Source organism: Trichosurus vulpecula, chromosome 3 (assembly GCF_011100635.1).
Source record: "Trichosurus vulpecula isolate mTriVul1 chromosome 3, mTriVul1.pri, whole genome shotgun sequence".
Taxonomy (NCBI): Eukaryota; Metazoa; Chordata; class Mammalia; order Diprotodontia; family Phalangeridae; genus Trichosurus; species Trichosurus vulpecula.
Window position 1 is genome coordinate 327,686,694 of NC_050575.1, and position 72,089 is coordinate 327,758,782.

The 72,089-nt window shown below is 37.2% G+C and overlaps 1 protein-coding gene across 2 annotated transcripts; it reads right to left on the minus strand.

Annotated features, from left to right (window-relative positions):
• Positions 1 to 2,375: 2,375 nt before the first annotated feature.
• On the minus strand, positions 2,376 to 48,075 carry PAPOLG (poly(A) polymerase gamma). Of its 2 annotated transcripts, XM_036751532.1 has the most exons (23): positions 47,829 to 48,075; positions 44,503 to 44,661; positions 43,122 to 43,188; positions 32,838 to 32,919; positions 32,637 to 32,746; positions 29,922 to 29,975; positions 29,499 to 29,610; positions 28,646 to 28,735; positions 22,323 to 22,461; positions 18,047 to 18,119; positions 17,529 to 17,649; positions 17,095 to 17,179; positions 16,571 to 16,624; positions 13,281 to 13,400; positions 12,947 to 13,056; positions 10,216 to 10,337; positions 9,690 to 9,865; positions 9,055 to 9,161; positions 8,757 to 8,980; positions 6,228 to 6,293; positions 5,939 to 5,995; positions 3,724 to 3,818; positions 2,376 to 3,637 (listed from the first exon to the last, which is right to left on the minus strand). In XM_036751532.1, the coding sequence occupies exons 1-23, from the start codon at positions 47,843 to 47,845 to the stop codon at positions 3,622 to 3,624; spliced, it is 2,256 nt and encodes a 751-aa protein (XP_036607427.1). In that variant the 5' UTR covers positions 47,846 to 48,075; the 3' UTR covers positions 2,376 to 3,621. The 2 variants fall into 2 exon arrangements, with proteins under 2 accessions (XP_036607427.1, XP_036607428.1); XM_036751533.1 differs by having other exon boundaries at positions 2,376 to 3,818.
• Between the last annotated feature and the right edge of the window lie 24,014 nt (positions 48,076 to 72,089).

Here is a 72,089-nt window from a genome sequence, read left to right on the forward strand (position 1 = left end):
CAAATATAGGTTGAATTTTCATTTTTCCATCAGACTATCCCTTAACTACCACCACCATCAGAGCTTAAGCTAATAGTGTTTAGAAAGGTCCAGTAAGTACTTCTCTATCATAGGTATCATTCTGAATTTAATGTTCTTTATATAAGGGTTTATCATTCAATTAGATGACTTGGCCCTGGATCAATGCTGCTTACACAAGGCAAGCTAATAAATGAATATAAACATTTGGCTTCTCTGCTTCTCGCCAAAGCACTAAAATTTATTTCTAACCTCTTCAATGTCCTGTTTCAATTGGGCTGAAATTTCAAGCCTCAGTCCAAGAACTTGGTTCTCACGTTATATATTTGTAATGAGATAGTCCTTGCTTAAAATATACTTTGCTAAAAGCACTCAAAGTTTGGCTCAAGAGTGTTTAAAAATTCTATTTCTTTTTCAGAATATGAAAAATGAATAAAGTTTATTAGCCCATCCATTTCTCACCTCTCCCTTTTGTTAAGACTCATACTGCATAGCGTTACTACTAATCCCAGGCATACTCCTTTCAAAAGATAGGGAATAAAATATTTATAGGTCATGTATTAATCAAACGTAAAATACTCCATGTTTTATGACTATCTTGAAAAAACATGATCCTTTAAAGCTTTAGCACATGGTGGAAAACAAATTAAGCTTATATTGTTAATTTATGTGTCAGTTTGGCAAGAAATGCATTTCAATGCCATTGCCAAGTTAGGTTCTTATGATTTAAAATACAGTTAATCTCTTTACGGGCAGCAAACACTAACATTTTTTAATTCCCTTACTCAATCCCTCTCTCTCGATCGGTCCCACTGCAAAGAGAATTGTTAACTGGTGAATTCTTGTACTTTTTTAAACCTTTAGTTGACAGTGTGTTCAGCACTATTCTCCAGTAGCTAGTCACTGGTAACCAAGGAGAATTTAATGCCTTTGTGACAATAAGCATCTCAATTCAAGAAGAGTCAACTTTCTCTGGTGTAATGACAGTATATATCTCTGTGCTTAGTTAGTGTCTCTGCACAGATATGCAATTCCTACATCCTTCCCTTTCTTCTACATAAGCACAAGCAACAGTAAAATACAATGAATCTGAAAAGTTCCACCTAGTGTTTAGGGCAGAAAACATTTAGATTCTGCCTAAGCTCACTTCTGGAGTGTACCTGACCTGGCTTACCCTTTAATCATACGCAACAAACTGATGTAAACCTACTGCCAAACTACCATAGGAGTTTAAAAATGCTGTATTTTTAAAGCTGAAATCTGAAATGCACCCTAAAAGCTATATGAATCCAGTATTGCTTATATAACACTTCATTTTCTCTTCGATAAATGCTGACTGGGCACCCACACAAAAAGAAAGTAGCAGAGACTGACTTCAAGCTTAGTGGAAATGAAGTATGAGGAAAACATTTTTTAGTAAGTAAAGGAAGATTCCATACTTTAATACCTATTCTGCTCATATAAAAAACAAAGAGAAGGATATTCTTCTTAAAAGGTGAAAGGAAAAGAAAAATCCTGGATGGGATAGAGATGACTCGGTGTTAACATGAGAATTCAAATACAGGACCCTACATCAACAATGATTCATCAAATCTATTAATTGTCTTTAAAAGTTAAGGAGTTAGACAACTCTACTAAATAATAAAACAGAAAGGAATCATTCCATCTTGTTCAAATAAGCTATTTTGGTAATAAACACCAGCAAAGGATGCAGTGTCTATTAAGTATTACAAGACAAAAGGCAAAGATGTAAGCTTATTGGCTAAGTTTACTAAGGAAAATACTGTGTTATTCCTATTTAAAATAATTAAGGATAATAATCAATTTTCTTCCTCCTTTTGTCTTTCCTCTTAGAAATTTTCATTTCCCAGACCATGAATATGAGGGGAAAAAATCCATTAAAAAACAACAAAAAAAAAGTAATATGTCTGGAATATAGCCAAGTACTGAACTGAAGTCTTTCAATTTAATGGCCAAGGTTTGCAAAAAAGATATTAGTTACTAATCTACTACACATATACCCACGCTTTTTGTTCAATAAAATACACATGCCAACCAAAGAAATTTTTTCCCGTGTGTGAATTGAAATTTGGAAAGGTGAACATGCCAGTTTACTTTTTGTCTAGTAGACTAGAATACTTAGTAAGGAGATAGCTGATGATGCTAATATATATGCATATAAATATATGGATATACATATCTAAATATCTATATGTGTATATAGATATATATGTAACTATAGATATTACCAGTGTAGGTGATATAATGTGCATTACTTTTAAATGTGTTTCTTCAAATCCTAAAGGTAAGATTTTTTTTAGCATAATTCATGTAAAAAATTAAAGCGAGACAGTGAAGGTTTTAAAGTTTTCTCTTTGAAAAGATGGTATCTTACAGTACATACAAAAATACTCTGAAAATACATACGACTTCATTTACAAAACATTGAATCAAACATATTACAAGAGGAATTACATGGTTATGGTTTTTTTTAATAAACTGCATGCTTTCATGAAACTTAAAAAAATTACTAAGAAATGCACTGGAAAAAGCAGTGTTAAAAAAAAAGACAACATATGTAGTTTGTTAAATGAAGATTACAAAGGCCCTGAGCCAATTAATGGTCAGTTGTAATGGTCATTCAAAAATGCCTTTTAGATTTCAATAAAACCTACCTCTTGTTTCTGCATGCCTGTCAGTGGAAAAACTTTTTAAGGTTGTGGTGCAAAACGATGGTGTAGAATTGTCATGCCCAGTTAATTCCACACCACAAAGATGGACACTTCTCTTATATTATGGTATTTTCATTGGTACTGGAATGAGTTCTGTTGCTCTATAAAAGCTTTGCAAAAACATGAGTTAACTAACAAGGATGACATGAGATACGGTATATAATACAATTCTACCATTCATACACTGACTTTCAGTATCCTGGTTACGTTTTGATTTTTAATAAAGATGCATTTCACAGACCTCCATGGGAGGCAAGTTAGAAAGGATACATGGTGCTTGTATTTAATCACCAGACTAATACTCTCTAGTACCCAAGCACCATTTTGACAGAAATGCACACAAAAATTAGTTTAAATATTCTATGTGCCAACCTGTGGGAAAAATAATTTAAATCAATAACAGACAGAACAGACAAGTATTTATCTACACAAATTGGAAAAGCAGAAATGATACCTCACATTCATGTATCTGATGCTTCACAACAGGGCTTCACTGACTAAAGTAAATATGTTGACATTTAGTAGATTACAATTATAGGACAATTTTTTTTTGTTGTTTTTAACTTTTCAGTTCCAGACAATGATTATAACACAAGACTTGAGGAGGGGGAAAAAATCAGGACTATTCTATGGTAGTCCACAAGGGCAAGGATGGGTCCCCATAACAGAGGAAGCAAGCATCTAAAGTTAAGGCAATAAAACCCCTAAACTTAAAGCCATAATATAGTAGACAGTCTGACAGCAGGTGATTTGGAAAAGTTACACGCAATAACAGGAATATCCTACACCATCTGCAGGTCAAAGTGAAGACATAAAAATTCAAAACCAGATCAGGGTTTCCAGGCTGATGACTGTTAACTCTCACCGTATTTTACGTAGGACAGCAACTGCAATAAAAAAAAAGAGTAGCTGCTTGTGAGCCACTAAACCATTGCATATTTTCCTTTTATGTGATGAGGCACATTGCCTTTACCGGTTAAGGGTCAGTCGGATGGAATTTTTAATGACACGGATGTTGTTTGTTGGAACAGGAGATGATGGATCTGGTAGTTCTTTACTAGGTAGTCTCTATAAGAAAAAAAAAAAGAATCAGGAAAAGTGAACACAGACTTTAAAGACCTCAGTACTAATTTAGACACCAAGTAAAAACGACAATTTTAGTAACCACCTTGACACAAATCTTTTAGTTTCTAATTTAATACAGCTAAATGCCCTAAGTGTATTAAGTACCTTCCAGTATTCATAAGTACCTTCTTCCAGCTTTTTAGTTCAAGTATTTAAGTAAGGAGTTCTACATTTCTAGGGGGTGGGGGAGGGGAGAGGGAAGTAGGTAGAGAAGCAGGGAAAGAGTGCATCAAAGAGGGAAGTTCTAATTAATTAACCTTAATTCTTTCCTTTACCCTCTTTCCTTAAAGAGGGTAAAGTAGTTCTCCTAATGAAGGCAGGGAGATTGTAGTTCTTCCTTAAGTCCAACAATGCTGTTACATATATCATGCAGGAAAGTTGGGAGTGATATAGGTCACCCAAGAACAAATTGGTTACTGCCTTGGAAAAGGCAAAAACTCTAACAACTGAAATTTGGTACCTGATATTAATACCTTTTCATATCACTTCCACAGAAAAGTAATTTATTTTAAATTCAGATTGTTGGAAAGTCATTTGTAAAAAGCTAGAACCCTAAGGAAACTTGTACTGTATGGTCATACTTTGTAAAATTACAAACAGTGACCCCGCTGCATGGGATATGGGGAACACCGTAGAATGAAACACAACTTTGTGACAGACACAGCTCTAGTGTCTTACCAAGGTATCTACTTTAATTCTTCTAAGTGCTGTGGAACACACGTTCATGAAACTCAGCCTTTTCCACCTCTATCATTTTCTTTCATTTACTCAAACTTAATTAAGGGCCTACTAGCTGCAATGTGTTGTTGTTCAGTTGCCATTTGGGGTTTTCTTGGCAGAGATAATAGAGTGGTTTGCCATTTCCTTCTCTGGCTCTTTTTACAGATGAGGAACCAAAGCAAACAGGATTAAGTGACTTGCCCAGGGTCTCACAGCTAACAAGTGTCTGAGGCTAGATTTGATCTCAGAAGATGAGTCTTCCTGACTTCAGGCTGGCACTCCATTCACTGAGCCATTTGCAACGTAGTGAGACATAAAAATGAGTTCTTGCCCTCAGGGAGTTTACAATGTAGATTAACTGCCCTTGTCCTCTGGCTACCATACTGAAGTAATTTTCCAAACATCTCCTTAGGCTTAGAGGAAGAAAATCACTTTTTCTACAAGTAATTATCCAGGAGGCTGTTAGATTGCAGGGTGGCATAGCCTGACAGAACACCTAAGAGCGACCTTAGCTGGGCCTGCCCTTGATTGCACAGCCTTCAGAAGATTTAGAAAATGTTTCACTTAGAAAGTGCAACAATTCTTATGCCAGCAGGTGTTGGGCATTCTGCTCACTATAAACTCCCACAGACGATCTCTCCATAATTTAAATAAACCTGCTTTCTGATTCATCTGCTAAGAAATTTTGGTTTATTATTGGGGGAAATTCCATATAATCTTGAAATATTATTCATTACCTTTGATTTTTATATTTTATGATCTCCGTGATGAAGCTACTATTTAAATACTGAATTTTCCTAGAATGTAATTATTTGCTCAATATTGGAGATTTAAGGTTTATATTGAAAAGATACTTTGAATACCATTTGTTCTCCCAATAACAGTACACAGTAAATAACGTACTGCAAAATTACCAAATATTATATTCTGATAGTAAGGATTGCAACAAAGGACAATGATGTTGTACTGCCATGGCATCAGATTTCTGTGCTTAATCCCCATTTGTTTCTTAAAAACTAAGACAGAAAAGGAAAAAAAAATGACTATACATGTCCTCCATGAAGCCCAATTTTCCTAGCCCATAATGGTTTCTTCTCTGAACAACTAGAGTATTTATAGTTAATAACAACATGTAGTTTAAGATTTAACTGTTTAGTTTCATACATTTATTTTGTCTTCCCAGTTAAGTGATGGCCCTTGCTTTCAAGGAACTTACAAAAAACATATTACACTATATCTGTATTTCCCCATAGCATTTAGCAGAAATAACAGGCATTCGAATACTTGTTATTTAAATAATTGAGAGTGTAGTGACAGAATTTTACCTGTAAACTATTCATTACCTGTAGTCTAGCTGTGTCAATAGTTGGAATAGGCATAGACTCTCCTCCAAGACTATTCTGAAAGGTCAAAAGCAGTCAAGTGAGGCCTTTTCCTTCACTAGGAAACAATCTGTGATCATAAAAGACTCAGCTCTTAAAAGAAAAATAATTGTATTTAGCACACACACACACAGCCACACAGGATAGACGTTATTTGCCTTGCTTCTCATATTTTCTCCCACATATTATTATGTACATTATGATGTGGCTCTTTAAAACAAAGTACTTAAGATGAACATTACATACTTACCATTGGTTTTCTCTTCCCATCTTTAGGGGCACAAGATTCTCTGAAAGCTGAATCAAGTCCAATAAACTATAAGAATAAGGATTGAATAAGTATTAAAATCATTTGGTTTTAATTTATATTTATTTATATAGTCATATAAACATTTAATCTTTATAATTTGGAGAATAACAAATAAATGAATATAGATATAACACAACATCAACAAACTAAAAGTGAAGTCAGTGGTGGATGGGTAGAAGTCAACATGAGGGATCATTCTGATTTAGTCAGAAGTCAGCTACTAAATCCTTCCAAAAAGTAACTCATGAAATTTACCCCCACCTACTGGACATAGAGGAGATCAACACCATTATTAAGCAGGTAATGATGAGTATTTTCATCCAAAGTTCACAATCACAGCTTCTACATAAGTAAACTTGCCCTTGTCATTTACTGTCTAAGACCTATCACTGATATGGGTACTCAGGACATAAGCTATTGACATGAATCTTCCATAGTTTCAAACATGTCCAGGTTTTCTGGCCTCTTCCATTATTCATCTAGATCAGGGGATGAAAGATTATAGTCTGCGCAGTCCAAATACAGCCTGCTGCCTGTTTGTGTACAGCCCATGAGCTAAGAATCATTTTTACATTTTAAAAAGTCGATTGTAGTTTGTTGACCCCTGATTTATTCCCCCTAATAATAAGGCTGAAATTTCTCTACTGACATCCTATTCTGGAATATTTAATTGTGTATGCAATAGGGTGGGGTGGGGTGAGGGAGGCAGAAGAGGAGGAGACTCACAAAAGAGCTCAAGATGTCTCAGGTCTGCCCAGCAATGGGCTAATCCAAGAACTAGAAGAGCTAAATTGAAAAGGCATCTTAAGCAAAATGCTGGCAAAGCGGTGATGACTGTTTTGGCAGCAGCAATTATCAAAACAATCACATAAAGGGGTTGTGATCTGTGGCAGGGGAAGAAATATTTGTACTGAGAATATAAATTCTACAAGGGTAGGAATTGTGCTTCTTCTAAACTTTTTATCTTCCCAGTGCCTAACAGGGTGCTTTACCCACAGTAGGCACTAAAATGTTTAATTCTGAAGTGCTGAAATATGGCTAAAAGTATTCAATTTGCTTTTAAGAAATCAGGTGAATGAAACTTGAATGAATTTTAACAACGTAATAAAAGTATTTTCTGTTAAAAAATTAAGGTCATGTATGATATGGCCAATAGAATAAAATGACATTATACCTAAAAAATACCATGCCTAAATTAATATACTTATTCAGTGTCAAACTACTAAAGTATTACTTCACGGGGCTAGAATAATTAAATTAACCTTTTGGATCTATGGACACAGAATTCATGACTAAACAAGGGATACAGAGGATCACAGAAAATAAAATGGCCAACTTAATTACACAAAACTTTAAAGGTTTTGCACAAACAAACCTAATGCAGACCACATTAGAATGGAGCTAGGCAAATGAGGAAAGAAAATCTTTGCAGCAAGTTTCTCTGTCAAAGGTTGTATATCCAGGATATATAAGGAAATTGATTCATTTATATGACTCTAAGAGTCACTGCACAATACACAAATGGTCAAAGACTTTGCAGAGGTAGTTTTCAAAGATGAAATCTAAGCTATCAACAGCCATAGGAAAAAATGCTCTGGATTACTAATAACTATACAAATTAAAGCAAGTCTAAGCAGATTGCCAAAGATGACAAAAGAGGAACATAACCACTGTTGGAGGGGCTGCGGGAATACAGGCACATTAAATGCTCTTCTTGTAGAGCTCTAAATTGGTCCTACCACTGTGGAAGGCAATTTGGAAGTATACCCCCATAATAGTTTTCATCCAACTATATTACAATTAGACCTATACTCTGGAGATCAAAGAGGAAAAGGAATGATATATACAAAAATATTCATAGTAGTTCTTTTCATAGTAGCCTCAAACTGGAAACTAAGGGGATGCCCATCTATTGGGGAATGGCTAAACAAATTATAGTATATGAGTGCAATGGATTATTGTGCCATAAGAAAACTATGAAATGGACAATTCCATAGAAAACTAGGAGGGCCTATATGAAATGATGCTGAGTGAAGTGAATAGAATTAGAACAATTTACACATTATAAAGAAAAATAACTTGGAAAGACTTCAAAAACTGATCAGGGCAATGATAAACCATGATGTTGCCCACTTCCTGCCAGAGAGATGACAGACTTAAAATGCAGAACGAAACATACATTTTTGGACATGGCCAATGTGGGAATTTGTTTTGCTTGACTGTGCATATTTATCATAAAGATTTTCTTTTCTTCTTTCTTATATGTCTAATGTGGGTAAGGAACACAGTGGGAAAGAGTGTTAATAAATGCTTATAAAAATAAACTAAACATACAGAAGAGAAAAAGTAAAATAAAACAACACTTAGGTACTTAGATTACTCAAGAGAACTGAGAATGTCTATGAGAAATGTCTGAAGTAATTTCTAGTAGCATTAATTGAACCAAAAAGCTATAGAGAATGCCCATACCTTTTCTATATCTTTTAACCTCTTAGGAGACCCATCTAAAGAAGGTGAATGAGATCTCTTGGATATAGCACTCTTAGATGTTACATTTAACATTCCATTTTGGTGTTGCGGCCCTTGGACTAGATTATGAGATGTTATTATACGAGGAATGACATTTCTTCCTACTACAGTAGGAATGGTGCAGATAGCTGGAGGTGATATGGCTTTTATTGTTGAATCGATTTCTGCAAAAGAGGAATTCTTTTAGACTAGAACAAACACAGTGGAATCAGTAGTAGCAAGAAGTCTTGATACATACTTGAACCAATAACTGGGATAGATAATCCTTGAATTGGAGGTGAAGGAACAACATCCAAAGGCTTTTCTGCAATGGTGGCAGGTGCTGTTTCATCAGGTTCAGTACAGCTGTTGTTAAAAAGAAAAAGCAATCTAAATTTTCTAATGATTTAAAATAAGCTAACATTTACTACAAAAAAAGTTCCATGTTAAACTTAGGGGCTTACGGAAGATGGAGAGTCAATGAGATTTTTAACACCTCAAATGCAAAAAGGAAATTTATTCCTATTTGTTGACTTCTCACAATTCATCATTAATATGCCTTCATTCTTGTTCATTACACAGAAATATCAAATGAGTAATTAAAAACTTTCACTAAAAGACTATATCCAAGAGTCCTTTATAATTGTTTTCTGGTTGAGCATTTCTCACTTGTCATTCCAAAAATCTGAAGAATGAAGTGTAGTCTATGTTTGGAAAATACCATATGCTAATGACACTGCCTACCAAACTAAGAAGGTTAAACATTTATGCTAACATTTTTTTTTAAATGGCACTTAGGTACAAAAGAAAAAAGTGTTAAAAAAGGTTCATATTTTAGGTCAAAATATATCCTACAAAAGCTATTTAATGAAAGATTAAATTAACAACACAGACCTTTCCATTTCTACCACATGAGGACTCTCAGGCTTAGAATGCTTGTTTAATAACACAGGGGAATTAAAAGGTGTTCCATTATCAGTGTCTCTGGAACTATCCAAGCAATTTCCATCCAGCGATGATCTCTTTGACTGAAGTCCACTAGCACTTCGATTGATATCTTGGAGGCTTTGCTGAGAAAAAGTTCATAGGATTAAAAATTGAAACACAAACAAAAGCCAACAAGTGGAGATATAAAGAACATGGTCAACTCAATTATCTGCAAGCAGATCATCCTTTTGTGGACGAATAAAGGCAAAATTTAAATCTGTGGATGGCTATGTTCACATAAATGCCTACGCTGTGAATACTCAAGGAATGCATACTTAATATCAACCCAACTAGGAAGGTAAATCTACACCGGTCTATTCCAAAATGTAAACACAGATAATTTGCAATTATCTTGTCTTGTATTTTGCTCTATTTGAAGTCTTATCTTTTCTTATTACGGTAAAAAATTATAAGAACCAAGTTACACACTTACCTTCTTTTTTTTTTGTAAAATTTCTGCAGGAAGATAATGATGAAGCTGCTTTTTCTTTACGTGAGTGGCTTCAATCTTCATTCCTTCTTTTAGCATGTTTATGTTGTTTGCTTGCCTATATACTGTAAAACAGCATCTCGTTATGTGGGAACTTAATTTTTAAGCACAACAGCTCTTGGCTTTTCTTAATAAAACAAACTACAGTTATGAACAGACACACATATGAGACTAACATCCTAAAACATTTTCATTATATCACCAGTGAGAGAACAACATATGGCTGATTCGAAGATGACCAGACTAGAAATATCTTTGGAAACATCTGATTATATGTTTGTTCAATCTAACACCCATATAGAATTGACAAAAATAGGACTAGTCTACTCTCCGATATCTAGTCAGATGGAATAAAAGGCAAATTAAAACAAATGAAGTTTAGTTTCACGCATATCAAATTGGCAGAGAAGATAAAAGATGAAAATAAAAAATGTTGCAGGGGCTGTGAGAAGTTAGGCACAATACTATACTGTTGGCAAAACTGTGAATTGGTCCAATTCTAGTGGAAATCAATTTGTAATTATAATCAAAAAAAGTACTGAACTGTTCATAACTCATCCCACTACTGAGTAGGATGTGTCCCCACAAGGTCGATGACAGAAAGTCCCATAAATTCTCAAAACATCCACATCACTTCTCTTTAGATGAGGCACTGATTACATGGGAGTGTCTGAAAGAGGGGTGATGTGGTGAAATGTGACTGTGCCATAAGAAATGATGAATGAGACAATCAAAAGAATGTGGAAGATTTGTATTAACTGACACAGAGAGAAAGCAGAGAAAGAACATACATGACTAAGATAATGTAAAAGAAAATGTTAAAAGACCATGGAATACAAATTATATGCAACAATCTAGTATTAGTTCCAGAGGACTTCTCTATAGACAGTGAACTACTGACGCAAACTGTCACTAATGATACCATTTGGAACTGATGGGCAAGTTTGTTTCATTTTTATTATTTTTCTTTCTCTTTGTTGTAAAAGAGTTCAAGGTGAGATTTTTGGGAAATGATACACAAAATAAAAAATATTAATAAAACATTTAAAAGAAGAACCAGACCAGTCAAGATTAAATTCAACAAAGCTTTTATTAATCAATATGAAATGTAGTTATAGGCAGAGCATTTACTAAATACAAAACACTCTGCTGCACAAGCCTCTCATCTGGGTTCCCAATAATCCTCTGCCCTGTATTCCCCCCTTTACGTGCCCTGACCTGTGGAAGGGCTCATTAGGATAGCCTACTCTCAATTCTGCCTGAATCTGCCCTTTGTGGCCTATTTGTTGGGTCTGGGTACAATTTAGTTCACAAGTGGCATTGGTCCCTCTCCTCATTTCTTACTGGATAAGTGTCCTAAGGATTAAGAGAAAGCAAGGCAAAAAATATAATTTTCTTTAGCCAATTTTTTGGGGAACTAGAAATTATGTCTATGGCTTGTAAGTCAGATATGCCATATCTGATTTGGCTCCCCGCTAATATTTTAGACAAAAAAATGTTCTAAATTTAATAGCAAAAGAAAAAAAAAGCTTAATCACCTGAAATTTATAGCTATGTGGTTAGATTCTGGGCAACACTTGAGACTACTTGGCTCTTTCATGAGAATGATGAAATGACATCACGTTAACCTTGGAGCTGAAACTGAGATAAGCCTCTGACTTAATATGCCTCACAATTCTCATGAATAGTACAGTTTGTTAAATACCAGTATTCTCACTGTTTCTGTTGAAAAAACTTGGACCTTTGTGCTTTGCAATAGCAGTGCACATTTACATAACACTGACACATTGCTTTACCTATCTCCTTTGATTCTTGTAATAACCCTGTAAAGAAAGGGCTATTATGATTTTCATTCTACAGATGAGAAAACTGAGGCTTAGAGAGGTTAGGCAACTTGCCTGTGGACACAGCGCTATTACCTGTCAGAGGTAGGATTAGAACCTCAAGCTTCCCAAGTCCAGCACTTCAGACCTTCTTGCCATACTACAGAGGTCATCTGGCAGCAAGTGCAGGTTCTTCAAGGATGTATTTTGGACTTTTCTGCTCTTGCCTATCTACTCCATATTACTCTTCCCCATTTACTTTAACCTCTATGATTCCAGAACATTCAAGATTCTATAAAAGTTTATTACTTATTGCAACAAGTATAAAACATTTCTCCCTGGCTTTCAAGACTCTCCTATAATAGGTTCCCATCTTGCCTATAACACATAGAAATTAAAATTCTATCCTTCAATCTTCTTGACATTTCAGAAATCACTAAAAAATTTCATAGTATTTACGTTACTAAGAACAACTTCTATACCGTTGTGGCACCAAGAACAATTGTTTTTCTAGTATGCATTATTGATGATATACCACCTTAATTTTCATGCGGCGATTATAGATAGCTACATAACTACAGAATGGGTTCAAAACAAATAGCTGTGGCAAGAGTTCAAAAAATGGAAGTGTCATTATAGAAAAAATGAAACATTTAGGAATCACTTTACAAAATGCTATTAGAGTAACAATTTAAAGAATCGTTTCGTTGATGCTAGTTAGTTTTTCTCACAGCTGATAAATAACTGAGCCGGCAGCCAGAAAGGTCACACTGAGTCTACAGCACACACCAAATAAGCCTTTTATCCATGAAATTGGGTCTAAATTAAAAAAAAAAATCCATTAGTCTTACCTGTATCAGTAAAAGACTGAATATCGTATGTTAAATCTATGTTAACACTTTCTGCATTTTCAACTCGCCGGAAGATTATCCCAAGGAACCACATTGATACATAGTCACTCCTTTTAAAAGTAGAAATAAAAACAAATAAATTTTAGGATGTTCCCCTAAATTTAACAATGAAAACTAGATACTTAAAAAAAAATTTCCAAACTTTTAGTCTGAAAGTCCCTCTGCCAGCCTAAGCATAAAACTTTTATAAAGTCCATCACTATTAATGATGATGAACATTCCTAAACACTAAAATGGCAAGTAGTACTGGTTCAAGTAAAGATTTTAAACTTACTCTTTATAATGTTCCTTGTTCCCTGGGAATGACTGAGGATTGACATGGGCGAGAGTAATAAATTCATTCCGCTCCAAATTTCCGACAAGTACACGGATTTTAGATTCAACTAAGCCAACCCTAAAAGGAAAAACGGAAGTTTTTGTGGTTTTATGCCAGTGTTAAATTTGGTAGCTTGCAGATTAGCTACAGCAACAACACCCCCAAGTGTTCAAAGATGCACATTAGCTGTGGGCAACTGGCCTTGAAATGTGGTCACCTTTAAAACTCCTTACCTCTAGCCCTAACTCCAAACTGAGCCATGTATGTACTAGGCATAGGTAAAGCAACTTGTTTGCAAGGAAAAAGTATTTTAAATTTCTTGTCCATTTTTAATTACAGAAGTGTATATCATTAATAATTTAAAATCCCCATACTTTGGTTATGTTCATGTTATACCATTATAATTCACCAAAATTTATTATGTCTACTAAATACAAGCCACTGTGTGCTAGCCATTGGGAATGTGAAGGAAGAAAGAGTTTTTATGGGACATGGGAAATGACATGTATGAACGTAAACGTGATAGGGGCAATAAAGACAGCTAAAGTGCCAGAAAAGGTGGTGTCTGAACTAAGCCTTGAATGGAGATGGGATTCTGCACGGTGAAGAGGGATAGTATGTTCTAGGCATGAGGGATGGCTTCTGTGATATATTAAGTGGGAGGAGACTGGCAACGTTAACTCTGGAAAATAATCCAATCTGTATGGGACATAGAGCATATGAAAAGGAGCCAGAGCGTAGACAGTACTGAACAGTGAGCTTTACATTTTATCCTAGTGGCAAGAGAAAGCCACTGAAGCTGGCTAAGCAGGGCAGTGGCCTGATAAGATCAGTGATTTAGGAAGATAACTTTAGCTTTTGTATGAAGAATAGACTGGATGGGGGAAAGTAGAGGCAGGAAGATCAATTAGGAGGCTATCATAATAGTAGTTCGAAGAGAGGGTCTTGAACTTGGGTGGTGGCAATATTTACTGAATAAAGGGGACTGATGGGATGAATCTTATGTATGTAGAATAAAAAAGGACTTAGCACCTGACAGAATATAAGGAGTAAAGGTAAAAGAAGAATAAGTGTATCTCTGAAGTTTCAAACTAGTAAATTAATTTATTTTTCATTCTGCCTAAACCTTCATGACTCCTTTCAATACTAAGTCCTCATTTACAAAGTTCAGTTTAATTTCCATAGGATCACAGATTTAGAGACCATCTTGTCCAACTCTCTCATTTAACAGATGAGAAAGCTGAGGGGTTTGCCCACTCCCAGAAGCAGGAAGCATCAGAAGTGGGCTCTGAACCTAGGTTCTGACTCCACAGTCCTTCTTTCGACTGAGCTAAGTTGTCTTCCAAATGCACCAGTAAGGCAAAGAGTGAGGCTTACTCAATTTAAAACATATTTGTTTACGGACCATTTACAATAGGTGTGACATTACTAGTCATAGGTAATATAAAATTAATATGCCAGTTCTTCCTAAGAGCCTATAACCTGGTTGGAAAGACAAGATTTTTATAAAATCATATTTCTTTTGAGCCACGTCCCCTTTACCCTTTTTTATCCAGATATTTTACTCAAGATTTCAACCATGTGGAACTTTACCATGAATTTTAAAAGGTCTAAGAACTTCAAAGAGTGGTATATATACAGTAAAGTAGTTGATTCAGATTATAAGAAGCAACAGTGGCACATTGACGAGTATCAAGAAATGACAACAGAGGGTAGGGGCCAAAAGAACTAAAGATATTTAAAACATTAGTTCTATTATTTTCAGGAAAAATAATCCTCAATACACCACCTGGGGACATTGCTGGATTACAAAACAACAGAATAACTATATTTGTAATAAACTTGAGTCATCTTAAAAGGTTAAACTTACTTAGAGAAACTCAACATATTTTAGAAAGACTTCAATTAAAAAAAGTAGTTAGTAATTAAAACAAAGGGGTAAACACTTATGTTGACTATCTTATTCCCTGATAATGAAGCATTACTGTATATACTTCGCTGGTTCAATGACCCATGATTGTGTTGATAGGGGCAAACCAATATAGATCACAACCCCTTTACACCTTAGCAGATGGTCTTTGTGAGCTGCTATGGCCAAAAAAATAATCACCTGGTGGCCAAGCCTTTGATGATGAGCCTCTCCCTCGGAAGGCAGACATCCACTCCATTGCCGGGCCTGTACTCGAAGCCAGCTGGGTAGGACCTGCTAGAACTTGTGCTCCACTGGCATAGCCTTCGAGAACCCAGGGTCCCCTCCATGCCATGATGAGTAGGAAGGACTTTAGTGGAGGTACTATATATAACTAAGTGCTAAATTGGATATAATCAAGTGACAAAATGCATGGTACAGACAATAAATGGTATGGGCAAATAGGAAGGGGAGACAGCAATACTGACCAGAATTATTAGAAAAGGCTTCATGGAAGAGGTAAAATTTAAGATAGGTATGCACTGGGTTTACTCTTCTAAGTCCCAAATTGAAATGTTATCATAAGCAACAAAAAGATACTCTAGCGGCCTGGTTGTGTACATGACACCTCAGACTGCCACTTGAAAGGGTTTGATAACCTTAATTCTACATATTAGAAGGTAGCATGAGGACTATGGACTATATTCTTTGACTCACTTGGTGACCTAACTTGATTCAGATGACAGATGGGGATAAGACAGGCCACAGAAGCAAGGGGTAAGGGTATGGTTTCAGGGGATCCAGGAAAGACCTACCTCAAAATAACTGTACCTAGTTATAGATATTTGAATTTCATTTTAAAAAGTATAAGCCTTTCATACCACAATCAGAAATAAGGCTTAGATGAAAATCTGGGAAATAATATATCAATCTAAAGTTACACTAAGGGCAAAAGATTAATATGTAAAGAGATAGCACTAGAAGGATGACACTGCCTAGGAAAGGAGGCTGGGGAGAGAAGACAACCTTTGTTTACTTATAATTCTGACTAGGGCTAGCCTTGACATGTACACAGTGGCCCGTGTGGTCAAGGATCTTAGAACAGAGAACAGGGATAAGAGAAGGGAAACTGCCTTGTACATGCACCATTAACTCCCAGCTACCCCCAAATTTGAAAAATTTGCTCAACACCAGATATTAAATTGAGTGCCACTAAAATGGCCATTCAATCTCAAAGCAGAAAAGTTAAGGATGCTGTTAAGGCAAGAGAACTTCTTTTATCTATATGGTTGAATTATACATTTGAGGTTAAAAAAAAAAAGGAAAAAAGTGGTCTTACCATTCTAAATGGTTCTCTTCTGTGGAGGCACTGGCAGTCAACACTATATAATGTCTGTGAAGAATTTTCAGTATTAAATGGCCATTGGGGATTCAAGAAAGAAGTGAGAAAAAAAAAAAGAATAGTCAATCAGGATGTATACATTATTTCCATTCCACCACTACCACCACCACTCTTCGTGTCTCTTTTTTAGTTATAGCAACATAATTAAGGCATAGTCTTAGATGGAATTATGTCCTCATTGAAGTGGGGTACTATTGGCACCAATACAGATTAAAATCCCTAATGAACATATTTTATGAAAGAAATCATGGTCTAACTTCCAAAAACCAAATTTTAGAACCCCATTAAAAAAAGTTATTGTAAAAGCCCATTAGATGTGAAAATAAACACTATATTTTATATAACTTATATGTATCTGCCATTGTGTTCCATAACTTACCAAAAACATTAAACTATAAAATATATACAATACAGACAATATTTTTATCAAACATCTAATCCATTTAGACAATCCCAAATACCTGTATTTCTGAAAAAAATTTGGTGGTTCAAGAAGTTTGGACCAGTCTGATTTTCCCTGAAGTATTTCACCCGTTACTGCAAGACCTGTTTTAAAACAGACACAAAAATCTGCTGTTATAGTTTACTCTTAGAAACCCTAAACCTTTTTGTAAAAATTTCAACTTAGCTGACTCCTTTTCAACATACAAAAACAAAGTTTCAATCATATTAGACTGTCTTTGTTGTTATTCCAACATAAAAGAATGCTTTGGAAAATGAATAGAATTAACATTATCAATTTCAATAGAATACTAAGAATAAAGGTATCAAAACACCTTTTAAGTATTTTCCCTTACCAATAATTACAATGCTTTTTTGCTCTGAGAATCAGGTTGCCAAACCTAAACTTGTTAGCAGACCACAGATGAAAGGACATAGATGGTAGAGTGCTTACCTTGTTTGAATTCTTCTACCATTACTGTCCGAGTTGAAGTAGATACATTATACGTAGAATTTTGTTGTGGATAGGCAGGGGTGATTATGGGCATTAGATGATACCTATCAGATGGATTTACCTATGAAGTTGGATAATGAACGAATTAAGTCTTATTTTTATTCCTTTAACAACCATTTACTGAGTACCTACTATGTGGAAGCAAGCTATTTCAGTGGTCCCCATTTCATTTTTCCCCAACCTAAAATACATAAAATAGGAACACAGGTAAAGTAATAATAAAGTTAATAAATGGCTATGAAGAGAATGATGCAGCAAGCCTGACCTTGGACAACTTTTAAATATAGCAGTGGCAATAACAAAAATGGTTTTTTGTGTATTTCTTCTTATCTAATAGAGCAAAAGGGAAGGAACAGACAGGAGAGGCAGGCAAAAAGGCAAACAGGGCCAGAATCATCACAAATAGATTTCAGCTTGGAGAGTAATTAAAGAAATAATGTAACGAATTATTCACATACCCTAGGATCCCAAACAGGTAAATTCAGATTGCTGTCTTCAGGTTGTTTCAAAAGCACTGGATTTGGCCATTCCCTATATAATTGCAGATAAAATCTTTTTTTTTTTAAGGAACTTGAGAAAATATCAGAACTGCCATTTTTGATCCAAATCTCCTAAGAATGGAAATCTAATTCTATAGCAGAGTCAACTTTTGTTTATATAACATAAATGGCCTGTGTATATAATATTTGTTAAAAAAAAAAGGGGGAAGGATTCTTGTTTCAAAAGTATCTTCTTCAATGGATATATACTGTCTTGCATTAAGTATCTAAATAATAGACTTGGAGAACTATTGGCTGCACTGGAGTTTCCATTCCCATCTCTATTCTCCATATCCTAATACTGGGGAAAGACACAAGAGTTAATCTCGTTTTAATAATATATAACAATAAATACGTAATAGATGCCATTTTGACAGTAAATTATCAGGTTTGGGGAGAGTCTTATTAGTGTTAGGAGGAAAGGGTAGCTATAAGGGTCTGTGACAGACTAGCTTAACTCATCCTGAATAAGCTGTCCACTGTCAGCATCAATTGAAACTATGGTCAACAAGCTCCTTGTACTAAGAAAGTGGGTTAGGTTCCTAATACAATAAATGCTTAAGCATATAAGCACTATGATTTACAATACAGATAGTAACTTAAATAAGTATACAGTATTTTGCCAAGCTGAACATCATGTACATTTTTCCCCCTACCAAGCTTAATCATACTTGTTATTGATGTAGACATCATCCCTGAATCAGCAGTGTAGTCAGACCAGATTTTGTTAAAGCAAAGTTCAGAATCAGGGAAAGATTTACGGTATACAACAGAAACCCAATTCTGACCCACTTAAACAAGTTACTGACAATAAAAAATGGGTAATGGATAGTAGAAATGACATCAACATTGATTATAATAATTTTATAAAGAAATTTAACTGATACAAACCAACTATCAAAACCAGATCAAAGGAGCATAAAAAAAAATACCTCAGTTAACAAACACTTGGCTTACTTGCCAGAGAGTGGCCAAAGGTGACACTAGTTTAGAAGTCATTGCTAAAAGCTTACAAAGGATGATAGGGGAGTACAAATAGCATCAGCTCGTAAACAGCAGCAGGAGCCGTGGAAGATAAAAACAATTGACCAAAAGCATGATGACTTGACCAAAGTCATCATGAGGGCACTTAAAGATAAAAATGGAAAAACAAATTGTAGAAAGGTGGAAAAGATTTGCAAACATTTAAAAAATAAATTTTTATTAGTATCTTTTCACATCACTTACATTTCCCATTGTAGCTCTTCTCTTTATCCCTCCCTTATAATAAAGTATAGAAAAAAATGCCAAATTTAACTGTAGTGGATCAACTAAGATTTTTGTAGCAAACTTTTCACCATTAAGAACCACAGAGATACCACTTGGTTTCTATTATCAATTCTAGATGTGTATATAGAAGTAAATATGATACTAAAGAATTAGGATAAGACCAAGTACACACAGAGGTGACACAACTTTGAAGGCACTGAGGGGATTTATTCACAAGGTATCTAAAGGAGAGGAAGACACCAAAAGAATCTTACTGACACTGGGAAAAAAAAAAGGTCTGCCTCTATATGCCTACTTTCCCGTCTATACAAAATGTTTATGAGACTCATCTACATAAGTATTTTAAGACTTTTTAGTACACACCAGCTTTTTCCAAGCAAAATTCCATAGTGGACCATCTCTTAACTATCACACATCTGACTCAAAGATGCAATGAGTACAAGAACCCACTCACTCTTGATTAGGAAAAAGCATTTGTTTCCATATAGCAAAATGCTGACTTCAAGGCTGTCTTCCTATAAGCTGTCTGTCTGTATGTCAAAATCATTTTAAAATTCCTTGAAAAATGTGTTTAACTACAAAGATAACCTTGTTCAGTAACCCACTGATCATTAACATCAGGCGAGACATAAAACAGAAATATGGACACTGATCTTAACTTCAGGCAAGACATAAAACACAAAGATGGACGCTTCCTACTATGATGGAGGTGTAAAGTCCAAGTTAATAAAGAAATTCACTGTGGATGGGAGGGGAATAGGGGAGAGAAGGAAGAATTCCTCCAAGAAGCTCCTGTTTGGAGAAGACATTGTATTCCCCTGCAGATCCTTCGATGAGAAATCTACAATCACTCAAAAAACTTTGGCTTGATAACTTTACACTTCCTCCAGCAACTAATACTGTGTGTTGAATACAGTGGATGCGATATAATTGTTGAGGGGATAAACCAATGAACGAGCTATACAAAACCACCTCTGGAACCTGGGAAGCAGGTAGACTCAACTTTAACTTTGGCTACAGGTAGATAGTGCACAGTCTAGATGAAGGTCAAAGGTTTCAAGTTTGTAGACCAAATAGCAAGCTTGGGATTCTGCATTGTATTCAATAATTTTCCAGAGTCTACGTGTAGAGAAAGGCGCTAAGGACTGAAAACCTAGCACTATGGGGGCTATTTTTCTCTGTATTTCTCTAGAGTATTGAATAAATTCAATATATTCATTCAATCTGATTCAATAAATAATGAGTACCTACCATGAAGCAGGCACTGCACTATCTTCTGGTAACCAACTAAGGATTGATGCTCAGCACAGTACCTGGCACATAGTAGTAGGTGGTTAATAGATGTTTATTGACTGATGTACACCAGTGTTAATCAGTGCATATGCATATGATTATGCATATGGCTTGTTCTCTGCCTAGCTAATAAAACTATAAAAACTGGGGGAAAAAAAAAGACTTTTGGCTTGACCATTCACACAATTTTTTGTGTACCAGATAATGAAGAAATGTTTATTGCCTAGATTTTAATATACACATTAGCTGGATATCATCCAGATAATGGAGTTTTTTCATCAACATGTCCATCAGGGAGAGATATTAAAACTGAAAGTGAACTGAGCCCAGAAAAGAGCAAGAGAAGGAGAGCAGGCTGGATTTCTTCCAGGAAACTGCAAGGCCCATTTAACGTCCCCAAACGTCTCCCAAAATCCCATCTTTTTAAAAACCAATAGTCCACCACAGCTGTTATATGGCTGTGAGACACAGAACAATACAGAAGGCAAGAGGGGGTGTGAGCAGACTGTAACACATAACTAATGAGCAATGCAGAAGAACAAGGATATATGATGGAAAAAAGATGGGCTTGTTAGATGGGTGAGGGATACCAGGTAGACAGCCTGAGTCTGTCTGATATCTTCATGATGTCAGGAGAAAAGAAAGTAGGCCTCCAGCATGTTGGGTGGATCCCTTTTGGTGAAGTTATATGAAGACATGGATAGGAGTTGTCCAAGATGGGTAAGCATGAATGGGTTAAAATTAGGGACCATCCAAATCAATATGATCCATTTGAGTATTAACAATTCTGTTTAGTTTGAGTCTTTCTATATTATCTTCAAGGGTATTAAGTTTTTAAATTTTCATGTCTTTGTTTCCTTGATCTAATATAGAGTGCGTTAAATTACCATTTAAGAATTTCTGAAATAGCCTTTTATCCTTTCATACCAGACCCTTCTTTAGGTACAATTTGAGCTCTCTATACCTACTGAGCTAAGATGAAGTGATATGATAGTGACTGTTCCTAATCTCTGCTTTTACCACTGGAATTAGATGTGAGAATGGGAACTTCTTACAGCCAACAGTTCTTCACTGCCTGAAAGCATTTTCCGACATAAAAAGCACCAAACACCTTCCCAATACACTTTGAAAATTTTGTTAAATTTTACTACAATACTTCAAAACATATAGAATTTTAACAACACTGTACTCTTTTCTCAGTGCAGATCAAAACTCAATGCCTTAGTAAGTTATTCAAAGTCTCAGCAGATTGCTAGGACCTGCCAGGGCTTGTATTCCATTAGTTTAGAACCCAGTGCCCCTTCCATTGCACGATAAGGCACCAAAGAATGACTTTAGCAGAGTAGCCCAAATTTTAAAAGAACCGACACATCGTATAGCTAATTCAAAGTTAATAAAGATGTTTTTAGTACAGTAAATAAATTTGTTATGATATGAAATGTGTTATAATGGGGTTCTGCTTTTATATACTATGCCAAATAGCCACACTATGGGAAGATAAATTTTACCCTAGTGTAAATTAGAACTTAGGAGGAAATACAAAACAGAAATTTTTTAAAAAAGCCCTTCAATTTACTAACAATTTATAGAATACACATTCAGAAAACTTAAGTTAGAGAGGTAAATAACTTACCACTTTGAAAATACTAAAAAGAACTTGTGGACTAGAGTTGATGCTGCTGCATTTGGATATAACTGACAAGTTCTCGCAACCAGCATTGCCCAAGAGACACCACCAAGAAATCCTAGCATGTTGGAATAAATCCCACGTCCTAGGATAAATGAATATTTATTTAAGCTTCATTCACTTGTTATTCTTAACTTAAATTTTTACTACCTTTCCCTTCACATACACACAAAAAGATCCTTAGGAAACGCTAATCATGTCATTTATAAAGCAAGGCCCTAAATCACGAACAGTGCAGGTGTGATACTCTAGAACAGGCTTTCCCATAGAAAAATGTTACAGACAATGGTAAGCTGCCCAGAAAAGCACGTTTCTCCAGGCCAGAGCAGGTCCTAAGCAAAATTTTCAAGTTAAGTTAAATTAGATATTGGTATCTACTTACCTCCTTCCACATGAAAAAAAATCTCAATTCCTGCTGGTCTTTTCTGATCTAATGATACTTCTCTCCTAATGGCTTAACCTATAAAGTGCCCCATAATCCAGAACACTCTGCCTGCATTTCTCCCTCTAAAATAAAACATTCTATTTTCTTAATATAGGTAATCTCAACTAAATGATCTGATTTTTTTTACAAGGGTATAAATAACTGTAATCACTTGATTCAAGAAATAATAAATATCCAATCTTTAACAATATAACATAAATGTGCCTTTAAATTAATGGAATTTCAGGTAATGTAAAAAACCCCAGCAAATTTTTAAACTGCATATTAAGATAGTTTAAGGAGGCTAGCCCTCTTTGGTCAGTTCCTAAACCATTCCAGTTTTTCTACAACTCCTTCCCTTCCTCTATGCAGAGGTGTCAATTTCTGAGGGCCCAACCAGACTAAAATGTAATCTGGAAGTGTTTTAACAAAATAAAAAAATACAATATATAATTAATTTGTGGCTTTCTAAGTCAATATGCAGACCACAGGAATCCCGTTCTATTTGAATTTGACACCACTAATCTAAAGGCACCATTATACTGATTCATTCCTAAATAGTAATTTTTAAGCTGGTTATTTTCAGGCTGGGAAGCAATGTGCATACTAATTTTACTCATTGTCTATGAGAGTTTTAAAACTGGAAAAAGTGGAACTTACCAAAAGCATTTTAAAAAATGACTTGGAAGTTAATTTAAACCTTGTGCACCATGACCATACAACTATTTGTAAAAAAAAAAAAATACTATTTTATCCATGTAAATTTTATGAAAGAGGAAGTCACTGATGTCAATCCACTCTATTTTCTTTGGGTTTATGATACTGGATCCCATGGCATTACACACAACTAAAATATTAATTTAACATGATTTAATAGTGTTATTGGGCACCTTTCTTGTTTTTAACGTGGCATCTTTTTTTAAAAATTAAATTGGAGGTAGTAGGTAAGCATCTGTTGCGGAAAGCAACACAAAGCAGATCCATCACAAATCCTGAATCCCAGTGTGTCAAAGGTCCTGAAAAACCTGTTTCTGGGCACTCAGAGACTTTTTCTAGGTGTTAAGAGGCAGGCTTAACACCAGTATTTACTTCAGGTTCACTTTGGGATAAAATCAAATGCCCCATAAGTTACTGAAATTTGACAAAGAGGGAGTTTATTTTGCCTTAACACAGTAAGGATACAGGCTGCACTGGTAAATAAGGCCTCCCTAACTTTTTCATGGAAACTCATCTGTCAGCAGGTCAACAGGGCAGAGCAACCCACCAAGTCTAAGAAGCTGCTACTTATAGCCTCAGATAACCAGGAAGCTGGGATCTGAGTGGACAGCTTTGTCTCCTTTTAGGGAAAGCTAATCCTTAACCTAAGGATTAGGAAGGAAGGACCTGGGCCAATCAGTTCTTAGGGACAGCTTTGTCTCCTTTTAGAAGGATTGGGGAAGAAGAGGCCTGGATCTCTTTACATTTTTAGGAGGAAGGTCAGGGAGGTAGAGATGCAGGCCTCATCACACTGGGTGTGCATCATGCCTATCTTGGAATAAGACCACAGAGCTGGCAGCAAGCATGAGATCAAGCTGGTGGTGTGTTCCATCTTTCCAGTCTAGTCCCTAAGGACTTAATTATCACTGACATATGCCTAAGGCAGAGTCTTGGAACTAGAAGAGATCCTGAGCATCAGGAAGCCAGAAGCAATAAAAGGCTTCCAACAAAAGGGACTATCATCCACCTAAGACCCAAAACAAATGCAGAGGTCCTAAGCCTCAAGGTACTCAAATTATTAGAGGGCCTGTACTTACAGAGACTATCTTCTGGATATAGCTCATCTTCCCCCTCCCTCCCCATTTTGAGATGAAGATGTAGGACTGCTACAGAAAGGAGTTCAGTTTGTTCTGGGTGATCAGAACATCAATTATATTTACTGACCAAGATGCCTAGTGAGAACTCCTTGCTGCTTCTACCTTTGAATTTCTTGTGTTAAGAATGACCAGGAATGAAAACTGACAGCACCATCTCTATCAGGCTTAGTCATCACATGACTTTGTAAGGTGCCCTTGATCAATTAGTTTCTCCATCTTGTGGCACACAACACCAGTTCCTGTTCCCATCATCCTTTTGATTTAGGGTCACTATTTGCTCAGGGAATATCCCTGCCATTCTAATCCCCAGTCACCCCAGCCCATCCTTTTCAAAGTTCATCTTCTCCTCTACTCTCCTATTCCATTGGTTCCTCTAAAACCCCGGCTCAACCAACAACTTCCTTTAAAACAGGACTTCTCTTCGTGTTCCCTGCACTCACTGAAACCTAGCTTCCCTTAGAAGACACTAACAACTCACTCCAGTACTAGATGCAATTTCTCTCATGAACCTCAACTCACTGGATCAAGTGAAGAATAGGCACATTCCTTACTTCTCATTTTTATTTTCAGATCCTTTCTTCCTTCTGTTGGCACCACTAAGTAAGCTCTCTCCACTGAGAATCACTCCATCTTTCTCTGTCACCTAGTTATGTATTGGCCTCTAGGTTCTTTCTCAAGGAGGTTAGTATCTAGATCAGCGCTTCTTAAATTGTGAGTTGAGAAAAATTTGGCAACAGTAAAAGGTTTCTGAACACACAATGACCAATCAAACTCAAACTGAATCTTAGGTGTTTCTGGCAGCAGTTGCCCAACTTCTCTTTAGCCTTGGTTCTGAACACAAAGCATGAGCACTTTGTACTGTGCATGCCCTTAGGCCACACAGAAAAGGTCAAGGGGTCAAGAATGGAAAAAGTTTAACAAGTCCTGCTCTAGACCCAAGAATGCAGTGCATCTGAACCAACGGACTTGAATTCACTAAGGGTAGCTAGGTGTTTCCTTACTATCTCTTTATTTATCCTGGGTACAGTTCCCTGTAAAGGTCTTTCTTCTTGGTAGAGAAAACAAATAAAATAAGGAATGAGCAATTCTCAGTTATCATCCCATCCAACACAAGCAAAAGACCTACTCCCTTTTTGATTCTTTCCCTCCCGCAATATAACTAAATCATACTTCTTGTTTTTAGCTCCCTCTGAGCTTTAGCATTCTGGACACCATTTTTATATTGTTGTGCCATGTGCTCTTATACTCATCTTCTATTACTCGGCCTTTACTTCCATCTCCTATACATTTCTTTTTAAAATTTAGATTGCTTGCTGAGTTCTCTGTGCATAGAGATCATCTAGTTCAGGAAAAGTCTCATTTTTCCTCTTCTTTGGAATTGTTTCCCTTTGTCTTCAGAATTTCACTCCTGAGAATTTCCTATCCCTCCTGGGCTGTCTTCCCCTGAAACCTTTCAGCCCATGGGATACTATCGTTTCCTTGAATCCTCCGAAATATGCTTTCCCCAAATCTAGGGCAGAGACACTTAGCAAAAGGTCTTCAATGGAATGTTCCAGGGATGCCTAAGACATTTTAAACTCAACATGTCTAAAACCAAACTCATTGATCTTCTAAAATTCCCAATTTCTGTTAAAGGCATCACCAGTCTTTCCATTTCTAACATTTATAACCTTGTTGCTATTCTCAACTCCTCAATCTCCCTCATCCCATAAATTTCATTGGTTACCAAATTTTGCCATTTTTACCCCTACATCTCTAGCTTTTTAGCCTCTCTCTCTACAACCTTAGTTCAGGCCCTAGATTACTGCAGTAGTTTTCTAATTGGTTTCCTAGTCTCAAATTTCTCCCTTAGGTAGGCCATCCTACACCTTCCTGTTACAGTGATTTTCCTTCATCTCAGATTTTACTGTGCTTGAAAATAATTGTTTGGTTGCTCCATTCTTTTCAGTTCTGGGCACATTATTTTAGGAAGGATATGGATAAGGTTCAGTGTATTCAGATGAGGGCAGCAAGGATAGTGAAGGGCCTTAAATCCATGTCATATGAGGATCAGCTGGGAGAGAGCAGGAAATGTTTAATGCAGAGAAGAGTAAGATGGGGACATGACAGCTATTTTTAAGAATTAGAAAGGCTGACATCTGGAAGAAGGCTATTTTATTTAGCCCCAGATGTCAGAAGTAGGATTAATGGGTGGAAGTTGTATATAGGTGTTGCAACAATCTGCTAGCAGCTGCTGAAGGCGTGTAAGATCCACCAACAACTAGCACGCAGAAAGCTGCCAACACAGGTTCTTTTGATCTGCTTTACTAAGGAAAGCAACATTAGGGGTTAACAATTTTACTTTAATCCAATGTACCATTCACTCAGCTCAGGGGGAAATGCCAGCACCCTGAGCTTCAGAGCAAATACAAACAAATTACAAACATTAACAGACAGACCTTGTCTGATTCAAATCTCAATTCACAGTTACCAGAGTTTAACAAAGTCTGAATATCTGGGCTTACAAGCTGGAGGGCTCTTAACTACAGCTGCCCAGTTTCCACATCAGCACACTGCCAAAAGCGAGAGCCCTAAGCAAATAGCTCTGTCTTCCCTTTTTATGCACTCTTTAGCCATCGTCAAACATCTGAGCCACCAGAACTTAGGCTCTTACTATTGGCTCTGGTCTTAGCAACTCCCCTTAGGCCCCTGAGGGCTTCATGCCCACATAGGCTTAGCATCTAATAGATAGGGGTTTGGGCCTGGAGCTTAGCACCTAAAAGACTCAAAGACACCCAACTGATATTATAATAGACAAATAAAGACTTGATGTATTCTTAAAATATAATTCTGCTCTTATCATTCTCCAGCTCAAGAATCTTCAGTGTCTCCCTTCTCTAGTCCATCCTTCAACACATTTACCAAATCAGTATTCCTAAAATACTGTTCTGATCTTATTCTCCAGCTCAAGAATCTTCAGGGACTCCCTAATACTACTAGGATAAAATCTAAACTCCTCACCCTGGCATTTAAAGGCTTCCATGATCCTTCTTTTCTAGACTAACATCTCATCACTCCCTGACATAAATATTCCCTCTCCTGCCTCAATGTTTTTGCACAAGTTGTCTTCTAAACTCTTCCCACCTCCCTAAATCCACGCCTGGATGCACTGGCTCCTCACCTCCAGCTCTGAGAATCTCTGGTTTCTTCCAAGGCTCAGCAAAAGTTACCAGCTCCTACATGAAGCTTTCCCTGAAACTCACTTGTTTCAACTCTCTCCCTCTCTCCTCCAATTATCTTATATTTTCTTATTTATTTACACTTTGCATTCCCCCAATAGAGCATAAGCTGCCTGAAAGGAAGGCTTCATTTTCGTCTTTGTATTCTCAGCACCTACATAAGGCATATGATTAATAAATAGTTGCTGAATTAAATGATAAACCTTAGAATGCTATACAAATACAAATTATTATAATCTGTTAGACTATCTTTAGTGGTTCTAACTTCCAAGTATTCATTAAGTTGAGCTGAAGGCTAAAGCACCATGTTTATCAAGGCACTTGGAGTAAAATAATAAAGCATTATGACTCACCATACTGCATATCACAAAGTTGTTTCAATTTGCAAAAAGCATCAAACTTCTCCCCACCCCACTACTAAAAAATGCAAAAGTGAAAATTCCTGCAGTGTGGGTATATACTGTAGAGACTAGTGTATCTGAAGTCAAAAAACCTGGGTTGAAGCACAGGATTCAGAATGTACGAACTATGTGAATTTGGGCAAGTCTCTAAATATCAATTTCCTTATCTGTAAAGTGGTGATCGTAATACCTGCACTAGTTACCTTTTGTAAACTTAAAATACTATATAAATGAGTTATCATTACATTAATTTCACTGGGGGTCAAGTGCTTTAGGCCAAGTTAAATGCTTACAAATTGCTGGTAAAATTCAAGACAATTGTAAATGGCAGTCTTATTTCCAAAACATTTTTAAGCACACATCAAATACTTACTTTTTGCCCACAGTTTAACTGCTCTAAGAGTGAGTCTAAAAGTCTCCTTATTTGGCACCAAATGCAAAATTTCATCCGTAACCCTGCAACCTGAAAGATAGAGTATTTATGCATTATTAGGACAACAACAAACCATTAATTCAATTACTTCATGTACTGACATCTTTTCAAATGCTAAAAATGTGATAGGCATTGGTTAAAAGGGTTATTTCCTGAGAACTTGTTGTTATTAAAAAAAATGTTAATACAGTATAAACCTCTCTTTTACAGCAGAAGTTCCCAGAACTTTGTTGGTTTATGGAGCCCTTAATGTCTCAATAACTTTTTCATGGTGCCTCTAGACTGAAAAAAACACCTAACAGTTCTGCTTATTAAGTAGCTGGATCAAGAATTTATCCTTTGGTGCCCCTAGGAGCTCAGCACACAGGACGGAAACCAAGGATCTATAAATTAAAAGCATACAGGTAATCTGACTTAACACTAAAAAACAGCTCCTAAATATGTTAACTCCTTTGACTTCTAAGTTTAAGTAATTTGGTGTGGTGACAACAGTGATATTTAGAATAATAAGACCTGTCTGAGATCTGATTCCATTATCATACTAGCTATGAGCTTTAGCCAAGTCATTTAACTTCTACCAACCTCAGTTTACCCCTCTACTAAATGAGGATCACAATATTTATACTATTGATACTATGCAAGTTTGTTGTGGGGAATCAAATGAGAACATATATTAATGGGTAAAATCAGTCTAATCCTGAAATTCTAAGCTACAAACTTAAGATTGATGAAGTACTTCAGAAATAATTTTATTCTCAAATATATAATCTGCGGCTTTTCTTTTAAATCTTACCATTGAGGCTTCGGATACACCTTATATCTAGGCTTCTCAGACGTGAATCATCTCGTAGATCTAAATTATCAGAAACAGTTTGTATGGCTAGTCTTGCAAATACAAGGTCAATCTTGAGAAGTAACAAAAAAAAAATAGAAAAGCCATTAGAAAAAAATCCTAAAAAATGGAAACACCCAAAGAAAAAAGTTTTATATAAAAAATATCTAAAATTATGAAGATTTCTAACTACTATTAGTCTAGGAAATTTTCCTCAAAGAAGGAAGCTTTCCTATAAGCTTAAATCTTATACCAGATATTACTATAGCAATGTATGACAATGGTGATTACTTCTTAAACAAAAAGATATTATTTCAGTTATGCATGCCAAGTAAAGTCATAAAAATTTCATGAGTGAAATACAGTAAATATTACAATTCTTACCTCAATACCATCAAACTCAAATTTGACTACTGGCACGTAAGCATCTTCTACTGCCTATCCAAAGAAAGCAAGAAACTATTATTTCTTAGAAGGTTCTCCTTTCAATCCTCCTTAAATTTTAAGGAAGCATATGCTTCTTTCACATTGTATTTGTTCTCAATCATGAATTTCACCAGGAAAACAAACCAACCATGTCCTTGATGAGATCCTTATTAAATAACAGTCACTTGTGACTAGTTTTGCCTAATCAAACATTTTGATTAACAATTTTAAAATTTAAAACCCAGTTGTTTTGAAGAAACATATAAGTTAATGGAAAATAAAAGAGTTGCAAGAGAGGACCCTTACTACAATAAGCATGTTAAGACCAAGGCTTCCTTAATTGAACAGGATCTCCAGAAAATATTAAGGAGTACTGGTTTGTTTCAGTGCCTTTTCAGGAGCTGGCCAAATTTATATGGAAGGAAAACTCCCCTTTGCACAAATTATGTACCCTGATTCTAACTAATCCATTCATGGGAACACACAAGTAAGCAAGGCTAAAAAACTGAGTCTTAAAACTATAGGCCTTTTAAATCCTGTCAATTTTCTATTGTGGTTTCCAACTTCTATTTTCATTGTTCAGTTATAAATTGATTTGACTTAGTTATCTGACAACACACTGTTGAGAAAGAGCAGTAGTTTTGGATTCGGAAGATCTGGGTTTGAATTCTGGCTCAGCTTCCTTTGTAACTGTGGACAAACTGCTCAACTTCACTGGACCTCGGTTTTCATATCTGCAAAATGGTGTGGAGGGGTGTTAAAACTATCATCAATCTGTAAGGTCCCTTTCAGTTTGAATTCCCATGATCTTTATGAATTCATTAAAACTGAAATCAAATGCAACCCCCCTCCAGAAAGCTTTCCCTTGTCCCCCACAAATCAATGTTTCTCTTTAGACTTCACATAACACTGTTTTGTAACAGTAATCTCCTTATCATATATCACTATATATTTGTTACCTATATATCTTCTACCCTCACTAGACTTTATTTCAAGAAGTTTGGGACTTATTGTAATCAGCCTTTTTATTTCCCTCAGTATTTAGCCCACAGTGAGCACTTAGGTGTTTACTCAATATTAATTAAATGAGAGATTCTAACTTCTTGACTTGTTGGTTTGGGCTTTTTTTGGGGGTGGGGCATGAAGAAGAGGGAGGGAAGGGTGGAAGGGTGGCGGTTGTGGTGTGATGCCATCATTTCACTAGTGGAAGGAACTCCTGCAGAGAAAATTCCCTCTGACAACACAGGTCAGCAAATGTTTAGCAGCTTTATAGTTTTAGAGAGGAACTAGAGAAGTGAAAAGGTAAGTGACTTTCCCAGGATCACAAGTAAAGATCAGAGGCATGACTTGAATTGGCTTCCCAACACTAAGGCAAGCTCCCTACATACTACCATGCTTTCTCTAGAAATACTATGCTCCTAAAACATCACGAGGCGCTGAAAGCACAATGACGATCTTGCCGTCAAAAAATGATCTCACCCTATTCACCTAGACTCATGGCTGGAAGAAGCTGTAATGGGTCATCTAGTCCCATCCCTTTCATTTACAGATGAAGAAAACTGAGGCCCAGCGAAATTAAGGGACCTCTAAAGGTCACAGCATGAGGAGGCAGCAGAATTGGCACCTGAACCAGGTCTTTACGTTCTAAAAGTGTTTGCCTCTACAATGCTAAATCTTCTTGGTATGCTAGAGGAAATCAGATTTCGGGGACTCAGAATGCAGAATTCAAACCCAATCCTTAGGAAAACCAGTGGACTTTTAAAAAAAAATTTCTATTCCCAAGAGTACTTTACCAGACAAAGGAAAAGACTGACCGAATTTGTCAGGTACAATTTGGCTGAATTCATAAAAACAGTATTTCCTTCTGTTTCAACAATTCGGCTAGCAGCTGCTGTGGGGCTGAAAAACGAACACAAGCCCAACAACAGGAATGCTGCAAGCCCAGGTTCTTTTGATCTGCTTTACTAAGTAAAGCGACGTTATGGGGTTAACAATCTTACATTAATCCAGCATACAAATATCATTCACTTAGTTCAGGGGAAAAATCCAGCACCCTGAACTTCAGAGCAAATACAAACAAATTACAAATGCCAACAGACAGACCTCAAATCTCAATGCATAGTTACCAGAGTTTAACAAACTCCAAAAATTGGGTTTACAAGCTGGAGGGCTCTTAACTACAGCTGCCCAGAGTCTCCATATCAGTACACCGCCAAGAGTGAGAGCCCTAAGCAAATAGCTCTGTTCTCCCTTTTTATACAGTTTTCAGACATCATCAAGCCTCATGTGGGCAAACAAAACTTAAGCCCTCACTACTAGCTCTGGTCTTAGCAACTCCCCTTAGGACCCTGAGGGCTTCATGCCCACACAGACTTAGCACCTGATACATAGGGGTTTGGGCCTAGGGCTTAGCACCTAATAAGACTCAATCAAAGACACCCAACTTAATTGATATTATACCTTCTCGGTTTTCCCTAACTTTTTCTTCTTAATATGGCCAAGAGTACTTTTTCAATATAATGAGATATAAAGCTTCACTAATTTAATCTTATAAAAAATAATCAAACATTTTAAAGATTTCCCCCCCAAAAGATAGGCTTTGTATTCCATCTATAAAACCCAATGTTTATCATCAGTATTAACACTATTAAATACCAACAGAATAAAACTTGCCCTTAAATTTCTAATTCCATCCTGATGTTTGAGTTTCTCAAAAAAGGACTGAAAAAAATCAGATCTTTCCACGTGTCTGGGTGCAACACACAGTGCATCAATATCAGCACCTGCAAATACAAAAAGAAAAAAAAATCCCCATTTAAGAAAAAATATGGTAAACAATGTTGTTAAAATACTAAGGAATATAAAAGTTCATACCTTTGGTGTGTACCCCCAGTCTGTAAGATCCAAAGGTAAAAATCTTACCACCAACATTAGCCACAACAGAAGGTGGGAGATTCTGAAATGAAATTAAACAAATTCTTAAGTGAATAACAAAAAATTAGGAGAAACATCACGATAACATTCTTTACTGAGATAAACAGTATCAATACAACACAGTTTGGAGTAGGAACAGACATAAAAAACTACACCACAGTTCACTATTTATAAAACAAATTTTGCTTGACGGACCTTACAGAATTGTAGGGTATCAGAGTTAGAAAGGACCTCGAAGTTCATCTAGCTTAAACTGTACCTGAACAGGAATTCCCTCTATAATATCCTTAACAAAGTGGTCATATAGGTTATCATATATGATCTCTGATTTACAGCTAGAAGTACCCTACATTTCAACTAGCCCCAAAACCCTCTTTGTACAGATGTGGGAACTGAGACCCAGAGAAATTAAATGATGTAACTAAGGTCAATAGGCAGTAATATTCAAGACATGAACTTGGATGCCATGACTCCAAATTTAGCACCTTCCACTGCATTGACCTACCTCCCCATTACTTCTTGATTGAACATAATCCATAATTGGGCAGGTCTAATTATTAGTTTCTCCTACGTAGAATCTAAATGAACCTCTGTAACTTCCACATCCCTGCTTCAATATTCCCAATAACTCACCGTAGCCACACAGCTGCTCCGGCCAGACTGGTTTTCTTGCCATTTTCCAGACCTGCTGTGTACACTCTCAGTGATATGCCGTGGCACCCATTTCTCTTTGCCTAGTCTATCCATCCCCTATTGTCCACCTTTCTGAAACCATCCTTCAAGATCCTGTGGTGCTCTGTGAAGCCCTCCCTTGCCCACCTAGAGCACAATGAGCTTTCTCTTCTAAACTTCTATACTTATGAGTTTCTGTACCACTTCTCTGACATTTAGCCTCTTACATAATTTCCCTCATGTCCTCAAACAGACTTAAGTAAGCTCCTTGCTTGTAGGGACAGTGCTACACTTCCTTGTACTCCCTCAAGTTAAATGAAGTATCCTGCACATAATCAAACACATTTATACATGTTAAAATCACAAATATTTTCTTTGGGTTAATGGAGTATTAGTATTTCAGGAATAAGACTTGTAGAATAATTCTAACTCCTTTTCCATTTTATATAGCATCAAATATAAAGACAGCTGTGACATTTCCCACAAATTCTCTCTTGTCCAGGCTAAATATCTCTAGTTTCCTCACTATCTTGGTCACCCACCTGGTGGATAATAGGCAGTAACTGTCAAGATGCCCTAGCTTGTCAATGTCCTCAATAAAATGTGGTGCTTCAAACTAAACACAATACTCCATAGTCATAGTTCTAAATCTTAAATTTTGTTAGTATGATGGTTTTTTGATTTCTCTGCAGCCTCTGACGTTGATCAACTCTTCTCCTTGATACTTTCTTCTCCCACATTTTTGCGACACTGCTCTCTCCTAGCTCTCCTATCTGACTTCTCATGTGCTAAATCAGTCACAAATTATCCAATTGACTGCAACAAGCTTTTATTAAGGACTTATTACATGTAAAGCACTATTCCAGGCACTGAAGCTACCATCAAACACAATCATTGCTCTTAAGGAAGATACAACATATAAATAAGCACGTGTTATAATTTGGGGGTGGGAAAGTTTTCTGTAGGACATGGCACAGGACTTAAGCCTTGAAGGAAACTAAAGATTCTAAGAGGCAGAGTGAGGAGGAAGCATTTCAGGTATAAGGGACAGTGTATGCAAAGGCACAGAAATCCTGGATGCAGTATAGAGTTTAGGGATCAAAAAAGAATCTGATTGGCCTACTTAAGAGTGATAATAGTTAGTATTTATGTAGTGTTTACTAGGTACCAGGTACTGCGCTAAATATTTTACAGTTATTATCTCATTTGATCCTCACATCAACCCTGGGAGGGAGGTACTGTTATTAATCCTATTTTAAAGATGATGAAACTGAGGCAGACACTTGAGTGACTTGCTCAGGGTCACATCTGTAAGAAGCGTCTAAGGCCATATTTGAACTCAGATCTTTCCTGACTCCACATGCAGCAACTCTATCCACTTCACCAGTTAACTGCCACATAAAAGGACGTAATGCATAAAGGAAGGAAACAGGCAATGGGTGGAGCCAAGATGGCAGCTGGAAAGCAAGGACTTGCATGGGCTCCCTGCCAGGTCCCTCCAAAAACCTATAAAAAATGGCTCTGAACATATTCTAGAACTGCAGAACCCACAAAATAGCAGAGGGAAGCAGGGATCCAGCCCAGGACAGCCTGGATGGTTGCTGGATGAGGTCTATCAGGCACAGAGCTGGGGGTGGAGGAGAGCAGAGCCCAGCGTGGTCAGCAGCAGGACCAACCTGACCAGGAGCCAGGCAGTACAGGCCCTAGCGCCCTGAATCACTGAGCTGTGGCAGTTACCAGACTTCTCAACCCACAAACACCAAAGACAACAGAGAAGATTAGTGGGAAAAGCTGCAGAGTTCGCTGTTTGGCTACCGCCCCAGGGGCAGTGGGGGAAGTGTAGCTATAGAACTACAGCGGCAGTTACTTCCGGTCCCAGGCCCACATGGTGAGAGGAATTAAGTGGCAGATCAGACCAGGAGTACAGAGCCTGCTTAAGATTTGTGTCAGGTCCGGGTTGGCGGTTCTTGGGGAAAGAAGAGTGCTGGTGTGGCAGAGCTGGCTGTATAGAAATACCTCTGAAATCAATGGCGCATACCCTCAAGCTTAGAACAAAGTACTCTTTGCTCTACAAGCAGACATACCTCGACAAAAAACTCAAGGATCAAGTAAGTTGGCTGGGAACATGGCCAGGCAGCAAAAACGCACTCAGATTCAGACTCAGACGTTGGAATCTTTCTTTGGTGACAAAGAAGACCAAAACATACAGCCAGAAGAAGTCAACAAAGTCAAAACGCCTACATTAAAAGCCTACAAGAAACTCAGGCCATGGAAGAGCTCAAAAAAGAGGTGGAAAAGCAAGTTAGAGAAGCAGAGGAAAAATTGGGACGAGAAATGAGAATGATGCAAGAAAACCATGAAAAACAAGTCAATGACTTGCTAAAGGAGACCCAAAAAAATACTGAAAAAAATATTGAAGAAAACAACACCTTAAAAAATAGACTAACTCAAATGGCAAAAGAGCTCCAAAAGGCCAATGAGGAGAAGAATGCCTTGAAAGGCAGAATTAGCCAAATGGAAAAGGAGGTCCAAAAGACCACTGAAGAAAACACTACCTTAAAAATTAGATTGGAGCAAGTGGAAGCTAGTGACTTTATGAGAAATCAAGGTATTATAAAACAGAACCAAAGGGATGAAAAAAATGGAAGACAATGTGAAATATCTCATTGGAAAAACCACTGACCAGGAAAATAGATCCAGGAGAGAGAATTTAAAAATTATTGGACTACCTGAAAGCCATGATCGAAAAAAGAGCCTAGATATCATCTTTCAAGAAATTATCAAGGAGAACTGCCCTGATATTCTAGAGCCAGAGGGTAAAATAGAAATTGAAAGAATCCACCGATCGCCTCTTCAAAAAGATCCTAAAAAGAAAACTCCTAGGACCAAATTCCAGAGCTCTCAGGTCAAGGAGAAAATACTGCAAGCAGCCAGAAAGAAACAATTTGAGTATTGTGGAAAAACAATTAGAAGAACACAGGATCTAGGAGCTTCCACATTAAGGGACATAAGGGCTTGGAATATGATATTCCAGAGGTCAATGGAGCTAGGATTAAAACCAAGAATCACCTACCCAGCAAAACTGAGTATCATGCTCCAAGGCAAAATATGAACTTTCAATAAAATAGAGGACTTTCAAGCTTTCTCAGTGAAAAGACCAGAGATGAAAATTTGACTTTCAAACACAAGAATCAAGAGAAGCATGAAAAGGTAAACAAGAAAGAGAAATCATAAGGGACTTACTAAAGTTGAACTGTTTTGTTTACATTCCTACATGGAAAGATGACGTATATGATTCATGAGACCTCAGTATCATAGTAGCTGAAAGGAATATCCATATATGTATATGTATATATGTGTGTGTGTGCGCATATACATACACATGTGTGTGTGTCTGTGTGTATATATATGTAGGGGTGTGTGTGTGTGTGTGTGTGTATACATATAAAAAAACACACAGAGGGCACAGGGTGAGTTGAATATGAAGGGATGATATCTAAAAAAAAATAAAATAAAATTAAGGGATAAGAGAGGAATATATTGAGAGAGGGAGAAAGGGAGAGATAGAATGGGGTAAATTATCTTGCATAAAAGCAGCAAGAAAAAGCGGTTCTCTAGGAAGGGAAGAGGGTGGAGGTGAGGAGGAATGAGTAAATCTTGCTCTCATCGGATCTGACCTGAGGAGGGAATACCATACACACTCAATTGGGTATCTTACCCCACAGGAAAGAAGGAGGAAGAAGATAAAAAAGGGGGGATGATAGAAGGGAGGGCAGATGGGGGAGGAGGTAAAAACAAACACTTTTGAAAAGGGACAGGGTCAAAGGAGAAAATTGGATAAAGGGGGATAGGATAAGAAGGAGTACAACATAGTTAATCTTTCACAACATGAGTATTGTGGAAGGATTTTACATAATGATATGCATTTGGCCTATGCTGAATTGCTTGCCTTCTTAGGGAGGGTGGGCGGGGAGGGAAGAGGGGAGAGAATTTTGAACTCAAAAGTTTTAAAAACAGATGTTCAAATAAAGGAAGGAAACACGCATCTATATAATACCTCCTATGTGCCAAGCACTGTGCTAATTAAGCACTTTAAAAATATTACCTCATTTGATTCTTACAACTATAGGAGGTAGATGCTATTATTATCATTACCCCCATTTCACAGATGAGAAAACTGGTACAAAGATTAAGTGAGTTGGCCAGGGTCACACAGCTGTTTAGTGGCTGAGGCTAGATGCTCAAGTTTCCTATCCTCAGGCCCAGTGCTTTACCCACTGCACCACCTGGCTGCCAAAGTGCCCCATATTAAGTATGCAACTAATTGGATAAGGGGAAGGGAGATATTTGAGGGAGAGGGATGTGTCAAGGAATCTAGAATTTTGACTAGATGGAAGAAGGTACCCTCAAAAGACATAGAAAAGTCTAGCAATCTGTTTTAGATATTATGAGTTTGAGAAGCTGATGGGGTGGAGAGTTCAGCAAGGAGCTGGTGATAAGGGACTGGAGTTTGGGAAAGCAAGTAAGGCCAGCTATCTAGGGCAGTAAGTCTTCAACAGAGATAAGTGAACTTATAGGAGCTTCTAAGAACAGAGAGAGAAGAGAAGAGAGAAAAGGACAAAGGCATGAAGGATATCCAAAGTTAGGGGATGGAGGAAGAGCTTTACAAAATTAAATAACAACATTTTACTGACATGAATCAAAGAATCTGAGAATTGGAAGGGATCTCAGTAATCACTTAGTCATACCTATTTGAAAGAAATCCCTACTATAATATCTAGCCTTGAAGGTTTAAAGGTCTTCATATAAGAGGAAGCCCCTACCTCTTGAGGCAGTCCATCCCATTTTTGGACAGCTCTGTCAGGGAGTTTTCCTGACATCAAGCCTAAATTTGCCTTTTTGCAACTACCACTCATTATTCCTGGGTTTACTTTCTGGTGCAAAACAAAACAAACTCAATCCTTCTACAACATGACACCTTCCCAAGTACTTCAAGAAATCTATAGTGTCACTCTAAATCTTCTCTTCTCCAAGGTCAATATGCTTAGTTCCTTCAATCAAGGCCTTTCACCATCCTGGCTGCCCTACTTTGGATGGGCTCCAATTTACAATGTCCTTCTGAAATGCTGATTCCCAGGACTGGGGCATCTGTAATACTCCAGATGAGGTCTGATAAGAGCACAGTATAGTAAGATTATCACCTCCCCATTCCTGGAAGCTACGCTTCTCATAATGTAACCCAAGATTGCATTAGCTTGCTTGGCTACTGCATCATAATGCTTACTCATCCTAAGCTTGAAGTCCACTTGAAGTCTCCAGATCTTTTTCAGCGTAATTGTTATCTAGATATAACTCTCGCACCTTGTACTTATGAAGTTGATTTTTTTTTGTACTAAAAACTGAGACTTTACATTTATTAAATTCAAGCCCAAAGCTTTAGCCTGTCAAGGTATTTTTAAATCCTGTCTTTCAGTGTCACCCCTCCCAACTTTGTCATCTGAAAATTTGATGAGCATGTCTTTACCCAAACCACTGATAAAACTGTTTAAACAGCATTGCCAAGCACCGATCAAGTTCTATTACAGGCAAAACCATACACATTTGTAAAGTGTCAATAACAAACCCATTTTGCTTCAGTTTAAACCAATTTGTAAAAACAAAAAAATCCCCCCAAAACTTTAGGAAAACCCAAATTATATTACTTCATTAAAATTTCATTCTCATGTTTCCTAAAACTTTTATTATTAATCTAATATCATGACCTACATAAACACAGCCGATATCAAAATTCATTTTTCCACTTGAAGGACGCATTCACTTATTTGAAGTAAATTATTCTGTTGCCAATCATGAGGTTCTAGAGAATATCTCAAATAAAGAGTAGTTTACACATACGAAAAAGATATATGTATAGGAAATAATGAGGCTACCAATAAATCTGTACAACCTATAAATTTCTCAATGTTTGAATAAGTAGGAAACACTGAAAAGTTATTCTAAGCTCCCCACAGCTCAAAATCTGTATATGATTAAGCCAATGGTATTAAAGTCAATAATATTTGGTAGTGATGGTGCTAAGTGAATTTATTAGTGCGAATTACAGAACCAAAGGGCTAGGTAACACTTTTAAGACCTCACAATCCCTACCTTTAATAGTCAGATATCTTAGATTATTTAAAATTTACAGAAAAAGAGCTGCTAAATGCTCATGGGGAATAAAAGCCTAGTCACAACATTAAATGTTTCAATTTCATCTAGCTAAAGTGAGCCAATTTGGGGTTGTACTCTAGTTAAAAATGTAAATTTCCCAAACTAATTCCTAGTTATATTGAAAAAGATGATTTTACCCAAGGATGTTGGATATCTTGTGATTTTCCCTGCGGTGGTAAGGTTATTAGAGACAGGACAGTGTCTTGGACAGGAGAGGAACAGCTTTTGAGCCTTCCTAAGAAAGCTAAGAACTTTGTAATCTTTTTTTTTTCCAGCTCTTCCCCAACAAAACAGATCCTGGTTTAGGGATGAAGTAAAACCAGCAAGCAGGAATAATCTTCTTGGATGAGTCAGTGATGACAAATAGGTAAGAGGTCTTAGGCAGACATAAAATGGATCAGAAGAGACAAATGAAATGTTAACTTGGAAGATGAGAAAGGGGTGTGCCTGCCCAAAGAGAATGGTACTAGTAGAAAGTAAGTTGGATTAGAAATTAGAGGATCTAAATGTGAATCCCAGCTATTCTACTGACAACCCACATGATTTTATGCAAGCTACATGCATTTTTGGGATATTAAGTTCCTTCATCAGTAAAAGGAGGGCACTGGATAACATGACCCCTGAGGTCCCTTCCAGCTTTATATACAATTATGCAAGATTTATACCAGATTAGAAATTTTAAAAAATGCTAAATCTGACCAAAGGATATGAAAATATTGCCATTTCTCCCCCTGGAGGAGGGGGCATTTGGTGGTAGAGTTGAAGGAAGTCCTGGGTGATGAAACTTCCACCAACGTATATTGACAAATGTTTGGCAACCTAATTATAGAAGGCAGCCTGGGGCACTGAGAAGTTAAATGACTTGCCCATGGTTACACAGACAGTATGTATCACAGGTAAGACTTGGGCTCAGCACTTCCTGCCTGTCTTTATCCAGCTGCATCTCTAAATAAGAATCACATAAATAATAAATTTCAGAGTTGAAAGGGACCTAGGAAGTCATCTAGTCCAACCTATATTTGAGCAGAAATCTCTATAACATTCCTGAGGAATGGTAACTTAATTTCTGCTTAAAGATTCCTATCAGTGGGAAACTCACTACCTCCTAGGACATCCCATTCCACTTTTCAACAGCTCCAATCATCAGAAAGTTTTTCCTCACATTGGTACAAATTCGCCACTGCTTATTTGTTCCATGAAATCTGCTAGCACCACAAAGTGACTTTTATATCTATACATGTATGATACTATCCAATATCTGGCAACCTCAACTATTCCAAATACCATGAAGAACCAAGAAGGTAGTAAAAAAGAAGTCCCTGAGAAGTAAAAACTATCAAATTTGCAGATTACACAAAGCTGAAGATAGCTAATACAACAGACAACAGGTAAGCTCCAAAAAAATACTGACAAACTAGGACACTGAGGTGAAAATCTAGTAAGATGAAATTTAGTAGGGATAAATGTAAACTCCTACACTTGGGTTTGAGAAGTAGACTTTACAAGTACAAGTTGGGGGAGTCTTTGAGACAAAGATGTGAGAGTTTTCAGTGGGCTACATGTCCAATGCTATCAACAGTATGCTATTGCAGCCCCAAAAGCTAGTGCAGTCTTGGGCATATTAAAAGCACATTTTTCCATGAATATGGAGGCTTGCTCTTTCCTCTGCCCTGGTCAGACTATGCTTGGAGGATTCTACTCAGTTATGGGAACCGCATTTTAGGAATGACAATGATGAGCTCGAACCAGAGGAAGGCAACCAGGATGAGGAAACCCTGGAGTCTGTGTCACAGAAGATCTGCTCAAAGAATGAGGGTGATTTAGCTTGGAGAAGAGATGGCGTGGGGCAATGGACAGCAGTCTTCAAGTACTTGAAAGGCTAGTCAAAGTGGAAGAGGGATCAGATTTGTTTTGTTTAGGCAGAAGCAGGAGCAATGGAAGTTGCAAAGAGGTAAATCTAGGCTTGATGTAAGGAAAAAACTAAAAATAAGAATTATCCATAATAGGAATGGTTTTCATTTGGAAATTGTGGGTTCACCTTTCACTGAAGGTCTTCAAGAAAAAGCTGCAGAGATAAGGGAGATTTTCTTTTGGGCATGAGTTGGAGTAGATACACAAAATGATTCCAAATTTGAATTTCTGTGAAAACCAGATGTGCAAAGAGTCTCCACTTAGGTTTTTCATTATGACCTTAATTGAGGCTTTTTTCATGTCTCACCTGTACCTTGTAAAAGCTTCCTGACTAGTCCTCCTGCCTCCAGATACTCCCTTCTTCAATCCAACTTTCTCATAGCTACCAAAATAATTTTCCTAATGAACAAATCTGGCCATCTCACTCTAATGCTCAAAAACATTCAGGGACTAATTTTGCTCTCACCTACTTTTCCAGACTTATTAGTCTCCCACAACTGGTAAACATTCCCTCTTCATCACTACCTGTTCTAAATGTTTTCTTCTTCTAAAATCTATTTCAAATACTATATTCTCCATGAAGCCTTCCCTGAGCCTCCCAACTGAGTATTCTTTTTTCTTCATGGATTAAAGACCATTTTATTTGATTTCCTTTGTCCTCATCACATTCTCTTTAGTATTTTAGCTGCAATGTTTAGATCATAAATTCCATAGAGACAGAGATTACATTGTTTTTCATCTTTGCATCCCCATCATGGAATGGGGCCTTTCAAATAGGTACTTAAGACATGCTGAAACAAACTGAGAAACATTCACTCAGTTTTCCACTCTTATTCTACACAGAGTTCTAACATGCTTAGCTAGTTTGCTTCCAATCTCACAACAGCTTAGAAGAAGCAAATAAGGAGAAAAACTGCCACAGGTAAGCCATGCTGACATCAAAGGCAAGCAAGATGTGCTAATGGGAGAGAGCCATAAATATCATAAAAAGTATACCTGAGACCTCAAAACAGGGCAATATGGAGCTATTTAGTATGGGGGTGAATGGTCCAACTACCTCAATAGACCTTGAGGATGCTACTGTATTCACAGTATAATGAGTGGCATCCACCATAATTTTTTTTCTTAATCGCAAGGCATCATTATACAGTCCATGCTATTTAAGGAGACAGAAGCCAAAGGAATGTGAAAAATGTTTAAAGGATTTCCAACCAAAATTTTTTATCCTCAAAAAGAAATTATATTTAAATTTAAAAAGGCAAATAAACCCTCACCTATATAGATTACTTAGATAACAGGACTATCCAAAATGACTCCTTGAGAGTTCCAGATACCTGAGGATTTTGCCAAGTATTTTAATCTAGTCTTGTCTTTGTTCCTTAAATACATCCTTTTGACATAAAGAGTAGCCTATTATTTTAAGACTCTTACCTTACTTTCACTGAGTTCTGAAATCCATTCTTTTACCAGATTATTCAGTTTACCAAGAACAACAAGCCTACAATAAAAAGAATAGCTTTCAGTTTGGGGGAAAACAAAAAACATGTCCCTAATTTAACTAGAATGGTATCCCTTGAAATGCTGGTTTCAGTGGACAGGACCGATAACTGTACTATACAGCTAACATATTTCTAGTGTTTACCATGTGCCAGACACTGTGTTATGCACTTTACAATTATTATCTTATTTGATCCTCACAACAATCCTGGGAGGTAGGCGCTGTTATCATCCCTATTTTATAGTTGAAAAAACCTGAGGCAAACAGGGTTAAGTAACTTGCTCATGGTCACACAGCTACCTAGTGCCTGAGGTTGAATTTGAACTTGGGTCTTCCTGACTCCAGGCCAGGTAGTCTATCCACTGTGCCAGCTAAGGCCCATGTTATTTCCAACTTTTTGTGTATCATGAATATTTAGGGGACAAGATTCTACTCATGTATGCACATCTGTATAAGAAGTAGTAGTACTACAAAGGATGGCCTTATAAAATAATAGCAGTTCACATTCATATACCATTTTAAAATTTACAGACCACTTTCCTCCCAACAACCTTGTTAGGAAGGTAGTACTTTAAAGATGACGATAACTGACTACAGAGAGGGTAAGTGACTTTTCTATAAAGGATAATGCCTCTATCACAAAAGAAAATGATTACAAATAGTCCCACCCTACTTTTCTAACCTTATGTCCCATTCATCTCTTTCATGTACCCTATATATATATATATATATATATATATATATATCTCAACCAAACCTGGGAACAATGAATAGTCCAAATATCACTTCTAATTTTGCTCATAACCCTCACATGCCTAGAATGCCTTTCCCCAGCTCAGTTTCATCTGTCCATAACAAACTTTTCAAGGTCTAGCACAAATGCCATTCCAAATGCCAATGACAACCTTTCTTTTAAGAGCATTCTGTGTATATCCCTTATATGCTACTTGATACTATCTCATACTATAGTTATTCATATAAATTTTAATCTTTAGTCTAGATTTTAAGTTCCTTGAAGTCAGAGATATTCATCTTTGTATATCTTATAGTACTAGTGTCAAACTCAAATAGGAACAGGTGCCACTTATCTGTACATGAGGAACCTTTCAGGACACATACTGACAGTTTAAAAATGTAATATTACCTGTTTTATTGTATTTTTATTCATCTTGTTAAATATTTCCCAATTACATTTTAATCTGGTTCAGACCATACTGAGGAGAGTCTTGTAGGCTGCATGTTGGACACCTGTCTTATAGCACCTATCACAGAACCTTGCACATGGAAGGTACTCCAATTAAATGAATGACACACCTGTGATTTAATTCCTCTTCATCTTCAAATACACCAAATGGTTTCATGGCTTCAATTAACTTCTGTGTATAAATATGATCTATTTCTTTGGGAGATGCCAGACTAATTGGAGATGTGATTCCATAATGCTTTTGACGCTGGGTCTCCAGCACAGCACTTCTGCTTAAGAAAAAAAAAATAAAGGGAAAAGGCAAAAACCATCATGAGACATTGGTTCAGTGGATCTATCACATTTTAATTTCTCTTTAAGGACTCACTAAAGGCACTAACATACATTACACCAGGGTGATATTTTACTTTTGGTCATAAAAGGCATTTGTGATTTTTTTCTGGTCTCTAGCTTTTGAAGAGAAAGTCATGAAGAGTATGACTTTCCTGTGTATTAGCATTAAGGAAAACTGTCCTACCTATACAATCAGTGCTCAAAGGTGGGGCCCTAAATAAAGTTTTAAGGCAATGCCACTGTCATCACAACTTAAAGGAGTAAAAATCCAATTTGTCTGAAATTCATAAGTGCAGGTGTTGCTAATCCCTGTATTAATTTACTTTTTAAAAAAGGTTAATAAAATGCTTTGATAGAGAAAAGGAGAGTATCTGAGTGCTTTTTTTTGGGGGGGGGGGGAATGAGTGGATGAATAACTACAATTTTCAGAGCTCATACACATATGAATGTCTAAACTCCTACTGCCCAGATAACACTGCTCAGTAGATATAAGAATACTGTATTCTCCTTCAACACAATTAGCAACTCTTCAGTTTAGGAAAAGTCTATTTGTGAACTATTCAGCAATGTAAACAGGTTATACTTATTTTAAAGATATTCTTTATTTTAAATGTGCCATCATTTGTAAGGTCAATGGAATTCAAAACACTATACTAACTTTACATACATTCTCAACTGAGTCTTCTAAGCCTTTAAGCACCAGAGATGTTGTTATCCCCGTTTTACAGATGATGAAACTGAGACTGAGAGATGCAGTCACTTGCCGACATCTACTAAATGTAGAAGGCTGGATTGCTACCTAGGTGTTCCTTGACTTTAATTGCCGTAGTGGTGAGTGAAAACCACTATGATACAGTAGCCTGTAGGAATTCTATAGAGGACCAGGAAGTATCTCCAGGGGTTTTTCCTATATTCCCTTCTTGCCAGTCTTGGTAGAAGGAAACATTCTCTTACTGGAAAAAAACCTCGGGGGATGTGGGACTAGACTAAGGAGGAAAGAGTTGTCTTGGGCTTTCAGGAAAGAATTTGTATTATTTATAGCAATTATCAATAAACCTGTATTGGGTTTGGGGCTACTAGATGGCACAGCGAATAGAGTGCCAGGCCAGGTGTCAGGAAGACCTGGGTTCAAATCCAGCCTCAGACACTAGCTGTATATCTTTGGCAAGTCTATTTAATCCTGTTTACCTCAGTTCCTCATCTATAAAATGAGCTGGAGAATCTTTGTCAAGAAAACCCCAAACGGGGTCACAGTTGGACTTGTCTGAAAAATGACGGAATAACAACAACAAATAAAAGGTGATTTAAAATCATTCAAAACAAGAAACACTATCAACTCACTCTGAAAGGAGTCAAATATTAATAGAAAAATCAAATTATTTTACTAGAGAGAAACAAACAGCTAAAAATTAGCAGGAACTTGTGAAATATTTAGGCTTTTGAAAAGGAGGCAAAGCTGTAGAATGGGGGGGGAGTAGGGTAACAGATATGTTTATGGAGGTGGGGGGCACGGTGTAGGGAGGAAGACAGTAATTTGTTTTCCTTTAATTCTAACAGAGCTAATCCAAATTCTCTTCATTTGGGTTGGGTCCATCAGGCCATTTGCAAAATTCCCAAATGTGCTGATTGAAATGTCCTAATGCATATGGTGCTTTGCTTGACACTACTCAATATAAACTGATAAAAGGTTCAAGGATGTCTAGTCTGAAAGATATCAACAATGAGAAACACACAGAAACAAGAATTCAATCAGGTGATAAAGACATCGATATTTATCCATTAGGCCTATAGCTACAAAAAGGTTATTAGAAGCTTCCTAGCCAAAGGTTCTCATGTAAAGAGGAGGAGGAATAATGCACTGGGGTCAAAGGGTAACTTAACATCCTTCTTCTTAAAATACTTATTGATCCTTAATCCTAAGGACAAAAGGGAAGTTACTTAGTTTCCTGACAATAACCAAAAGCAACGACTACAGATTCCCACTAGCAATCATTTTGTTGCTAGATATTTGAGAGGAAAAGAGAGAAAGAAGAAGGCCAGCCTTCTGTTCCAAAAGGAGAGGGTTCAAGTCTCCCCTCAGATTCATACTAGTAACCCCAGGCAAGTCACCGAACTTTCCCAAAGCCCTAGGCAATTCCCTTAAAACTGAAGTGTCAGAGTAAGCAGGGCTCTGAATCAGTAGATTTTCTTCACCTATACCAATGAAATCTTCCCATCTGAACCACTATTCCAGCAGCAGGAACACAGTTCTGCCTCCAGTCTAAAAGGATTTATTTTCTTTTCTCTTCGATTTCAACAATTAGCGGAAAATAATTTTTTATATATATGCATACATATAAAATAGTTTTAAGTTATATACGTCATAAGATAGTTATTATAATATGGTATTACAAGACAGTATAACAAATAGTTATGACAGTATAATAAAAAACATGGTGTAATAACAAAATAGTTTTAAGAAATTAAAACTAGGCAACAATCTTCCCCAAGAACAAAATTCCTAAGTGGTTTTGACTTAACACTGAGACTTTAGGATGCAGAGGAGGTTAAAGAGGAGATCATCTCTCTCAGTAGTGAAACTGAGGCAATGCCTCCCACTGCACTGAGCCAGCAAACTGAGAGCCCTTACTAAACGGCTATGGGGAAGGGGTGGGGTGGGGTGGGGTGTGTGTGTGGAGGGGGCCGAGAACACCAGCTGAGCAGAAGCTGCCCGGCGCACGGAACAGGAAGACAGGCTGGATGCCGGATGAAGCGAGTCAGGGTCTGGAAGGACGGGAGGTGGGGATGGAGGAGCAGGCGGCGTAGACGACCTCGGACAGGCTCCGGAGCCACAGGGTGTGCCTGACAATCTCCCGCCACCCCCACCCCCCACCCCCCACCAGGCGCTCAGCATCATCAGCTGGGGGACACGTCGCGGGTGGGGGGGTGGGGGCAGACGGAACCAGAGAGCCAGAGCCGCAGCCCCCGGGGGGGGGGTGTGAGGTGAACCCGGCGGGAGGCCCAGGTGGGGGGGTTGCGAGGGTTGGGGGGGGGGGCGCGACGCAAAGTGGACACCTCCCAACTGCCGCCCCCGCCCGCCGGCCCCAGCCAGGCCAGCACTCACGCTGACATTTCTTTCATCGCTTCCTGCGCTTCCACCTCTGGCAAGGGTCCTTCTCTCTTCCCCTCAGCGACCCCTTTCGCTCCTCCTTCCTCCTCCGTTCGTTCCCTCGGTTTTCCTAGGTTCGCTCGCTCGCTCTCGCTCGCTCACTCACTCACTGCGGCCGAAACATCCAACCCAGTAGTAGCTCGACCGGAGCCCGCGGGGCCGGCCCTATTTATGACCATACAGCGCCGCCGCCGCCGCCGCCAACGCCAACATGGCGTCCCTTCCCGGCGGGCCTCGCGCGCCGGGCGCCGGCTCCGCCCCCACCCCTTCCTCTCGGCTCACGCCGGACTCCCGGCGGACGGTTCCGTCCCCACCTAGCGGCCGCGCCGTGCGCCGTGCGCTAGGCGTGTGGTGCCAGCCAGGTGCGCGCCGCTCCCAGGCAGCGCCCCCCCCCCCCCCAGCCCCGCCCCGCCCCGCCCGGGACAGGTTTACGCGCGCTCTCCCGGGCACCGCCTGCGGGCTGGTCTTCTGCCCCGTGGAGTAGTCGCAGGTGTGCCCCAACTCTGAAGCTCCGCAATAGCTTTCTTAAAGATCGTTTTATTTTTAAATAAGCATTTATTTGACTTCCTGTTTTTGTTTAATTTTATTACGTGCTTACTCGTTATTTTGAATTAAATTTGCTTTATTTTTAGAGGTTTTTTTAGTTATCAAGAAAACGCCTGCTAATTGAAAAAAAAGTTATTAAAAAAATTTTTTTCTCCCTTCCACCTCCATACTCACTGAAAAAAGAAAAAAAAAAAGAAACTGCAGAACCACAGTATCAGACAAGCGTGGTCATGCAAAACGCATCCCCACGTTGGCCACGTCCTAAAATGTGTTTCTCCTTCTGCATGTTAGTCTCCGTCATGAAGTGGGCAGCGTTCTTTATTATAAGTCGTCTGGCCTCGTGCTTGCTCATTGCACCACTGAGTTCTTTAGGTCTTTCAGAATTATTCCTTTTATTTTTTATTTTTTAAACAACAGCACAATGCTATCGGCATTATACCGTGCTATAAATCGTTCTGATAATGCTCGCTTCAGGCTGCTTCTTCTGAGGTGTCTGAAACGATCTCTTCATTTCTTACAGGACGATAACTTTAAATTATGTAATTACAATGACCGTTATTGGTTCGGTCTTTCCCCAATTGACAGAGATCCCTTTAGCTTCCATCTCCCTCTCCCCACTGCGGGGGAAAAAGTGAAAAACAAAACCTTCGTAAGAACTAAGCTTAGTCAAGCAAAATAAATTCCCGAGCTGGCCATTTATTAAAAAAAAAAAATCACCTCTCCGTCAGGAGGTACCTACAGTTCATGTCTTAGAAGAAGATGACCTCCAAGTGGATATATGAGAGATATAAAAACTCTCTTTAAAATTATTTTGAATTTAAGCAGCGAATGAGCATTTTCATATACATACTAGAACAGAAAAAGAGGATTATGTATGAAACCTGCAAGAACTTACCCCAAGGCTTGTGCTACCTCCAGAATCTGTAATTTTGTTGAATGGACAAAAATCTTTCTCTAACAGTACAGATTGCAAGCCCTTTATAGAACACTGGATTTTGAGTCAGGAACACCTGGATTCAAATGCCACTTCAGACATTTACTAGCTCTGTCACTATGGGCAAGTCCTAGTTTGCTCATCTCTAAAATGAGATGACAATACTTGGGATAATAGCGGTTACATCACAGAGGTGTTGGGAATGCTAAATAAGATGATAGATGTCACGTTTGTAAACATTACAACACTACAGAAATGTGAGCCCTCGGTTGGTTGTTATTATGACCGTAGATGATAGGATAACAGATTTACTTAGAAGTCATCTAGTACAACATCCCAATTTTATAGATAAGTAAACTGAGATCCAGAGAACTGAAGGTCACTTATGTGATAAATTGCAAAGCTGGACATCAAACCCAGGTCTTCCTGGGGCATTGCTGTGACAGAAAATGTCATCATCCTAAAGACAACCAACCTCCTCTGAATTTAGCTAGGGTCCTGGGACGACCACCATAAGTCCATCACCAGTCATATTGGAACCTGTGTAGCTTGGTCCATACCAATAGACATTAATATGTTTCTAGCTGAAGTGGTAGGAAATTGAAAACACTCACCAACTCTTTGCAGCAACACACTTATCTGTATTGGTAAGAGAGGGGTTGAAAGCACTCCATTTAATACCGTGCCATGACAAGTTACAAATAGTTGGTTTTTTTTTTAATTATCAAATCAAACAATCAAAAGTGAGTTATAAACAGGGCCTGTATATCTCTCTTAATTAGAGAAAGCCATGAGAGACTGGGTCATGCTCTGAATACTTTATATAAAAAGGATAAGCTATCTCAGAATTAGGAAACAAATAATTTTGAAGGTCTGGATTTTAGAGGTTGGAGCAAGCATGGAACAGAGAGAAGACTCAGTTGCACCATAAAAGAAGACTGCATGGGAAGCGAAGTCACAAGCAAAGGTCAGCTCTTCCCTCAACTTCCGCTCCCAATACTGTCTCTCCATAGACACTATAACATAATCTATTTTGTCATTACCCAAAAGATTCTAGTAAACTGAATTTTGCTCCAACTTTAGTTCAGTGGATAGAGAGTCAGACCTGGAGTCAAAAAGACTCCTCTTCCTGAGTTCAAGTCTGGCCTCAGGTACTTATTAGCTGTGTGAACCTGGGCAAGTCACTTTACCCTGTTGGCCTCAGTTTCCTCATCTGTAAAATGAGCTAGAGAAAGAAATGGCAAACCACTCCAGTATCTTTGCCAAGAAAACCCCAAATGGGACCACAAAGAGTCAGACTAGAAGTAGCTGTAAATGTAAGGTTAGGCAAAGAACCCAGCCACTGTCTCAGTGTTACAAATTTTTCCTAACTAGGGCCCAGAGCAATTATGACTGAACTCAAGACTTTTCATCTAAAATAAGCTTCCTAAATAAAACCAAAGAAAAGGAAACAAAGTTCCTATTACTCCCCAGCCTTAAAATGAGCTAACTATTGTAACAGAGTGTACACACACACACACACACACACACACACACACACACATCTATATTATAGAATTCACTTGTTAAAAAGAAAAGGACAAAGAAGAAACTCTTTAACAGTTTTTGAGGAGGTCTGAGAGTCTGTGTGAAAACTCAAAGCTGGATTAAAGTCTACCATACTGAAATGGCTAATTCTTTAGATAAAATACCATTTAAGTGTGGGAAAGGAAAGGTAAAAATAGCAATAGCATGCATTTTGTATGGTCCTTTAAAGTTTATAAAGTACTTTCCTTACAACACCTCTGTGAGGGTGATGGTGCTAGTATCAGAGGATCATAAGAACTAAGATGAAAAGGAGCCTCAGAAATTGTCTAGACTGAGTCCCTCATCCTATATGGAAAGGAATTATATTTTTTAACCAGTATTAAATTATTTTAAGAATTTCTACTTTATGGCATAGTTTGGGATCTGGTTCTGGTAGGTCCCCTTTGTTCTCACTTTTTTTGACTTTTTTTGCCTCCAAATCTATTTCATTATAATTTTTTCTAGTTCTATAAAGTAAATATTTAGTAGTTTGACTGATGTGGCATTGAATAAGTAAATAATTCAGGTAGTATCATTTTATTGATTTGTTCTACCCATGAGCAATTAATATTTTTTCCAATTACTTAGGTCTTATTCTGTAAAGAATGGTTTATAGTTGTATGTGTATAGTTCTTATATGTCTCTTGGTAGGTAGATGCGCAAGCATTTTATGTATTCTGCACTCATTTTAAATGGAATTTGTCTCTTCCTGCTGGGTTTTTTTGATATTATATAGAAATGATGATGACTTTTTTTGTGCATTTATTTATATCGCACAAGTTTGCTGAAGTTATTGTTTCAATTATTTTTTAGTCAACTCTTAGGGTTCTTTAGGTATGCAATCATATCACTGCAAAAGTGGCCATTTTGTTTCTTCTTTATATATGTTTAGCCCTATAACTTCTTTTTCTTGTCTTACTGCCATAACTAGCATTTCTAGCGCTGTCAAATAGAAGTTGTGACAATCAACATCCTTGTTTCATCTTTGATGTCACTGGAAAGGATTCTAGTTCATTCCTGCTATGTATAATGCTAACTTAATTTAAGGTACATATTATTTATCATTTTAAGGAAAGGTCCAATTATTCCTAACTTTTCTAATGTTTTTTAAAACAGAAATGGGTGTTGTATTTTGTCAAAAGCTTTTTCTACATTTATTGATACAATCATATGATTTTTGTTGTTTTTGCTATTAATATGGTTGTGTATAGTTTTCCTAATATTAAACCATTCTTGTATTCCTGGTAAAAATCCAATCAGATCATAGTGCATAATTTTTTATGTTGTTTTAGCATCTTGGCTAATATTTTTATTTAAAATGTTTGCATGTATGCTCATTAGGGACATTGGTTTATAGTTTTGTTTTTTCTGTTTTGACTCTCTCTGGCTTATCTATCAAGACCATATCTGTATCATAAAAAGGAATTTGTTAGGATCTCTTCTTTTGCTATTTTTTGCAAACAGTTTATGTAATACTGAAATTAATTTTTCTCTGAATGTGTGATAGAATTCACTTGTGAAAACATCTTGTCCTGGGTTTTTTTCTTTGGAAGTCCATTTATGGCTTGTTCAATTTCTTCCCCTAAGATCATGTTGTTTAAATTCTCTGTATCTTGTTTTATAAACTTAGACATTTTTACAAATATTCATTTCATCTAAGTTGTCAGTTTTATTATTATGTAGTCTGGCAAACAGTTTAAAAAATCTTTCATTTTTTCCTCATTGTTGTGAATTCTGCTTTTTCATTTTAGGACTGGTAATTCGGTTTTCTTCTTTTATCTTTTAAAATAAAATTAGCTAATGGTTTATCTATTTTATTTTATTCTTTAAAAATCTGCACCTTGTTTTTGTTTTTGCTTTTCTGTTTTATGTTTTCAATTCTCTTAATCTATTCCTTGATTTTTAGGATTTCTGATTTAGTGTTTAATTGAGGCTTATTAATTTGTTGGTTTGCTAGCTTTTTTAGTCATGGTACCAATTCATTAATCTGTTTATTCTCTTTTGTTAATGAAAATGTTTAGGCAGTCCCTTAGGGACTGCTTTGGCTACATCTCCAAAATTTTGGTATGTTGGCTCATTGTTGTCATTATCTTTTATCAAATGATCTATTTCAATGATCAGTGGAACATATGAGCTACACAACATAAGAAGCAAACAAATTAATCTAGCAGCTTAGTGTTCAAGAAACACAAAGACCCCAGCTACTGGGATAAGGATTTGCTATTTGAAACAAAATTCTGGGAGAGTTGGATAGCAGTATGTAAAAAGTTAGATTTATATCAGCTTCTCACACCTTATACCAAGTGTGTTGGCAGTCAAAATGGGCTCTTAGCACTTAGTTCAACCAAGTGCCCTTGAAGAATTTGGCCTTTATTTCCTTGATTAAATTAGGAGTCCTTGATGACCTCCTTGCCTCAAGGGAAAGCCTAGTTTACATGGGTTTGAGTGACATGTTTGTGACATCAGAGGCTTTTAGACCACGTGGGTTTAAGTCGCCTCTTTGTGATGATTTTAGGTCACATGGGTGAGTCGCATGTGTGACTCATACTTGATCCTGAAAAAGATATAAAACCAGGGGTTGGCTTTTTCTTTTTTGGGAGTTCGGACCCACAGCAGTGGTGGCATACACGACTCTGGGCCAGCCCTTGTTATGAGCTCCCGGGCTGAACTTAGATGTTGGTGACTTTGAATTATATTTGGCCTGTCTGTTGATGTTTGCAATTTGTTTGTATTTGCTCTGAAGTTCAGGGTGATAGCTTTCTCCCCTGAACTAAGTGAATGGTATTTGTATGCTGGATTAAAATAAGCTTGTTAACCCCTCAACGTTGCTTTCCTTAGTAAAGCAGCTCAAAAGAACCTGGGCTTTTACACGGTTCTGTGAGCTGGTTGTTATTGATTTTATACCCCCCACAGCAGCTCCTAGCTGGATTGTTGAAACACAAAGTTAAGCTCCAAACGTATATATGACCTTGTTATAAAAAGTCACATCATAAACAAATTAGAGAAACGTGGAAAAAATTTTATCATATATATATAAGAAAAGTTCATGACCAAAGAGGCAATAGGGCAGATTGTATAAGATAAAATGGATAATTTTGACCATATAAGATAAAGAAGTTTTGCACAAAAAACTCATAAAGGTATGGAGATTTAAAGGGAAACAATTAACTGGGAAAAATCTTTTCAGTAAATTTCTCTGATCATCCCCAAGGAATATAAGGAATAGATTTAAACTTATAAGAATAAGAGTCATTCCCCAATTGATAAGGGACCTAAAGATATAAATAGACAATTCTGAAGAAATGAAACCGAGGTCACGTGAAAAAAATGCTCTAAATCACTAATAATTAGAGAAATGAAAATTAAAGAAATTCTGAGGTTCTACTACACATCCATCAGATTGGCAAAGATGATAAAAAATACAAACAACAAATTTAGAGGGGCTGTGGGAAAATAGGAAAATTTATACGCTTTTGGTGGACCAGTAAACTAGTCCAGCCATTCTGGAGAGCAGTTAAGAATTGTACCGAAAAAATTACTAAACAGTGCATGCCCTTTGATCTTACCCTACCCCTGCTAGGTCTACACCCAAAAGAGATCAAATAAAGAGGAAAAGGTCCTATATGCACAAAAATATTTGTAGTAACTCTTTTGTCATGTGAAAAACTGCAGACTAAGGGAATATCCAACAATTGGGGAATGGCTGAACAAATTATGATATATGAATATGATAGAATACTATTATCCTATAATAAATGAGGAAAGAGATTATTTCAAAGAGATATGGAAAGACTTATATGAATTGATGCAGAGTGATGTAAACAGAATGAGAAGAGCAATTTATATTGTAACATCAGTATTACAAAAAATGAATAATTTTGAAGACTTTTATAAACTGATGAGGAATGAAATAAATAGAACCAAGAGAACAATTTATACACTAACAACAGCATTATGAAGACAAAACTTTGAAGACTGCAAGAACTATGGTCAATGAAGTTACCATCCATGATTCCAGGAAACCAATGATGGAGCGTGCTGCTCACCTCTTGACAGAGAGCTGATGGATTCAAGGTGTAGAATGAGACATACTTTTTGAATATGGTCAATGAAAGCATTGGTTTTCCTTAGCTATGTCTTTTTTTAACAAGAAATTTATTTTTCTTTCTTTTCCTCGAGAGGATGGTATGAGGGAGAGAAAATATATTTCTGTTAAGTAACAAAAACAAACAAAAAAAACAAATCCACAACACTTTAAAAATAAAACAAAGAAAGGAACTTTTGATTTACCCAGAGTTATACAGGTCGTAAATTGTAGAACTGAACCTGAAACTTGAGATCTTTTGACAAATCTAGTACTCTTTCCACTATACAGTGCCACTTTAAAAAATAATGCTATGGGGCAGCTAGGTACTAGTAGAGCACTGGCCCTGGAGTTAGGAGGACCTGAGTTCAAATTCGGCCTCAAACACTTGACACATGTACTAGCTGTGTGACCTTGGGCAAGTCACTTGACCCGAATTGCCCTGCCCTTTCCCCTTCAAAAAAAAAGAAAAAATATAATGCTACACAATACCACGGCTAGGTCTATATCCCAAAGACATAAAAAAGAGGAAAGGGTGTATTTGTACAAAAATATTTATAGCAGCTCTTTTTGTGGTGGTTAAGAACTGGAAATCAAAATGGAAACCCATCAGTTGGGGAATGGCTAAACAATCTGTGGCATATGATTGTGATGGAACATTATTGTGCTATAAGAAATGTCAAACGATGATTTCACAAAAACCTGGAAAGACATATATAAACTGATGCAGAGTGAAGTGAGCAGAACCAGGAGAATGTTATACACAGTAACAGCAATATTGTACGATGAACCGCTGTGAATGACTTAGCTATTTTCAGCAATACCATGAGCCAAGACAATCCCAAAGAACTAATAATAAAGCATACTATCCACCTCCAGAGAAAGAACTGAGATTGTCTGAATACAGACTGAAGCATGTTATTTTTTCACTTTCATTCCATCTTTTTTTTTCAAGTCTTCTTGTACAAAATGACTAATATGAAAATGTTTTACATGATTGCATATGCATAACTTATATCTGATTGCATGCCATCTCAGGGAGGGAGGAGGAAAGGGAGGCAAGGAGGAATGGAATTTGGAATTCAAAACTTTAAAAAAACCAAGTGTTTAAAAATCGCTTTAACATGTAATTGGGGGAAATTAAAATATTAGATATATAATAAATTAGAGATCCTTTTTGAGAATAAAAAATGCTATAGGAATTTCCAATCCAAGCATTTAATGTTAAAAAAAGTTTAACTCATTTAATTAACCTTCACAAAGATGTTTGTGAATATTACAAATAATTTGGAAAATTTATTATAGCTCAGAGCAAGTCAATAGAGGCACTATGGTCTTAGTTAAGTTCACCTACTAAGTCATAGTCTTACTACAAATCTTCCTGCTTCTATTCCCTCACCCTTCCAACTCACCATTCATTCTATTGCTAGAATATCTTTTTATACAGAGTTCTGGTCACATTACTGCTCAAAAAATCTTCAATGGCTTCCTACACCTGCCATGTAAAGTTCAACCCCTTCATAAACTGGTGCCAATGTACTTTTCCAGATACCATATATCACTCCTATCTAAGCAGTCTCTGGTCCAACCAAGTTAAACCATGTATCCTAAGACACACCACATTCTCATACCTCTATGCTTTTGCTCAGGCTGTTCACTGGAATTCTCTTCCTCTTTAACTATTGAACTCGGAGTAACAATATCTCCTCCCCGCCCCGCCCCCCCCAATCTCACATAGCACTTTGTTTTGTAACTCTCTAATTCCCATATCACATGATACTGCATACTGTGTCTATCTGAGTTGGTGTCTTATCTCTTTATTACGCTGTATCCTTGAGAATAGTACTCTGACTTAACTAAGCTTAATATTTTCCAGCTCCTAATATTGCTTTATGCACAGTACCTGGGCTTAATAAATATTCGTTGAATCTTAAATAGAAACCGGACAATTCCACTATTCATACATTCTGCTAAAACTTTGTAGGAAACAGGAGAAAATTCTTATCATTTGCTTTAAAATGTTCAATCTTGCCAAAAAATAATTTTCCTCTAAAGTTAACAAAGATATACACGTGTCATGGTGATGGGAAACACTGTTGATGTTAATTTTTAAAACTAGACTTCTAAGAAGACTAATAGACATTGTATTCTCCTACTTTAATTATATTTCCATATAAAGTAAATTTACATGTGGAGGAGGAGAGGAGCTGTGGGGTTCAGTTTCACATCCAATCTGCAGTCTTAAATTAAGATAATTTTGAATAGAGAACAGTTTTTTAGATGGACCAAAATTCCTCTTTCACCAAAGGAAAACCTTACCCTGAGAGCATCTCTTAAGGACTAACAGAAAGAAAAGTTTTAAAGTAAAAGAAACAGGAGAAGGAAAGTTGCTATTGGCTATGGACAACAATATAAGGTGAGCTTATATTCCAATACTCTTATTCATTTGCAATGCAAAATCAATCAAAGAAACAAACAAAATCCCAAGCAGTTCTTTTATCTACCTGTGAAAGTCTGTAGAACATTCAATAGAGCATACTAATATCAGGATAACAACTTGTCCTCAGACTACTTCTATCTGAACCCTATCCAAACAGGTAAGAACAAGATGATAACCACAACAATAAAACCTTAATCACCTTATGATAGCCATTTTTGGGGGGGGCAAAAAGAAGGGAGAGAATTGATAGTCATTTTCGGAGCACATGATAAACTAGTAAAAAAAAATCAACAACAAACTTATAGAAATTCCCCTGGAATAACCAGTTTTCATTTCATCAAGCTAGAGAAAAGGCAGGTAACAGTTTCATACTCTTGAATTTATCAAATGTAGCCAAAAGTGGTTTACCTCCAGTTGGAGCCTGGAAAACAGCTACAATATGATTGTAATCAAAAGGCCTTCTATGGTCGACATCTGCATGGATTCAACCAACAATGTGTGAACAAAGAGACCCTAAACAATGTCTGAATCTCACAGATTTGTTTGTGGAAACAGAGGGTTTTATGACAAATCAAGACCTGGTCATTGCCACCAGAAAAGATAGAATGCTTATCATTAAGGAGCCCGGCCTTGGTGGGATGAATGTAGATTATTCAAGGAAATATAGAAACTAAGAAATTTGCATATGCTACAAAAATTTATCATCTCCCAAATACTTAGGAAAGAGCAGCTAGGTGACACAGTGAATAGAGTGTTCAAGCTGAAGTCAGAAAGACTTATCTTTGTGAGTTCAAATCTGGCCTCATACTAGCTGTGTGACTCTGGGCAAGTCACTTCACCCTGTTTGCCTCAGTTTCCTCACCTGTAAAATGAGCTGGAGAAGGAAATGGCAAACTGCTCCAGTATCTTTGCCAAGAAAACGCGAAATGGGTTTTCCCAACGTAGAGTTAGACAAAACTGAAATGATGGAAGAACAACAATAAATACCCAGGAAGACATGACCTAGTAGCAAAAAAATATGCATCAAATCTTTTTATGTTTCGTGCACAGACAGATGGCAAATCCCCATACTATAAATACAAATCTCAAAATGAACCAATATACTGTACTAGGACCAGACCATTATCACAGACAGGACTGCTATTTACACCCACTCAGACATGACATTAGTCCATACAACTTAAGAACATTTTAAACAGATGTTGCCAGGCAAAAAACTCATACTTTCCAAGCTATATAGAATTAAAAAGCTTTCAGAACACAGGAAGAATAAAAATCACATGGAAACAAGATGGGATATAGATCAACTTTGTCTCCCTGTTTGCTATTAGAGTTGAACCTAGGATGCTTGTAGTGAGCCTACAGAAGATGAGCTGACAACCTAACACTTATATTGAAGTACAAAAAGCAGGGTTTTTTTTTCACATGTGCAACTTGCTACAGAACATGATTTTTTGTATTAGTTAATTTATTTATTTTTAGTTTTAAACATTCACTTCCATAAGTTTTAAATTTTCTCTCCCTCCCCCTTCCTTCTCCAAGACAGCCTGCAATCTGATATAGACTCTACATATACATTCCTATTAATTTTTCATGTTAGTCATAGAACATGAATTTTTTTAAAAATTAGGATGGCTAATTTTCATGTTAGTCATAGAATATGAATTTTTTTAAAAATTAGGATGGCTACCTGTCCCAGGACCATTTTTATCTGAACTCCATTGAATAAGATGAGAAAAATTAATTGTTTTCTAATATTAAAAATTAAACATGAGTTTGGGCAGACTTTGGGAGACAGTGGAAGATAGGAAGGTCTGGTGTGATATGGTCTATGGGGTCATGAGGAGTTGGACACAGCTGAACGGCTGAACAACAATAATATTAATAAAAATAACCCTGAAATATTAATGAATCAGTCTCTGATAATACCACTGTTTGGGTTAGTGCCCCTGTTGGCTTCATGCAAGTGTATTCCTAAGAATCAAATCTATAATTTTGTTTTAGAAACGTCTGATATAATTTACTTTTAGACATTATTATGGTACTTTGAACAGGATGGTAGCATAAACTTCATTCAGAAAAGCCATAATAACCAAAAGAACTAAAAACAACTTTTAAACGGTTGCAGTAATATTAAATTCTTTCTATACCATGAATTAAAAACAAAGATTTCCTATCTTGTACATAGTTAAGTTTTTGGTTTTTTTTTAAAAAGATTCTTTTGAAAAAAAGGAAATAAAATTTAGTGAAGTTACACGTTTTGATGGAAAAACTTTAAAAATGGATTAGTAGTTATAGATAGGCCCAACTTGAAACTGCCATGGTGACCATCATGGTGTCAAGGACAGTGAAGCTATTACAAAGACTGAAGACTTGAATACATTCATGCCAGTATCACACTATAACAAAACTGGAACCATACCTTACCAATTATAAGCAAGAGATGTATACTAATTTTTGTTAATAGAACTACGGAAGAAAAATTAGTGGGGGTACAGGGAAGAGGGATTTGAAGGGAACAAGTATTTATTAAGCACCTACTATGTGCAAGGCGCTTTGCTAAATGCTTTACAAACATTGTCTCATTTGATCCTCACAAGAGGATCTGAGAGGAAGCCATTACCATCTTTATCTTATGGTTGAGGAAACAGAGACAGACAGAGATCTAGTGACTTGCACAAGGTCATTCAGCTAGAAATGAGTTGAACTCATGTCTTCCTAAGTACAGGCCTAGTGCTTGATCCAGTGCACCACCTAGCTGCCTAGAAAACAGCAGCCCTGTTATCTCTAATTTATCCTGTACATATCTGGTTTGTATCAAATATATACATATATATGAAGAAATATATATTATATATAAGAAGAAATATGTATGTATACACACATACAGCCAAGCAAAGCAAATTCAAATGTAGTGGAGGAGTGTGTGCCCGACGTGTGTAGTGAGGCCCACATGTGGCAGGGCCTGTTGTTGTGTGTGACTTGAAGGGAGCTAGAATAGACATCTCTAGCCTCTTCTCCCCTCAACCCTTCTTAAAGGAAAACTTTCATTCTTACCAGGATGGGAAGCAGGAAGTCGGGGCTAGGAGGTTACTCTTCTCAGAGACAGGTGGTACCAGACTAGAAACATATCTATCTGCTCTTTTAAATATAGTTCATCTAGGGCATATGATTAGGCTCCACCTAACTTTTGACCACTTTGTCATTTTGGGGAGGAGAACTCCAAGCTCTACATCCAAGGCTTTACCCCCTTCCCTCTTAATACAAATACTACAACAAACATACAGAGTGAATAGAAAAGAAACCCATTTATGCATAACATAGCAGAACAGACATCAGAGAAGGTATGCATAGGAGATCATTTGCCAGGTAATGCAGAGTGAAAGAGATCTCCCATTGGGAGCAAGATAACTCAGCTCAACCAAGAGAGAGTGTTCTTGATCTTACCCAAGGAGAAATTCCCAAAAGTCTCTAGAGTAACAAGCTGGGAATAGGGACATGATAGAGACTGCCCACTCTTCTTATGCCTTGCCAGAGTCTTTTCCTTCAGCAACCTAAAGTGGGGTTAGCCTCTTCTATCTTTTTGCTTAAAGCTGAAAGCCAGCAGCACCCAAAGTGACTTGATACTAAAAAAGACTCATAGCTCGATGAGTCCCCAAAGGGGATATAAAGGGGTTGTAAAGGCTTGAACTCTCTCACCTCTCACCAACTCTGCCCTGTCCCTCTTGCAGGGCAGGGTCTTCATCTCCATCAACAGGGAGGGCATCTCATACCAATAGGCTTTGGAGCAGGGGAGGGAGAGGGGGGGGGTGGAGAGAGAGAGATTGAGAGAGAGAGAGAGAGAGACAGAGACAGAGAGAGAGAGAGACAGAGACAGAGAGAGAGGGAGAGACAGAGAGAGACACAGAGTGCAATATAGTAAAACAAAGCAAATTCTCCTCATTGGTCATGTCCAAAAAAAAGTTTCAATCTGCACTCTGAGTCTATCACCTCTCTCTTTGGAGGGAGGTATTATGTTTCATCATGAGTCCTCTGGAGCTATGGTTGCTTTTATTGTGTTGATCAGAGTTCCTAAGTCTTTCAAAGTTATTTGTCTTCATAGTATTGCTCTTCTGGTTCTACTCATTTCACTTTGCACCAATTCATGTAAGTCTTTCCAGGTTTTTCTTAAATAATCCCTTTCATCATCTCTTACCAAATAATAGATGTCCATTATTTTATTTTAATATATGGTATGAGGGGGGCGGAGCCAAGATGGCAGCTGGTAAGCAGGAACTAGTGTGAGCTCCATACGGAGTCCCTCCAAAAACCTATAAAAAATGGCTCTGAACCAATTCTAGAACGGCAGAACCCACAAAACAGCAGAGGGAAGCAGGGCTCCAGCCCAGGACAGCCTGGATGGTCTCTGGGTGAGGTCTATCCCACACGGACCTGGGAGCTGGGAGCTGGGAGCTGGGAATGGAGGGGAGCAGAACCCAGTCTGAACGGCGTGGACCATCCAGACCAGAAGCCCGGCGGAGCGGGCCCTAGTGCCATGAATCAGTGAGCTGCAGCAGTTACCAGACTCCTTAACACACAAACACCAAAGACTGTGGAGAAGGTTAGTGGGAAAAGCTGCAGGAGTAGAAGGAGTTCGCGGTTCGGCTTCCAGCCCCGGGGGGAGCGGAGGTGGGGCAGCTACAGCTGTTGTTACTTCCGGCTCCAGGCCCACCTGGTGGGAGGAATTAAGTGGCGGATCAGAGCAGGAGTGCACGGCCTGCTGAAGATCTAAGCCCAGTCCAGGTTGGGGGTTGGGGAAGGAGCAGTGCTGGTGTGGCAGAGCTGGCACCTCCCCCCCAAACGTGGAACATAGAACTCTCTAGTCTACAAGCAGTCATACCCGCTGAAAAACTCAAAGGTCAAGTTAGCTGGCTGGGAATATGGCCAGGCAGCGAAAACGTACTGAGATTCAGTCTCAGACTTTGGATTCTTTCTTTGCTGACAAAGAAGACCAAAACATACAGACAGAAGAAGTCAACAAAGTCAAAGAGCCTACAACAGAAACCTCCAAGAAAAACATGAACTGGTCCCAGGCCATGGAAGAGCTCAAAAAGGATTTGGAAAAGCAAGTTAGAGAAGTAGAGGAAAAATTGGGAAGAGAAATGAGAAGGATGCGAGAAAATCATGAAAAACAAGTCAATGACTTGCTAAAGGAGACCCAAAAAAATACCAGAAAATACACTGAAGAAAACAACACCTTAAAAAATAGACTAACTCAAATGGCAAAAGAGCTCCAAAAAGCCAATGAGGAGAAGAATGCCTTGAAAGGCAGAATTAGTCAAATGGAAAAGGAGGTCCAAAAGACCACTGAAGAAAATACTACTTTAAAAATGAGATTGGAGCAAGTGGAAGCTAGTGATTTTATGAGAAATCAAGATATTATAAAACAGAACCAAAGCAATGAAAAAATGGAAGATAATGTGAAATATCTCATTGGAAAAACCACTGACCTGGAAAATAGATCCAGGAGAGATAATTTAAAAATTGTTCGACTACCTGAAAGCCATGATCAAAAAAAGAGCCTAGATATCATCTTTCAAAAAATTATCAAGGAGAACTGCCCTGATATTCTAGAGCCACAGGGCAAAATAGAAATTGAAAGAATCCATCGATCGCCTCCTCAAATAGATCCCAAAAAGAAATCTCCCAGGAATATTGTCGCCAAATTCCAGAGCTCCCAGATGAAGGAGAAAATACTGCAAGCAGCCAGAAAGAAACCATTTGAGTATTGTGGAAACCCAATCAGAATAACCCAAGATCTGACAGCCTCTACATTAAGAGATCGAAGGGCTTGGAATACGATATTTCGGAGGTCAATGGAGCTAGGATTAAAACCAAGAATCACCTACCCAGCAAGACTGAGTATCATGCTCCAAGGCAAAATATGGATTTTCAATAAAATAGAGGACTTTCAAGCTTTCTCAGTGAAAAGACCAGAAATGAATAGAAAATTTGACTTTCAAACACAAGAATCAAGAGAAGCATGAAAAGGTAATCAAGAAAAAGAACAAGAAAAAGAAATTGCAAGGGACTTACTAAAGGGGAACTCTTTTGTTGACATTCCTACATGGAAAGATGATGTGTATGATTCATGAGACCTCAGTATTAGGGTAGCTGAAGGGAATATGCATACATATATGTTTATGTATATATATGGGTGAATGTGTATGTATGTATATATCTATGTGTGTATGTATATATATATACATATATATATACATACATATATATATGTATATATATATATATATATATATAGAGAGAGAGAGAGAGAGAGAGAGGGAGAGAGTGGACACAGGGTGAGTTGAAGATGAAGGGAAGATATCTAAAAGAAATAAAATCAAATTAAGGGATGAGAGAGGAACATATTGAGAGAGGGAGATAAGGAGAGATAGAATGGGATGGATTATCTCCCATAAAGGTGGCAAAAGGAAGCAGTTCTGTGGGAGGAGGGGAGAGGGCGGATGAGGGGGGAATGAGTGAACATTGCTCTCATCAGATTTGGCCCAAGGAGGGAATACCATACATACCCAATTGGGAATCTTACCCCACAGGAAAGAAGAGGGAAGAAGATAAAAAAAAGGGGGGATGATGGAGGGGAGGGCAGATGGGGGTGGAGGTAGTCAAAAACAAACACTTTCGAAAGGGGACAGGGTCAAGGGAGAAAATTCAATAAAGGGGGATGGGTTGGGAAGGAGCAAAATATAGTTAGTCTTTCACAACATGAGTATTGTGGAAGGGTTATACATAATGATACACATGTGGCCTATGTTGAATTGCTTGACTTCTTAGGGAGGGTGGGTGGGAAGGGAAGAGGGGAGAGAATTTGGAACTCAAAGTTTTAAAAACAGATGTTCAAAAACAAACAAAAATGTTTTTGCATGCAACAAGAAAATAAGATACACAGGCCATGGGGCGTAAAAATTTATCTTGCCCTACAAGAAAGGAAGGGAAAAGGGGATGGGAGGGGAGTGGGGTGACAGAGGGGAGCACTGACTGGGGAACAGGGCAACCAGAATATACTCCATCTTGGAGTGGGGGGGAGGGTAGAAATGGGGAGAAAATTTGTAATCCAAACTCTTGTGAAAATCAATGCTGAAAACTAAATATGTTAAATAAATTTATTAAAAAAAAATAAAAAAAATATATGGTATGAGATGTTGGTCTTAGTTTCTGCCAGATTGCTTTCCAGTTTTCTCTACAGTTTCTTTTTTTGGTCAAATAGTGAGTCCTTGCCCCAGTAGCTGGGATCTTTGGGTTTTTCAAACACTAGACTTCTCCACTTGTTTACAAATGTACATTGTGTACCTAATCTGTTCCACTGATCAACCTCTCTATTTCTCATACCAAATTGTTTTGATAATGATTATAACTTTGTAGTGTAATTTGAGGTATGGTACTGCCGGACCCCTTTCCTTCTCACTTTTTTTTCATGAATTCCTTTGATATACTTGACCTTTCATTTCTTCTTTTCTCTTCTCAAAGAGAAGGTGTACCAGGCTAGAAATATATACAGCTGCTTCCTTAAATATTGTTCATCAAGGTGATATGTTCAGGTTCCAACTAACTTTTGGAAATATTCCATGAAATTTTAAAATTATTTTTTCCAGTTTTCCAAAGTAATCCTTTGGTATTTTGGTTGGCATGGCCTTGAATAAAGAAATCGATTTAAGTAGAATTATCATTTTTCTTATATTAGCTCAGCCTACCCATGAGAAATAATATTTCTCCAATTACTTAGATCTAAATTATTTGTATAAAGATTACTTTTTAATTGTATTCATAAAGATTTTGTGTGTGTTTGTTGGCAGTTACACTCCCAAGTGTTTTGTACTATCTGAAGTTATTTTAAATGGAATTTCTCTTTCTATCTCTTTCTGCTGGATTTTTTGGGGTAATTTAGAGAAATGCTGATGATTTGTGTGGGATTATATACTGCAACTTTGCTGAAGTTGTTTCAATCAGTTCTCTAGTTGATTCTAGATTTCTCTGAGTAAACCATCATATCATCTGCAAAAGTGATAATTTTGTTTCTTTTTTGCCTATGCTTATTCCTTCAATTCTTCATCTGATCTTATTACAATAGCTAGCAATAATATTTCTAACATTTTATTGAATAGTAATGGTAACAGTAGACATCCTTGCTTTACCCCTAATCTTTTGTGGAAAGACCTTTAGCTTATCCCCATTAGAGATAATGACAACTCTTGTTTTTAGATAGATACTATTTATTATTTTAAGGAAAACTCTTTTTATTCCTATATTTTGGGATGGGTATTTTATCTTATCAAAAGCTTTTTCTGCATCTGTTGACATAATTATATGTTTTTTGTTGTTTTGTTATTAATATGGTCCATTATGCTTACAGAATATTACTGCTGCATCATTGATCCCATTACCTGTGTGCTTCAGTACCCTCTGCATTCCTGGTAAAAATCCAAACTGGTATAAGATCTTTGTGATATGTTGCTCTAGTTTCATTATTAATATTCCATTTAAAATTTTTGCATCCATATTTATTCAGTATATTGTTCCAAATTGTTTTTCTCTCTTATGACTATCCTTGGTTTAGGTATCAAGACCATATTTGTGTCATGGAAGGTATTTGGTAGAGCCCCCTTTTTCCTATTTTTTCAGTTTATGTAGCATGGGAATGAATTCCTCTTTAAATGTTAATAGAATTCATTTGTAAATCCATCTGGTCCAGGGCATTTTTCCTTTGGAAGTTCACTTATGCCTAGATCAAGAATTTATTAAATGCCTACTATGTGCCAGGAACTATACTAAGCTTTTTACAAAATAACTCATTTGATCAGTGAAATGCGGTTTATATATTGCTGTAACCTATTCAAAATACCTGGTGTAAGAAGACTGAAAAGGAGTGGGAGGACAGGCTAAATTGCTCAGTTTTACACGATTACAATTACTTTTCCAAACCTGTAATACTAACATCTGTGAAGTTAAGTTTTGAAATCATGACAAATCTCAGAACCAAGTTGAATTCATTGTTTTTCAGGTCTGGAAATCTTATCTGTTTCACTGTTCTCTTCTTATCTAAAAAAACCCAACATCATCATTCTGAAATTTCCTAAAACTTACATTGTCACTTTCTGTAATCTAGGGCTTTTCTTTTTCTACTGTTTTTAGTTGTTTCACTCTGGAGTGTCTGATGGCTGGCAAAAATGAGGACCTGATTTAAGTGAAAAGCCACTAGTTCTATTTTCTTCCTCCCACAGGATCACCCGGGCTCAAGATGAGTTAATACCATTATATAATGAATTGAATTTTTTACATTTTCTACCATGGTAGGGCATCTTCTTGAATTTCTTATTGTTTTCAAATTGATTTTCAAGTCTTCTACATTGTTCAAGTAAACTATCTTTCATTTCCTTTAATCCTGCATATGTAGTTACTGATTTGGATTGACTCAGATGGATTCTTCCAGATCACAGAATCACGTCTCTTTAAATTCAGCCTTTCACTTCCTTTTGAATGTTATTAATTTCTTTATACTTCTCTGCATCCAAATCATGTTTCAAACTGTTTTCAGTTCTAGTTCATTTTTGTCATTGAATTCCTGTTTGGCAAATTAGCCCAGTATATCTGTATCTATATCTATCTCAAATTTGTTGCAAAACTTTGTTTTTGTGTGATTAGAATGGAAACATCTAGGTTTAAAGGCAGTTTCTCTTTTACCAAGTAAAACATTTCCAATTTTGTATCTTACTTAAGAACTTGAAAATGCATGTTCTAATTCCTTCTAGGTGGTTTTGTTCTAATATAATAGATAATTAAGCTACATCAAACCATTCAAAAGCTCACTGTGGTCAGATAAATCATCGTCTTAAAACGAAATTTTTTTTCTTTCAAAACAATTTTACTTACCTTTTTCTGAGTTGCTTCATTTCCTGAAGTCATTTAAAATAACCCTTCCCTCTAAATTGTAGGGGAAAGTTAAGAAAACAAGACCTACATACTGTGGTTCTTAGTACCAGGTAAGTCTGGCAATCTCTAGCTATAGAATAGCTGGAGTCTTTTTTTCCCTTCCCCCTGCCCCTCTTTTTTTTCAGTAACTGGAGGGGAAAACAGAAACAAAAACAAAAAAATTATAAACTACTTTTATCTTTGTTAAGGACTAAGCATCCTTTTCTGAACATATATTATGAAAAATTCAAAGCAAGCATTCCATTGCTAGAAACCATTTATTCACACAGCAATAAATTGAGTGCGCTCCTAATTAAAAAGATCCTTTTTGGAAAAACTTCAGCCAAATCATGTTATATAAGAATTGATACATTTCATTTCTCTAGTGAGTAAGACACAAATGCCAGCTTTTCCTAGAACAGAGACATTTCAATGTGCTCCGTCCCCCACCCTGAGGCTCCCTGAACTTTCATTCAGTATACTTGCATAGTGAAGGCTCTGTTCTGAAAGCTTATGGGCCCACGGGATCCTGACTGCAGCTTCACTTTTAGAACAGGTGCTCTGGTCTTTTTTGGAGGAATGGTGTAAAAGCAAGCAAAGTGGGACTTTTTACTATATTTTTTCTTTTGGGGTGCTTCTCAGCACTAAAGCAACCCAAGTGCCTTTGACTGAGTCTTGCCTTTGTTTGTAGGAAGGCTCACACCCTTTTGCTAGTTATATCTTGAGAGGTGCCATGAGTTGTGAAGAACCTTGGGCCCTGAAAAAGGGTATATATACTCTGAGGTTAGCATTTTGCTTGGGACTCACTCACTGGAAGAGTGTAGTGTGATTTGAGCAGATGAGACTCTGGGTAGCTGGTAAGGAGCCCCCTGGCTTTGAAAACCCAGATGTTGGTGCTTCTCTCTCTGGTAACTATGTATATATAGCTTTGGTCAGACAGCTAGAAGCCTGTCTGTTGATATTTTCTCTGTAATTTATGTTTGTATTTGCTATGAAGTTCAGGGTGCTGACTTTTTCCCCTGAACTAAGTAAATGATATATGTATGGTTGATTAAAGTGAGGTTGTTAACCCCTTGAAGTCGCTTTCCTTAGAAAAGCAGATCAAAGAATTTGTGCTAGTAGCCCTCCTGTGTGCTGATGTTGTTGGCCTTATGCCCCCACAGCAGCTGCTAGTAACATTGTTGTTTCAAATGGCAGTATTGCTAGTCTTGTTCCGTATTCCTGAGGATCTGCTGAACTCAACACCCCCAAAGAGTAGAATGTCTTGACCTTTTTTTTTCCAAGTACTCCAAAATTACCAGGAAGATCTCTTAAGCAAGAAGTCAGGCACTTCCTGGGGACATTGTGATGTTGAGGGATCACATACCCTTTTTACTGTGGCAATGTACTGATTTTAAGATCAGTCACTTCTCAGCAAGAGATAGAAAGAGAAATTCCATTTAAAATAACTGTAGACAATAGAAAATACTCTGGAATCTACCTGCTAAGACACACCAAGGAACTATATGAATATAATTACAAAAACACTTTTTATACAAATAAAGCCAGGTCTAAACAATTAGAAAAATATTAATTGCTCATGGGTAGGCCATGGCAATATAATAAAAATGACAATTCTATCTAAATTAATTTATTTATTCACTGTCATACCAAACTGCCAAAAATTATTTTATAGAGCTAGAAGAGATAATGACAAAATTTATCTGGAAGAACAAAATGTGGAGAATATCAAAAGGATCAATGAAAAAAAATGTGAAGGAAGGTGTCTTAGCTGTAGTGTATCTCAAACTTATCACAAAACAGTAATCATCAAAACAATCTGGTAGTGGCTGAGAAATAGAGCAGTGGATCAGTGGAACAGCTTAGGTGCATAATACACAGTAGCAAGTGACCACGGTAATCTAGTGTTTGATAAACTGAAAGATCTAAGCCTTTGGGACAAGAACTCACTATCTAACAAAAACTGCTGACAAAACTGGAAAACAGTTTGGCAGAAACTATGTATAGACCAACATCTCACACCATCTACCAAGTTCAGGCCGAAACAGGCACATGATTTAGACATAAAGGTTGATACCATAAGCAAATTAGGGGAGTATAAAATAGTTTACCTGTCAAATCTATGGATAAGGGAAGAATTTATGACCAAACAAGAGAAAGAGAAGATCATAGGAAGCAAAATGGATAATTTTATTACATTAAATTAAAAGGTTTTAGGAAAACAAAGCCAGTACAACTAAGATTAGAAGGAAAGTAGAAAACTAGGAAAAAAATTTACAGCAAGTTTCTCTGATAAAGGCTTCTTTTCTCAAATATATAGAGAACTGAGTCAAATTTGTAAGCATACAAGCCACCCCACAATTGATATATGGTCAAAGGATATGAACAGGCAGTTTTCAGACAAAGAAATCAAAGTTATCTATAGTCATATGAAGAAATGCTCTAAATCACTATTGATTAGAGGAATGCAAATTAAAACAACTCTGAGGTACCACCTCACACCTATCAGATTGGCTAATATGACTGAAAAGGAGCATAAGTGTTGGAGAGGGTGTGGGGAAACAGATACTAATGCCCTGTTGGTGGAGTTGTAAACTTATCTGACAATTCTGGAAAGCAATTTGGAACTATGCCCAAAAGTCTATAAAACTCTGCATACCCTTTGACCTAGCAATAGCTGGGTCTATAACTTGAAGATATTTTTTTAAAAAAATGAGAATGACATATATATACAAAAATATTCATAGCATCTCTTTTTGTGGTGACAAAGAGCTGGAAATTGAGGGGATGCCCATCAATTGGGAAAAGGCTGAACAAGTTGCTTATGATTGTTATGGAATGCTATTGTGTAATAAAAAATGATAAGCAGGAAGCTTTCAGAAAAACCTGGAAGGACCTACGTGAACTGATGCAGAATGAAGTGAACAGACCCAAGAGAACATTGTATACAGTAACAGCAATATCCTATGATGATCAACTATGAACCACTTAGCTGTTTTCAGCAATACGATGATCTAAGACAGTTCCAAAGGACTCATGGTTAAAAATGCTATCTGTATCCAGAGAAAGAACTGATGGACTCTGAATGCAGATTAACGAATACTTCTTTTTTTTTAACTTCCTTCCTTTCTCTCTCTTTCTTTTTCTTTGTTTTCTTTCACAACATAACTTGTATGGAATTTTGTTTTTCATGATTGCACATCTGTAACCTGTATCAAAGTACTTGCCTTCTCAATGAGGGATGGAGGGAGGGAGAGAACTTGGAACTCAAATTTTTTTTTTAAAGTTAAATTTTTTTTACATGTAATTAAGAAAAAAATTGAAGAAAAAAAAAGAAAAGAAAAAGCTCAGTCGCTCCTGAGCCAGCTAGGTGACACAGTAAATAAAGCTCTAGATTTGAGTTCCAATCTTGCCTCAGACACTAGCTGTGTGGCCCTGGGCAAGTAACTTAACCTCTGTGGGCCTTAGTTTCTTCATCTGAAAAATAGGAATAATACTAGCATCTGCCTTCCAGGGTTGTTGTGTTAATGAGATAATATTCTTTATAGTGCTTTGCAAACCTTAAAGCAGTATATAAAAGCTAGCTGACTAGCTAGTTTAGGCCTTCGTGTCTATAATAAACCAGCAACCAACAATGAAGGAGGGAATGCATTTGTCCCTTTTAGCCAGCTGGGAATCCCTGGACGGTGAGCTCCAAGGGTGTGGAACTCCTAGAATGGTTGAGAGAAATTAAGCTCCCGCTCATGGACCAGGCCACTGGTTCCTAGAAATCTGCCGCTCAATGACAAGAAGAGGGCGAGAGAAGCATCCCTGTCAAGGGTTCATCAGAGGACTGGTGCATCTGAGATTGGCTTATTCCCAGATTCTGTATGTGATCCTAGACCATAGTTTAAAGGAAGACCTTATACCAATAGAATTTGTTTTACCCTATAGGACAGGGCTGTCCAAAATGCGGCCCTTGAGATTTATGAGCTCTCACTAAAATGGCAAATCAAAATATATTGTCTAAAAAATCTAAGGCTGGACAGCCCTGATATATGACATACAAAGTGGCTACAAACACAGACATAAACAGACATGCACAAAGATCCTCTTACTGTATGTCGAACAGAGATAGACTTTCTCTTAAATTGTCAGATTCAATAAGACCGATCATAAGTCAGCAACACTGGGCGGCTTAGCTCCATAAAACCTCTTGTGAGGGTTTAAAAGGTTCTTCACCTCTATTTAGTTGGCCGTGGAAATCTTTTGAAGAAAAGGTAATTTTTACAGGAAGCTCGAACAAGGAAAAGTTTACAATGTGTTAAAATACAATTTTAGGGGAGTGAACATTCTAGAACAAATCACTTGATTTTTAACTAGAACTATTCAATTGGAAATAATCAACAGAGATGAAGAGAGACTGAGAAAGTTTTCTTTAGAAAGTGGGATTTTAATTGGGTCTTGAAGGAAGACAGGAAAATCAGGAGGTGGAGATGAGAAGGAAGAGCATGCTGGGAGTCAGGAGATGTAGTCGCTTGTATGAGGAACACCAAAGAAGCCAGTGTCACTAGATCAAAAATATCTTGGAGGGGAGGATGTAAGGTGTAAGAAGACTTGGAAAGGAGGGGCCCCTAGGTTATAAAGGGTTTTGAATGCTAAACAGTATTTTGTATTTGATTCTGGAAGTGATAGGGAGTCACT

Coding starts and splice junctions, on each gene's coding strand:
- PAPOLG (XM_036751532.1), bottom strand. Junction 13,057..13,280: donor AACAAGGAACATTATAAAGA/GTAAGTTTAAAA, acceptor TACTTTTAAAAG/GAGTGACTATGTATCAATGT. Junction 8,981..9,054: donor TATCCCAGTTATTGGTTCAA/GTATGTATCAAG, acceptor CCTCTTTTGCAG/AAATCGATTCAACAATAAAA.